Below are 60,948 nucleotides of genomic sequence, written 5' to 3' on the forward strand. Positions count from 1 at the left end.
AACTGAACGCAATTTTATTTGTTTTGTAAATGTTACAGATTCGAAAGAATCAGGAAGGCATAAACATCTGTCTCCATGGAGGAAGTTCAAGAAACAAACACCCTGCCAAGTAGGTGTTTGTTACTATCACTTAATAATGCAAATTAAGACACCAATGAAAAATCATTTGGGAAACATTCATGTTTATATTGACATGATGCCCTCAACACAGTGAACAAGGCCAGATTGATGATTGAAGATGAGAGCTTAGTGCAGTATAGGAGTATAACATGCCCTCACACACAGACTTCAGCTAGACTGCAAATTAGAGGTATTGGAAGCATACAGAAAGTGCTGTGAATAATAAAAGAGAGAAGAGAAACCTGCAATTGTAATATTGTCCTTAAAAATGGCGATCTGATTATTTTTCTATGTGTTCAGTTATACATTGGTTACAAACTTTAGATTAGCATTAAGGAATTAAAAAAAGATATTCTATAATTTCTGTATTCTTAACAAATCCCATGAAAAGGCAAAAAACAATAACATATTAATCAAATATGGAACTTGTTTTTAATCATTTTTGAAGGATTTCCACCCTTCAAACATGTTCTTTATTATTTACAACCAAACAAATTTGAAACTGACTACAGCTATAAAAATCACTTTTCCAGCATTATGTTGGTCCCATAATTTTTACTATGTCGTTCTTCCTCGTCGTCTTCCTGTATGAGTTGACCTGTGGCTCGAGAGAGTTGGGGGTTATGACTGGATCCCTTAGTGGGCCAGCCCTAGACATGCCCAGCCCTGCAATGTCCCAGAGGCACTGCTGTCAACTGTGTGCCTCCACCACTGTCACTGACTCTCTGTGTGAGTGCATGTATGTGTGTGTGTTCTGCCGCAGAACAAGACCCAATTTGATTTGCTCCACTGGCCTGTGAAGCTCGGCTGTGAGGCAGCACCTCTCTTTATTCCCCTAATGGCTTCCCTTCCCCACTGCTCCTTACCCTTCCCCAGACACCAGTTATGAGCACTCTTGTAAATATGCATATACACGATGGCGGGAGAGGAAGAGAATGTGATGCACAGATCCAAAGACAGACACAGAAGAGATTGAAAATAAGTGAAAGGAAGTGGAATAAAAGTGAGACAAAGGGCGTGGTAAAAGAAAAAAAAATGATGTTCACTCTCGAGAACACACATCCATTCCCTCAGATGCTGACCTTGGGGTTGAGGTCTCTTTAATCTGTGACTATTAGGAGCCTTTAGATGGGCCAGGCAGATGCTGGACTGGTGGTACCTGCCCATCAAAACAGCAGAAGCACCAGAAGCAGTCCATTTCCACAGCTGGGGCACAACCCGAGTTTGTCACGGTGTCATTTATGTTTCACTGAGGATGGTGTTCAGGGGCAATGGAGGTTAAGCTTTCTGCTGCTGTTGCCACCCACTCTATACGAATGTGGTACATACATATGGTATTAATACTAGTGCTCCCCTACCCCATAAGTGATCTAAATGGTAGTTCTTGTGAGTTGAACCATATAAGTGAATGTGATGGAGAGACACGTAAATTGCATTGCATAGGACACGCAATTGGCACAGTCTATAGCTAGCTAACAGCATGGTTCTGCTCAAATAGGTTCTCAAGGCGTCCATCTGTGACTTTGAGTTTAAATGGGTCATACCATACAGGTACAATTCATTCACATATGAAATGAGTTTGCTGCAAGTAAACTTTGCAAATTATTTTCTTTGTCAAATCTAATGTGTTGAGTTCAGTGGGTGTGCATGTGATTGTGGGTCTTGGAAAATTGCAAGGGCTGTGTGGGAGGGGGGCACTAATTTAAGAGGCTTAATAATGACCCCCTACTATTCTCTGCAGGAACTGCCTTCACTCGCTCATCACATCACATGCATGGCATGACATGGAAACAGGAGATGCATGTCATTTTTGACACAGCTTGGCACTTACTGGCTGCAGGGAAACTTCTACATGAATCTATTGCTGCGGTACCTGTCTGTTTCTAGGGAGAAGAAAGGAATACGTCGAGAATCCATGGTTTCTTTTTCATCTTCCCATTCTCTTCCAAGATAGAAACAACATGGTCTTGCTATTGAGAAAACAGTATTGAATATTAACTGGTTTTGAATGTGTGCCTAGTTAAATGAATTTCTCTGTAAGATTATCGCACATCTCTGATTTCACCTGTACAAAACAACTAGTTAGTGAAAATCAAAGTAAACATTTCTTGCAGAGATTGAGATTTGTTTTTAATTGACAGGGTGAAATAGCTGCAACAAACCATAAGGCGCTTTCTGGACAATTTAAATTTATTCTGTTAATCAGACTCAATAGATCAATTGATCCCATCCTACAGCTTGGAAAAAACAGAAGCTGTGTGAGAGGGGGAGGCACACATCATGTTTGAGATAAATATTTAGGGAGATCGGAAATCCAATTGCATGACCTTTTTTTCTGGCTAACAAATAGGCATCAATGCTATTAAAAGTCTGATTGGAGCTTCCAGGGAACATGGAGTATGTGTTTCAGAGTTAAGGCACGCCAGACACCATGAATAAACTGCATTTGGAGATATAATGACACTGACAGCCAGTAAAATGGTAATGTGCATGACATAAACATGAGCCTCAGGCATGAACTGAAGCTAGTTTGTACAACACCAAACTTACTAATACTTAACAGAGCAAAATATTTTTCAATGTTCCTATTGGTTGTCAAGCAAATGTAAAACTGTAATGCAGCTAAGTATTTGGCAATTACTTGAAGTAAATAAGGTTATTTTCACCAAATCATAAATCTGATATCTGATTTCATAACAGGAGTTAGCAGCTCAATTTTAAGTCTCTTTGGTTCCTTTTATCAGAGAAGAACAAAAACCCTGGGGTGCACGACAAAAAGAAAGAGGGCCCCTTTGCATTGCCCCTTGATGCAACAGTAACCGTAATGCAAGTGGCACGGTGTGTCCGCTGGTAAGCGATTCACATGAGAATCTCTCCCTCCTCCTTCTTCCTCCTGCTTATCTCAGTTCTATAGTTTTCCTGTCTTGGACCCATGTAGAATCTAGCTTCCCATTTGGGCCTCCATGCGTCCAGTATTTTACATTTCACCACATTCAGACCCTTCCAATAGGATCTGAAAGCGTGTCATCACACTGACTGTCGAGGCAGTTCCCATAATTTCATTTAAATTTTCATGTTTTTTGGGCATTTCAGCTCAGTGGGGGATTTCTCAGAGGTGACTGTTGTAAGTGATTGTGGGCTCAAAGTGTAATTGTGAGTCATAGCTGTCAGATTAGAACTTACAGTCGGAATAAAACCCAAAGGGATATTCCGCACTGTTTTAGTTAGACTCTCTCAAAATCACTTCCTTCATCATAAATTTATAACTGCTCAATTGTAACCAATAGCTTTCATAGTCTGCCACCTAAAAAGGACCCAACGCGACAATTCCAGGTGAATTTTTTTATATTTCATTATGAAACGAGCCAACTGTCTCATTTATATCTCAGAATATTCACTCTGACAAAAACCACTGCAGCCCTCTCTCTCTCTCTCTCTCTCTCTCTCTCTCTCCGTTCCTCCATCGCCCCCAGTGGAACGTGAAGTTTGTCTGGACCCAGTCCAGGTTCATCTGCTTATCATCAAGACAGTTTTCTGACTTTCTGATGTGCACTTCACATTCACTACCATTGGTGACTTAAAGCCCTGACAGATGGACAACATCACTGCACAACATTTGTCTCAGATGGCACAGGGGGAACTTGATGACAACTAGAAACTGTGCTTTCTCACCTCTCACGGTGTTTTCTAGTGTTTTATAGCCTCTTTGCTGAAAGTTTACATAACAAAGATGGCAATTATTTTTAGATTCTACTACATCAGCATCAAGCGAGTGCACATTTTGCACTAATAGTGGACCGCATCGTCGTGTATTTAAAGCAAGCACATTCTAACTCATCAACTGAGAGTTAGAGAAATGACTGAAGAGTTAATACCAGACATTAAGAATGCATTGTCCAGATTTCTATGTGCCTGATTTAGGGTTGCGTGAGACAAGTCCTGATTTTTTTTCTTCCTAAAGCAGCTGCCAGAACTTATGCACACACAATAAACAACAAAGACACACACTAAAACACACACACGGACCACGCTCCTTTCCCCTTTGATGATATTCTGAATTAGCCCTCCTTAATCAAATGCACCATGGTGTTCAGGTGTTGAAAACGCCTTTTTTTCTCTCCCATTTTTCTGAGGTAGCTGTTTTTGGAAAAGAATGCTGAGGATTACACTGGCAAGCCACCCCTGAACCTTTCTAACTCTGTAATCCAAAAGGGAAAGCATGGCTCCATTTTTAATCAGGAACGCTGAACAGATAAACAATAATAATACATTCAAGCTAATGAAACAGACCATGATGTATGGAGAGCTTACCCGTAAGCTGAGCGCGGCAGCCTCGCCGCCATTTGTTTGGAGCTGTTTGTTTTTAACAGTCTGCTATTGTTACTGTTTTTAATCCCGGAGAAATAAACTTATTTGAATGCTCCATGGATTAAAGAAACAGTGGTTTTCCACTTCAAACACATGCAGCATGTCGGGTGATAAAAAGACTGCAACTCAGAACCACAGTTTCATTGTCCCTTTTCCTCCTGCACCAAATGCTGTTTATTTAAATGGTACTCTTTCTTTTTTTTTTTTTTTGGTTTCTAAGTGTCTGGGTGTCTCTGTAAAGACATCTTTTTATGTTTTGTGGTATTGTTTACTTCCTTAGTCAAAACCTAGTTTGAATAATCCCAAGGCCCACCTGCTCAACTCAAACTATTCCAAAAAAAAAGGGCCAGGTAGTGTTTGTGAGAACAAATATGTGTGTTACAGTGAACTTCCACATGTACCAATAATAAACAGTAATTCTTTCCTAACTCTGACTGCAGAGCAATAAAACAATGGATTCATTATTTGCATCACACTGATCCCTCATCACTTACACTGCCAGTCTTCCGTCTCAAGGTAACGCCAATCAGCACTTTCACTCTTTGTGGTTTCAGGAAGTCTTGTTAGAAGGCCATGGTAAAAGCCAACTTTGCTCCTAAGGAGAACACCAGTATTCAAGTGAAAGATGGAAAGTGTGTGTCTGTTAGTGAGACACAGAATGACAGATCGAAATGAGAGCAAAAACATTTGCTTGGTTGGATAAAGATGATAAAAGAGCTTGTTCCTGAAGGTAAGACACTCTCAGCATGAATCAGAAAACACATCATATGAATATCTTTGAGGCACCTGTACAAGCATATATTCATACAACTAAAGGAAAGAGTCAGTTACAGTGTGTCATGACACAAATTTGACCCTAAACTAATTTAGGAATTAGGAATGTAATTAGGAAGACACACCTGATGCTAAAATGCTATTAATAAAACCCTGAACAAAACAACTCATATTAAGGAAGTCTAGTTTTGGTTTTCTGTACCTGTTTTGGTGCTGATGATAATAATCTAAAATAATCACAGTACAGCTAGTGCCACCTGACAAGTATTTCTAATCCATGCTTCAAACTTCTTTTACCATGTTTGAAAACATAATTGATTTTAATGTTCTGACCATGAACAGGATTGTGAATGCATGTGTCCGGTACTTGTGTAAAACTGCCTCAAACATTCTCACAGTGAAGCCTGTCCATCTATTCCCACCAACACCACCTCCACCTAACAGGGCCAGGGCCATTTTAATTGGCCGACTTCCGAACTGTAATTTTTATAATTGCTTGGAGACACTCTGCTCTCTTAAAAAAGAAAAAAAAATCAATGCAGATGTAATAATATCTGTAATTGTCTGCCACGCTCCAGGGACACAAAAGCCTCCGATCAATGGAGGAAAGCAGGGGAGCCGGTAGGGGTTAATTTTTCCTTTTCTGTAGGTAATGACAGGGAGGCAATGCTTGGCTCCTGGCATAGAGGCACAACTTGTGCTGTTCCTATTGTCTCTATAGTGCCTAATTGGGCCAAATGCAGTTAGTTCCCCCTGGCAGAGACTGTCGCGGTGGTGATTAATGAAGCCTCCAGTAACATAACCTGATAAAAAGAAAAGAAAAGAATGGAAGAGGGGAAAAGCATCAACCAGCTTTGTGTTCCTCATCCTTTTTCCCTTTCTTGTGCTTTTTCACTGCCGTTGTCAATTGCCCACAACTTCGTTCTCTAAACAGGTAAAATAGTTTAAGTTTTCTAAGGTTTATTTTTCTTCAGGGGAAGAAAGGGGGCAGGCGCATTACTGCTGTGGGAGTAATTAAACCGAAAAAAAAAAAAAAAAGAGGAGAAACAGGCGGGTGCTTAGCTGGAGTCCCGAGTATTCTTTCTTCTTAGTAGAAATTGGCTGGGTTGTCTGGCCGAGGCAAAGGAGTTCTGCAGGATTCTGCAGCCATCTTTTCTGTACGGTCTCCAGAGACATGTGTCAGGAATCCAGGATCAAGAGGTCACAGGTATTAGCCTCCTGTGCTCGTCATGGCCTTTGACTAATTACCTCATTAAGCTGCACTCCAATACCTTACTTGGTGTAGAGAGGACAGAGTGGACACAGAACTCCTCCACAGTGACCTGGGTGAACTGACCGCAGCTTGTTGCTGCCTGGTGGGTGGGTCGTGGGAGGGAAATCAATCCTCTGTAAATATATTAGATGCAATTACATCCTGCTGGACTTTGCCTAACACATTTATGGAAGCATTAGGCAAAGTCTTCCTTTATCAACCCCTCAAGGCCATTAGGACAATAACGTGTAATTTTCACATGCAGGAACTGCGGTGAAGTTATTGGAAAGCCGGCACAGGGGAGGAGTTACACGTCTAAGTTTTGACTTCATTCAGAACAAAGTGTTTTTCATTTGTTTTATTAGGTTGATGTCACTTGGCGGGTTTGTTCTTATCCTTATAAGAAAGCTTAATACAACAAGGCTAGGAGGCTTATGAAGAAATCTTTAAGAACTGTTGCTTTTGCAGTGATAGCTAGAGTAAAATAGTCATAGAATAAATCAAATTTCCAACATACAAACATTTAGATAAAGCTGTATAAACCATGCTCCTCCTCTAATCACTGATTAATTCAGACACAAATATAACTTCAACTTAGTATGAATCATTGTCATTCATACAAATGAATTATTAACATGGCATTTCAGTTTATATCAAAGAGAAGACTGATATCCTCATTTCTAACATTTCATTTCGGCACTCTGTTGTGTGACTATCAGCAGCAGAAACGTTGCATTATTTCAGGCATTTGATTAATGTTTGTATTCGTGTATGTTCATTATGTCTGGAATTACGTAGGCACGTTAATTCCCCTGTGAAAAAATGCCCAATTACCATAAAACGTATGAATGATAATTGTGGAACAATGTAATGTCAATAGCACTTCTGATTAATTCCTCTGAACACAGCCAAATGGCTGGCACAGTAATTCAGTAAGTGATAAGCAATTTTATTTGTTCCTAATTACAAGCAGGCCCATTTTACCACAAACATGATGAGATTTCTAAACCTCCTTAACCAGTCAAGGCTTATACATTTATAAAAGCATCTCTTTTTTTAATCTTTCTCTCGCTCTCTTTCTGGAACGTATTCAAGTCCAATTGTTCACATGAGGGCATGTGTGCTTACAGTAGCACTAGAGGTGCGTAAGAACAAACGTTTATCCCAAACAGCCAGGACTTTAAGCACATGCAGGTACTTTCTGAGAGGAGCACAAGTTGCCCAAATGGAAACACATGTGTATGTGTATGGGCATGTCTGAGTGTGCGAGTATGAGTGAGGTTAGTTGATAGGTATCCATGAATCAAAATTGAGCTTATAGGCCATAGGCTGTTCAGACAGTCGTATTTTTCCCCACCTCTCTTTCTTTCAGCCGTGAACCAGGGAGCCTGGTCAGATGGGTTTAAATACAGCATCGCACAGTTTTACCTCAGGGCTTCCTTGCTGTCACCCAACAGCACCCTCAAGACCGCTATTCTCCTACTTATCCCAGACCTGAATTCTTCATTTGGTCACACTGCTTGCTCTTGAATAGTCACCTCTGAAGAGATTAACCCTTTCATTAAAAATGTTTGACCAGGGTCAACCTACTGCCTGGCTCTGCAGTCCCTGCGCCTTGCTTTGATCTATCAGCTATGGAGAAATTATTAGCAAAATCTAAGCTGTGCCATGTGATTTGTTTTTGTAAATTTGTAGAATTTATTTATAATCCTATTATGTGCCCAAGGGACAAACCTGCATAAAATATACGAGGCCTTTGTTATCACAGGGAATGCAAAAGAAGAAATGTCGAATGTTGGCGCACTGGAAATAGAAGAAAGCAGTGAGGTTGGCGATCTGTCCTAATCTTCTGTGCGTTTGAGAAATAACTTAAATAACTACAAGAAGAAACTACTGTCCATATTTACCCTTTTCCCAACTCTATCCCAAGCCTAAGTACACCTCTTTTATTGCACACAAGGAATAATTGTGACGTTACAAATCTCAGTCCCAGAAAAATGCATTATCAGGACGGTAATGTATTGCACATAACCAAGGGAAGAGAAGAAATCACAATTTTTACACCTCCCATCTCCCTTTCAGGGGCCAATACTTTGCAGAACAAAAGTCAATGTCTCAGCCCAAATCTTGTCTGACAACGCGTAGCAGCCCGTGCTATTTTAGGCTCTTTGTGGTGCCAATCTCCTATCTCTCCCCTGACATTTTTTCAAAGAAAGAGTAGATTTCCTAGAGACTCTGCCCTTTGCAACTTCCACAGTGTATTCTTGCACATAGAGTAAGGACCCTCCTACTCACTCTAATGCTGTCGCTCTCTGCAGTGACCTGAGAAAGGGAAAATTAAGACAGCGTATCAGCGCTAAGAGCCCTATCTTTAGCTGGTGGAGTGAAAAGACATTATACAGATGCTTAATTCCCATTTACACATTTGGTTTGAAAGGTGCAGAACCTGGGAAAATTTTGTGCACAAACTAGGCTGTAAACAAGAGCTACAGACATTTAAATCCATGGACATTATCTTTTGCTACTTTGGCCAAATAAAACATTACCTTATATTACCATTTTCAAGTCATGAGTTCAAGAAATAATTAGAAATAAAATTATTTACAACCCACTCTTTTACCACCCTGAGTCCTGTTACACAATAATTTACAACTTATACAAAACTTTTGTATTCCTGCTTTTAATGTCCCATCTTAGACAGACCGGCTTACTGGCAGGCCACCACTTCACATTAATTTGCTGCAGTGTCTGAGTGTACAGGTCTTCTGTGGGCCTGCTTTTATTCAGGGTGAAAAGCTGAGTTGTTCTGAATAACGCAGGTCTAATTGGCTATGTTTTGCAGTTAATTTCCATAAAGAGCCTAGGAGACTGTCACCTTAGTTTGGGAGGACAAGGTGCTGAAGCTGGAGCCATGTCCCTCAGTCAGCCATTAATCAGGAAACACACTCTCGCCTGCTTCACAAAGGGCAGAGGTCAAGAAGGAGGGGCCGACACCATATCTGCACCAGAACTATAATTGTAGGAGTGTAAATTGCTGTAGAAAAATGCCCTGTCTCTGAAATTCAGCGAAAATGCATGGTGTCTAAAGGGCATAATGAAGGACCTTGTGTCTCTTTGTGTAAGCAGAAAAGTAAGACTTGGGAAACTTATTTGGCAAGGTTTTGCTATAAACTAAACAGATTTAAAATAAGTGAATGTAACATTATTTCATCGCTTTCTCCCTTTCTGATGTCAAAGTATTGACATAATTTGCCCAACAACATCGGACCTCCAATTTAACACACAATTAAAGAAAATCATGGGTGTTGTGAACAAAGAATAAACCAATCCAGACCCTTTAGTTTTCATTCGTGAAAGTGGTGCAGGTGCCTCAAGATGCACAGAAGCAGCATCACTGAGAAAATCCACTTAGATATTGTACTTTTTGATATTGTGCTGTACTGTACTCTTGTGTGGATTCGGACTCTCTCTGCTAATGTGGCATGCTTGATCCCGCAGCTGTGATTTTCCAGCTGCCACTTAGCATCCAGCGGCTCCTGGAGCATGAATAGAGGTGGTCTTAACAGAGTCAGGCCCCCTCATTTTATGGCTGCTTGCCTGTGGTCAACAGTGCTCAAGATCAGAACCACGAAGGACTAAGAAAATGAAAATCTGCTACTTATATATCATATATTGTGAAGATATATATCTAGTGCTACATTATAGTTATTGTTAGTGTATATGCTGATTCTTTACACACAATAAAAGCCCAAAAGTCAAGTTTTAGGATATAAGAACCCTGGTAATATACTACATTTAATCTAACTATGTCCTGGAGGAACACTTAATATAACTTTATAGCACTGCTCAGCCGACAAGACCAGCATACATGAGAACCCACAAAATTTGAGGTGTTTCCTTAACAATGCGTCCACAAAAAGGAAGCGCAGCATAACTAAACTGGTTTTATTTATTCATCTTAAAGCGACCATATTGGGTCCTTGCAACCACTAACCCCAAGTGGCTCACAAACAGATTCAAAGGATGCTGCTGCCAAGTGCGGCTTTATGGGGACAATTTAAGATAATGGTCAAATAAATACTGGTGTAAAAAAAACACCTGTGAACAGTGGCGGCAGGTTGACACCCATTACTATATTTTTTTGTGTGACAGTTCAGTGGTGTACAACAGATTTCATCCTTTCAACTTTTTGCAAAAGCAGAGGTTTGCGTTCAAGTTTTATGTTTTGAATCAGAAAGTACAGTTCCATGCAGCTGGCAAGATAAGGAAGCAACAAGCAATGTAATGACCAGAGATAATAATGAGAAACTCTACTCTTAGTTCCTCATTATTCTCTATAATCATTCCTCTCTGTTGGTTGAAAAGTTACACCCCTGTCAGCAATGTCACAGCTATCACAGAAATAGTTCTAGTCTGAATTACAAGGTGAATGGTATGTACTAGTGTGAAGGTGGTAATTATGGTAACCGTCGAGGTTGTAAACTTGGCTCTGTGCCCTTTAAGATTCAGTGTGGACTTACCCTTTAAATACTTTCGTTACTAAAGAAAATGTTGATTCAAATTAATTTCAGAAAAACAATGAAATGCAATTCTTTAAATAAGATATATACTCATTGCTGACTTTGACGTCTTTCAAACGTATATCGTGTTACTGGTGTTAATTCTGTCAATGAGATTAAAAAAAAAAAAAAGAATGACAATGTAAAGATAAAGTATTACCCTCTTTAATATTAGATTTTTCAGGAGATCGTATTTAACTTGTAGACATCAGGGAGCTGGTATTAATAAGCAGGATTTTCATAAAACTTCATGGAGAGGTTAGACTCCTGTTCATGGCAGGTTCAGGGATGTTTTTGAAATCAAATTCAGGTTCCAAAATGAAGACACTTATGTACAATGTTTTCCTCTTGTCACAATGACAAGCCAGTTGATTAAAAAAAAAGAAGTGACTTGGTCAGTTCTGCTTAGCACACATAAACAATGGGCAGTGGCACAGGCTTGTATTGCTGTTCCTGTCAGGGTTTTTGGCACTCAGTTTAGTCTCAGGAGGGTTGGAGTGATGGGTATCTACAAGCTGTCAAAGCAAACCATATAAATTACCAGAAAACTGAAATCATTGTGATGGAATGAAAATTATGATAGTGGCTGCTTCATGGAGATTTAAGATTAGCAGTGTTGCTTAATGAGTCAAATGAGGACAAGTTCACAGAATTAGGCCGTATCTAAAAACTTTCATCAGCCAGACTTCCAAACCATTTACAGTTTACAATTAAATGTCCATAGCCATGTTTAATGTTAAAGCATAAGTAAACATTTTAATCTGTAATCTGTGTCTATGATCATTTGTTAACCCGAAGGTTTGAATTTGTAGTGATATATTATTGACCAAACCAATGACTAGAAGAAGCAGGCTACAATAAGGAAAACTGATGATGCAGCCACAGTAAATGTTGTAATATAGTTTTATACTATCAGTCAGACAATCAACAATACATATGAAGAAGTTAACTGTCCAATAATGTATTAAGGAAATAATGCACAGATTAAACAGCAATAAAATTAAAATAAATGAATTTGTCACTTATATACTAGGGTCCATAATTAAAAACTGTCTAAATCTAATCTAAACACCCTGCATCTTTAAGGTAAACACTGCAACCTTACATAAATCCAACTGCAGACAATAGTCCTTCTATGTCAGAAGTCAGTGATACTAAGATGCCAGGTAAACAGTCTCTGATATTTCATCATCTCTCCCACTCCCTGCCACATGTCTCCCACTATGCATACGAGAGATGACCCCTGCCTCACCCATGGCAAAGAGTGTGAGTTGGGTGTCCCAGTCAGACCTGTCCTGCTGAATGCCTTATGACAGGTTGTTTGTGAAACTCCTGTGTTCTGTTTGTTCCCTCTTCCCTCCCCTGTCCTTGCCGACAGTGTCCCTATTGTGAATCTGAAGGGCCCTGCTTTGTTTCGGCCACCTCATCGGAGCCAGAGTTGGTGCAAAGAGAGCCTTTTAGCTCTTTCATCTGTTGACTTACCTGTCTTTTATTTAATCTATTATTTGACCCTAACCCTAACCTCTTCTAGTTTTCCTGCATTCTGGTTTCATTTGCGCTGCCAATATGCAAAATAGTGCCCTAATTATTATAGGATGTTACATTTGCAAACAGGAACTTATCGGACATCATTTGTTTTAACTGAAACACATTCTTTGTGTCAAACACACAAAATCAACCATTTGTGCAAAAAAAAAAAAAAAAAAAAAAAAAGATCAATCCAATACAATCAAAACCAGCCTTGTGTCTACATCCAGTCATCTATCTAATACCCCTCTTTTCCTCTGCCTCCCCCCATCCCCTGTTCCTAACATCAGCAGGGAGCGTGGCTAATTTACGAGCGTGGGCAATGCCAACATACTCTCTGAGGAGGGCCTGTTTTAACACCTCCAAATGCTGTAATGCATCCCAGCTGACCTTAATTATAAAAGCATGTGCCTCCCCTGTGCTTACCCCACCCACTCTCTCCCCCTCATATACAATCCACAAGGCTGGCTGGGGGTGTGAGCCGGTGTTCCTACCTGCAGAAAACAACACAGCAGACGCCACCATGGCAGCTCAATGTTAATAGTTGCATCCTGAGAGGAAATCAATAAAGCTATAAAGGGTGATATCACAGTGTGTCTGGACGCTCATGCACACGTTCTTCCCCTCTCTCTCCCTCCCTCCCCCAGTGGAACCTTTTTATAAGGGGGTCTGGTAGATGGTGGGAGCAGCTGAAAGGTCAGTAGTATGAGGTTTTGATGCTGGGATGAGAAGCCCTCTTTGGGAGTGTGGGGTAAATGGTGGAGTGGGACCCCTGACTCATCTGGAGATGTGGATCCTTTAGAGGGCTTAGAGTTGCTGTGTTGTCAAGGCAGCAAAGCATTAGTAGCCGTAAAGGACGCCTGGTTTTGATCAGAGAGTCCCAGGAGGAAAAACAGGGCCTTGCTAAACTGCTGATGGAACGAGGGAGATATTAAAAGACAGACTCCCGCTCTTCTTCTGTCTGTATTGCAGATTTTTGGCCATAATATTGATATATGCACAGCACGAGGCTCTAGCATCATTGGGCTGATAAACTGCACATACAATAGATAATCTTTTATGTACCTCCCGTGCACAGCACAAATATTATGACTATTAGTACATTAATTAACTCACTGGCCTGGGGGGTCCTCTGCCCAGCCAAGGTTAAGAGCTTCTTTAATTAAAGATCAATACGGTTTTGCAGTATATTCCGACAGCACTGAAGGACACATAGAGTTCCTTACTGTCTACTTGTCAGAATGATATAGAAGACATCTACAGACAGAGATTTAAAGTGCAAAATGAGACCTTCTTTATGGATTGAGTAACGTTTGTAGTAATTATCTGAGTTCATCTTTCTGCAGGTCTGACTTAGATCCCAAACATGCCAACCCATCAGATCTAATGGCTGTAACAACACTGTCCAGCCAAATATTCAGTCTTTGTTGACATTCACCTGTTTAAGAGTCAGAAACACACCTGTGCACAGAGCAAAGTAAGTAGGCAAGTCCTATTAAAGATAGAGAAGTCCAAGACCACTCTCTGTACTGCAGACACCTTAGGATTTAGTCTGTGTTTATAGAAGTAAAAATGGCAGGGCCCAAAGAGCACACCTTCACGCTCAAAGCTCCAAAGTTCCCCTCAGATCACAGTAATCCGCTTGGATTGTGTTTGACAGGACGGGGATCTACCTGCTGGTCTGCACCCTGGACCATTCCGGAGTACAGGGTGTACAAGGGTGTACAAGTACAAGGGTGGCTACAGCCGAGGCCACGACCCGAGGGCCAAACCAAACACCAATCTGCCTCAGTCCATAAGCAGCTTGAGAACATGGAACTTGTATCTGATTCACAAGCCTCACACAGTATCAGCAGCACATTGTATGTACAATCATAAAGATAAGTACTCAGACCAATTTATTAGTTGGCTATATTTTGTATTAACAATCTAAATCTGCAAAGAACTTATAGTAATAATAGTATATTTCTTTACAAATTGTAGTAAAGTAATATGAAAAGGAAATAATAAGTACAGTGCTCAAGTACACATATTTAGTTACTTTATACCACTATGCATACAAGATATTTGTGGTTTGTTTCAAAGCTCTGTTACTTTTGCTTTTTCTCTACCATCAACCACTGAAAACCTTTTTTTTCAACCGCTGTCTACATATTTTTCACATGTAAATTATTTTATATTTATGATCAGTTTACACAAACTGTAAATATTATGACCAAACTTTAAGTTTCTGTAAATATGTCTGCAGCCCTCGTATAATTGACAACATACAGACCAATTTACAAAATACACTGTAGCTACATTTTTACATGTTGTCTATTTAAGGCGAGATGTAAGGGCTGTAACCAAAGGAGACCACTATGATTCTGATTTATTGGTCTGTGGTACTCAGGAAGCCACACACACACACACACAGCCTCTTACACATTATCGGTCTCTCTCTCACACACACTGTAGTACTCTAACAACTCCACAGGAAGATGTGATGGATAAGGCAGCCTCTCTTATCAGTGCTGGCCTGGCTCTGGCTTAACCCACCTAGGTCTCTGTGGGCCTGTTGACCAGTGTCTCTCCAAACCCTGCTTCCGCTCCCTCCCACCTCCGCCCACACCTCTTTGCCACACAACACTAAGACAGGTTAAACAGTTAAACACCAGCAAATCCAGCACTGCCCTGTGGGAAATTTGCTTCTAATCCCCAACTTATAGGCAAAGAATCAAAGCCAAAAAGCCTGAGCACCAACTCTGATCCTCCCCCTAACAATCTTAGGCCTCTTGGGAGGGCAGAGAGAAGCTCACAGACAAGGCTGAGATGGATAAATACCTAAATGATGAGACAGTCTGGGGACATGGGAGTAGTGTCTGGCTATGGCCGTTCACCTCCAATTTGGCATTCGCGCAATGAAAGGCAATTGGGCGGCAGCCCCCACACAGCAGCCAGTCCTTATTATTATATGTTGAAGTGTGGCTTGGGCAATGATTAATGACAGTGTCAGGGCGAAAACAAAGCACAGCGCAAGTTATCTCCAATCCACCTGCTCCTGTGGCCCGATTGGAAGAGAATGGAAAAGAGTGCAAGCAGCACATGGCTTGATAATGGGAAAGAGAAAGGGGGAAGAGAAAAGGAAAGGAGAAATGGACAAGGAGAAGAGAGGGGAGAGGGGAGAGGGAGGTTCGGAGGGGTTGGTGAAGGAAAGTTACTGACCACAGCAAGGTGAGAATAACTTCAAGAGACAGAACACAGGCGTATGCATACATACACATATAGGAATTTACAAAGACCAGTGCCAAAGTCTGGACACTGGATGTTACAAATTCCATCTTACATTTGAGATCAAAATAATTCAGAACAGCCCCACAGGGATTTAGTCTTTGAGTCTTTTAAACTAACCAAATGCCAACTTGCAGGTAGGTTCCATGTGAGGTGTGAACATGCAGCTTGTGGCTTGGACGGGTGATTGATTTGACAGACACAGTGGACTTTCATGGCGTCTGTGTTTGTTACATCCAGGCCCACTGTCCCCTGCTGTATTGGTGTTGACATTTATGAGACATGTCGGCGCGGGCCTGCTAGACCTCACTAATGAGAGAGCTGAGGCTGACAGCAGGTAGCACAGCCTGACACTGCCATCCAGAGCCCGCTCTGGGTAATGCACCACCGGTTTGGTGGTCAATGATCATGTTCACAGTCGTTCCATTTCTGTGAATCTTTGCTGGCGAACTAAATTGCTCTCCTTACAGATTATCAGAGAAACTGCACTTGAGTCAGCTTGAAGAAAAAAATATATAATAAACAAACAATTAACTGGCGATATCATCCATACAAAAGGACTGTGGTACACCAGTTACATTAGCTCTGAGGTGTGTATGTGTTTGCCTTTATGCTTGTGTCTGAGTGACAACCTTGCTTTCAAACATGGGCCTCCAAATCAGGTCACTGTATGACAGCGAGTTGCAGGCGCCACAGTGACGGTGAGAGGATACTGGCTGTAGAATAGACCTGCCCTATATAATGACACGGTATGGTACAGTATTTTATTTATATTCAGCCTCACTCAGTCTCCCCTTGCAGGAGACAACCTTTGCTCGCTAACTTGTGCTAATAGAAGGAAAAATAACAATTAGTAATGTTCTCAAACACAGACACCCAACATTAAGTCGGAAGGGATTAGAACGACGTCTCATCTGTCCTGTTCAACAAAGACGGAATGAAAGAAACAATCCTGAGTTCTACTTGCTTTAGGTCCATCTCTGATCTTAACTGACAGTGAAAAAAAGTAATATCTGCCGTCTTTGTGTTTGCACTGTCCTCAGAAGCTGCATAAAAAAAACATAAAAAAAAAAAAGTCTCATTTTGACCCGGAGACTCTCTCCATTAAAACCAGGAAATGAAAGTGCACCACCCCTGGCTTCACTAATAAATGCCTCTTTGCACTCTCCCTTACAGGCGGCACAATACACACTCTGGTCATTCTGACTGAAAGGGAGCTGAAAAAGCTTACAGAGCGTATATTTAGGATCCTGTACACTTGCCGCTGCATTAGTATGTCGTTCCCTGGGTTTTACCTATGTGACAATAGCTGCAAGGATGAAACTGCAGCTTCAAGATATTCTGCAAAATATGTGATTTCCTCTTAAACAGCTTTCAAAAAAGAGAGGTGCACTAAAAGGAGGAAGGAGACTGCTGATTTAAAGGCCAGAGGTCATCCACATTTGTTATGAGCTTCAGTAAAGTTTCCAGTTATGTCAGTCTTAAGTGTGAGCAGCCAGTCTTTGTCACATTTAGGTGCACATCAAAAGTCCAAGGGCCCTCGAATCCCAGTATTTCCAAACACAACTGGCTCACTGCATTTTTTTTTTTTCAAGCAGCCTCAGGGTGTCATCTATGTGTATATCTGAGACCTTGTATATACAAGACTGGACTTTTCTGCCTTTTAATCATTAGAATCAGCTCAAAGGCCTTGACCGGGTGGAGGACACAACAACAAGCTGGAAGGAAACAGCTTTCACAAAAAGGCTAGACATTCCTAAACAGCAAGAAAACTGAGATTTCTCTGTAAACAACCTGTCAATCATTTCCATTAAAACTGTTTTGTCATTTTTTTTGTGAACACTTGTTTTGAGACTTCTCCGACTGTATGCTTTATTTGACAGTTCCAATCATGTAACACTGCATCTTTGTGCTGCAGATGTGGCAAAGGGTGTCTTCCCTGTGTAGTTTTCCCATAGCAGTGTAATCTGTGGAGGAAACAGTAATGTTTTTTAATGAGAACCCATGGTCTCCTCCTCTCTATAACAGCTCTTGTCTGTCTGTAGAACAGTACAGCACAGCACAGCATGCTCCGCTAAAATGTGGTCTGTCTATGTGGGATTGCCGGGGCCCCTTTGAAGTACTGAGTTGCGGCTGTTTCCTTTGTGTGTAACAACACTAAAAATCAAACCTAAAACCAAAACACCCATAAGAATACCTGAAAGGCGTACAATATGAAGTGCCATATGTATATGGTGCTTTACACATCTCTTTGTTTCATCCCCTCCCCTCTGCCGTGATTATGCATGTCTTCTGTGAAGAGCTGCGCTGCGTCTGGAGAGCCCCTTGTATTGGAAACTGCGAGGTACAGAGAGGCGCATTAAAATCCTCTAAAGCTCTCAAACGAACAACCTAGGGACAAAACACGAATTCCATGCGGTTTCTCCCCTTGTAGTGGTGCAGCTCAGACAAGTTCACATTTAGCTCTAGCTGCCATCTCAGACAGTGGGTCCAGTGGGATGTGTAGCTATGTATTTATCAGAGGATGAGCTTCCTCTTTTAATGTGGAACCCCCCACCCCACCCTTCCACCCCCTATCTCCTCCTTCCTATCCTCCTTCCTTCCTACCCCTCCCTCTTGCTCTTAGACTGTAGTTGAAGGTGAAGCGCCAGAGTTCAGAGAGCAAGAGAAGCACCCGTCGCCTCAGTCACACAGAGCTCTGCTCTGCTCTTTGGGAGCTCAGGGTTTTGTGCCTGTGTAGATGCTGCGGCACACTTACAGGAGTGAATATTTACGTCTGAATCTAGGGTTCATGTGATCATGGCCTACATATAATCTGTGGTTGGCAACTCAGCTATAGAATACAACATTAGGCCCTTAACTTGTCATTCAATCAGCGTATTACATTATAAAGACATGACTTATTTGCATCAGTGTCTTGATACAGTCAAATGGAATCTGACACATAGTATAATCTACTTATACTGTGTTGCTACTTTTGAAGGGTGTAGCATTATGTGACCTCTACAAAGCCCCCGTCCCATTGTTTGACTTCTTGCCCTTTAGACAATTCCCATGCCTCCACTCTGCAATGACTGTGTCATGTAGCTCTGACATTTGTTAGACACCATTAGTACTGGAGTTTAAAGATGTTTTACCATATTTAATACAAACTTTACCTGTTTACCACATAATTCATCAACATTTTTTTTTCCTTCCTTTCTTATTTGATCATCTGTAAAGTAAAGAAGACCAACTCTGTATTAACAAACAAATGATTTTAATCACAGAATAGTATAAGAATATGATTTTTTTGTCATATTCTTCAACATGGAATTAATACAGTAGTGTTTTCTTAGTGGGGTGTACCTTGTTCATTTGTCCTTTAAGTGAGTATTTTAGAGCATTTATTACTTCAGCATCATTTTAGTTGCATGTCGCGTTTTTGTGTGCAACTACTTGTACTTTTACAGTTTGTCTACTTCTACCACCTCTGCTAAGGATTTTACAACAGTGGTGTTAAATTCAATGTCATTGGTGCTCTCTAGTGGATGCTCTGCATCACTACCACATACGGATCCAGGGGTTAGAGGAACCAAGAGAATCTGGAACCACAAAGCATGTTTTCTGACGTTTGTTGTTGTTGTCAACATCTTCATCATGTCCACATCAACCAGAACTTTTACAAGATATCACAAGACCTGGATGAAACTACTAAACTTTGGTTTCTTGGCAGCTTTTCATTTAAAATCTTAATATTTAATCACCAGGGCTCGGAGTAAAAGTTAGTATTCTATATCTGCAACTATGTTAAGCTGGTCTTTATCTGTCCATTGAAATATTAAATCTTTGTAAGCACTACAAATCCACCTGCATACATATCATACCAGTTATCAATTTTCCGTTACAAATAAAATGCAGCAAAATTAAGCAAGTTCCAGGCATCACATTCAAAGCAACTCCTGGCTCAAAGGCGTTAAAAACATGGCACAGAAAAAATAGCCTTCTCTGAAATAGTGACTGGATGGTGTAGTGGTAAGATCGCCGTCCTCCATGCATGTTGAAATCCTGGCTGTGGCCTATCTCCAGTAGGGGTCCTTAGGCAAAACCTCCTTACGCTCACCCTGCCTTTGCTTTATACCTTGTATCTGTACCTTGTAAGTCGCTTTGGATAAAAGCATCTGAAAATGACTAAATGTAAAACAGGCTTGTCAATTATGTCCCTGTAGTTAGGTTAGGGATAGGGTACGTCTGATGCAGAGGACACATTCTTCCACAGACATTAATAAAACATTTGAATGAACAATATGAGTGTTAACTGAACATAATCCTAATAAGCACAGGTTTACAAATAGTCAAATATTTATATTTTATTTTGTTGTTCATTTTAATATTTCACACACGTTTAATCGTGAAAAAATATTCCAAAGCCCACAGTCAAACAAATAGAATTGTGCAGTATTAAATCACAGATCTATTAACATATGTCAGATTTGAGTCTTGGTGCCCTGGGGGTATACAAAAGAAAATGCAGGCCTCATGAGAATTCAAATCTCTCTTTAAGTAAACAAATACGTGGTCTAAAAATGATGCCAAATTACTGCCACCATAGTGCTGTATATGTTCTGGCAAATGTTTGAGTTCCTTTACTCTGCTACTGTTGCAAAAACCAACTAAAATTGATCTTTCCTCAAAGCTACTACATGCAACCTAAGGTAACAATGGCTCCCTCTCTACCATCTATGCACCTCTGCCATCTGCTACCCCTCTCTGCACAGCCATTCAGGTACTAATCTTTATCAAATTATAATAAATAAGTTGCCATAAAACATCCTAATTGACATAAATTGTTGATAAGGGTGCAAACCTCACTCAAAATGCCAGCCCTGGCATACTTTAATGGATGTCCATCACCTAAAATAAAGCCAATTTAACATTTTCTGCCTGCTGCTGTGCCACACTTGTAGTTCGTAAGCACTTGAGTGAAACTCAGTGTGTATGAATGTGAAAAGTAACTGAGCAAACAGTAAAGTACACTGATTCACTAAACTCTGACTCTTTTCTCTTTTTCATACTCTTTTGCAAAGTTTGGCAGCACATGAAGCATCTGGGCAACATTTTTAGCTTGTGAAGACTATTGTATTCATGACATTAAAGGTAATATCAGCTGTCACTGATTAAAATGAAGTCTGCGAGAATATTACATCAATTATTTAAGATGATTAACTTTATTATTTTCAACTAGGAGTGTATTATTTGGATCAATAGCTCATAAAAAATATTTGTACCAATTTGGTATTCTACAGCTGTTGTTTCAATATATGAGATAATATTCATCAACATTTAGGCAAATATAACAAAAAACCTAAGTGGGACAGTCCTATTCAAACGTACTCAATTCTACTTTGGAGTATGGGAAACAGTAAAGGAAATGAAGCAGAAGAGATCAAATCAGAAAACAAAATGTGTTAGTAAAAGGAAACAGTGCTATTTTCTTTACTCCTCTAATGACTAAAACAAGATTTCTATTTGTGGCATCTACAGTCATGTGGCTGGTACATTAATAATACACTCAGAGGTAGCAATCTGCAGAGTAATAACCTCTAACCTCAAAGACAAGCAAAGACCAAAAGGAAACCTGAGAATAAAACATAATGAAGTTGATGTGAGATGACTCAAACATGAAAGAAAACAGTATTTAGCAGTCCTGTCTACTCCTCCTATATAAATAGCTCACCTGCATGCGTTTTCTCTGCATCTTTGAATTCCACTGATCAGGCACTGGCCTGTTGCTCCTTGTCCTCATTAACACCAAGGTTATCAAGTTCTAAAGAAATCCACCAGGACTCACTCATCCAGCCGACACAGTATAGTTGAAACAAACATACTTGACACTGCAGGGAAAAACGAGATGGTCTTTCAAAGTAGTTGTTTGGCATAATTTTGATGACAGATGTTGATGCAATGGGCAAATGTTTTTCCAAGATACCACAAACTGACAGAGTTGATGATGGACTCATAGCTCCTGTACGTGCATGTGTCTTTGCACATATCTGGGATTTTTCTATCTGAGGGGGTGTGTTAAATGACAATGACACTCATCCCTTCACGGCAACAGGATGAACACATCACAGTGATCAAAGCACTGGTGACACGCCTTGAGGAGACAGACATGTGCTTTAAGTGTTAGATTGGGGGTTTGGTATCCATGAAAAAAAAATGTAGACTAAGTTTTTTGTCACAATCTGTAAACGTGTTTGTGTCTGATAAAGTCATCTCTCTCCCTCTCTCTTCTCTCTCTCGATATATCTGTAATAATTTAACTGTAATAGTGCTGTTAAAATGTGGAAACACATAGGCTATTTTGCAGCTTTGGAGCCTGACATCCCTCTCACTCACCTCAGTGAACGTGGAAGCCCTTTAAACCACAACAAGACGCAAGCTGAGTACCTTATATGCTATTTGGAAATGGCCTACTATGGTGGCACAACTAACCACGAGAGTGATCCAGGAGCCATCATGGCAGGACCAACATTTAACCAAATGATTAATATCAACACGGAGATCTTGTAGCAGACATGATGTTTCTGTTCAGGCCACGATAAATGTTTTGAACAAATGTCTCGTTTCAATGGTGCAAAACATTGTGCAACAGCTTTGATACATATGTTAGTTCCTGTTGTAATGCAATGCAGTGTGGTGAAAAGTCAATGGAGCAATGAGATGTACATAAGCAACGCACAGTTCTAAGCAAACGTGCATAGCTCATTGATTATACAAGCAACAACAACGTAGGTATTTGAGCGTACAGGATATGTAGTAAAACATTTGTTGAAAAATTTTTTTCGACATTTCGAGTTGGCAGATGTGGAATACGTTGCCTAAACTACATTAGATTGACTTGTGAGAGTCCTTGAACCTTGATGTTGCTACATAACTGTTCAATTATTGTATGCTAATTTAAATAAGCATTTTATCATTACACAACTATTTGTTAGAGACTTTTATGGTGTTTCTATCTGTTTATTTATATTATCACTGCTTGAGTGTTAGCTCTCGTTTTCATCATCGAGTAACTTGTTTGTATGATCCAGCAACTTATACTTTTATGAGTGTTTAGGTTGTGTGTGTGTGTGTGTGTGTGTGTGTGTGTGTGTGTGTGTGTGTGTGTGTGTGTGTGTGTGTGTGTGTGTGTGTGTGTGTGTGTGTGTGTGTGTGTGTGTGTGACAATACAACAATGCCACAAGGGGGTGCTAATCTCACCTACTTCATCAAAATGTCAGCTGTGTGTTGTTGTTTTTAGAGGATACATAAGAACCTTTTGTTAAACTAGATTTTTTTTGCTTTTTATTCTGCTCACTGGTCATGTTTCTTTACTTTGATCACAAGTTTGCTTTAATATTTTGTTCCAAATTATGCACTTCAACCCCTTTCCAATATAAATCTGATTAGTAGAAATTATATTTATATTACAGTCTTATATTATAATATAGTGACTGTTAACCTTTCATTGGTTTGGGGCGCGATTGACCTCCTTCTAACACAGACCTGGCACATTTTGTTTCACAAGGAACAGAGTAACATTTGCAATACTACTGATACCCACTTGGTGGAAGTATAGACCAAAAGAAAGAGCTTAAAATAAAGCTGTTCAAATTTCACCTAGCAACAGGGCTGCTGCTTGTTCATTCACACACCTACATGGTTACACGTGATGCCCTTCCACTTTATGTGTTTATAAGACTATCACAAGTGCATACACGCACACTAGATCAGGTGAAATACACGGGCAGATGGTTACTCCATAAAACATTATTCATCTGCAAACACAAAAATTGAAGTTAGACAACAGGCGTTTGAATATATAAACAATAAGACAATGGAGTTTAAACAAGTAAAAATCATTATGACCGACGTCGGAGCTAGGAGTGTCACCAGGGCTTTGTCATACAGTCCAGTGCCACCTCAGCCCACAAATTTAGCTTTTAGGCCACAGAGTCTATGTAACAGAATTACTCCTTCGTCTCCCACCTTCCTCCATTCACTCTTGGCTTCATCCTCCCCCTCCCCTTCCTTATGTATTCTCCACTTCTCCTTCCCTCTCCCCATTCCAAATAAACACACAGACCCTGTTTATTTGTCCCATTTGAGAAAACAGTCCAGAGACCCCGGCGCTGTGTAAAAGATCAAAAAAGCAGGGCAAAAATCAATTGGCCCTGCAAGTCTCAAGACTGTCATGCAGTAAATTGGCACTGAATGACGCCACTATGTGGATCTTGTTTTTTTTTTTTTTAATAGTTAAAAAAATTATAATGAATAAAAAGAAACTTTGGTGAGTTTGAGGTGCACATTTACTGCCTACCTCTCTCCAAAATGATGTCAAAGGACTTTTGACTGAAAGCATGTGATTGGTTTTGTGGTATTATCTTTCCCAAGTGGCTGTGGTTTCTGATAATGCTTACAGGAATGAATAATAGTTTTACACTGACTCAGTTTTTCTGGTTGAATCCACCAAACATGTCATCATACTGGTCAAATTTGTCAGAATACTGAGAGGCCATAGCCGCTGTAGGAAACAGACTAATTACTCCAATCAATTAAAGAACCTAGATTTCCAGTCGACATGTGTACTAGACAGACACGTAAACCATAGAGGCCAACTTCCCCCATACTTCCTAGGCTCTTTAATTAACTCTTTGATCTGAGTGCAATGTAGTCAGTTCAAGCCAGAGCTGCTCTGAGGGCCGAGGGGAGCATGGATAGCATTTCATATACAAAGCCAATTTCCAGAAATGTTGAGACTTTTTCTAAAATGCAATAAAAACTCAAATCTGTGATTTGTCATTTTGGTTGAACTGTTATTTAGCTTACAGAAGAACAAACTAAGGGTTTTCAGTGTTTTCACTGCCCATTGTATTTTGTAAAAATAAGCACTTTAAAGTTTGATGCCTGCTACACTGTCAAAAAAGTTAAGACAAAGGCAATTTAAGACTGAAAGGTTTATAAAATGTTGAAGTAACACCATTCTGAATGATTCCAAAATTAGCAGGTTAATTGGTAACACGTATATAAGGAGCATTTTATGGCTCACCACTTTGTGCTAAACATATAGTTTAGACTTGTCAATCAGTTTATTAAGAATTTAGGCCTTTCACCAAGTAGAGTACATATTACTGTAAAAAGATTCAGGGACTCAAAAACAAAAGCAAAACTCAGTGCCAAGAGCAGTACCAAGCTTTTCCTTTGTACTTCTGTCGGCTCAAGTAACAAGTCACACATTTTAGTTTTCTGGAAATGGGGTATTTACAATACACAACATCACGAGGAGAGGAAAATGCTGACATACTCCTGCTTGGACCAAAATGAAAGTTTATATTCTTGTTTATTATTGTGTAAATCCCCTATTTACACAGTTTGAGGTTCTGTAGGCCAACACAATATTCAACATCAACTCTATTATGTGGATAGAATTTATATCTTAGGTCTAAATTTGTGTTTACCTTCAGTAAAGTGTATTGGGACTCGGGGGCAGCAGATCTGGCAAGTCTTGGAGAAAGCAGTGAACTTGCTTTGCTGGGTGGAATTCGCAGCGCCATGGAACGACTTAATAACAATGCGTGAAGCAAAGAAAATTACACAGAACATGCTAGAAAGGAAAAATTAATTGCTCTCAGGTTGCTCTGTAGAGAAGTTTGTTCAATCAAGCGCATGTGTGCTCTCACACACATCCTCACGGGTAGTCAGGAAATCACTTTTACACCCTCCACCGATACACATGCACACAGCTGCACGTAGAATGCTGGCTGCAAGGAGAATCGGGCCTCAGGATACAGTGGATTTGCTGAAACTGTGTGTGTGTGTGTGTGTGTGTGTGTGTGTGTGTGTGTGTGTGTGTGTGTGTGTGTGTGTGTGTGTGTGTGTGCACGTGTGAACCTGCAGTTCTCCTGTGCGGTGCAGTTGAGAGGAGAATAAGGCCTGGGCCACATTCCAGCCCTGCCTCCCTGGACGAGAGACAGTATTCAGCATTCCTCTGCCTGCCTATCAGGCCAGGTGCATTCCAGCACACACAGACACACACATTTTTGTATGGCAGTCAGTGTGAGGACACTCATTGACATAATGCATTCCCCAGCCTCCTACTGTCAATTTTTAATTTATCACGTGTACTGCCTTATCCACAGAACAAAGAAACATGCATCTATGCTTGATCCTCATTCACATATTCGGCATGTGCATACAAACACTTACACCACGAGGTGTGGCTCTGTAGGCCGATAGGTAAATGTTTTTCAAAAAATCTGAATGATAACCAGACATAAAAGAAGATACATTACCTCATTACCTTTCTGTTAAACACTCCCACCCACATGCACGTGTAGCACATGCTGTACATGTTCTCTGAGCACATATGGTACCAGATACATGCAGGTTCAAACCAAGACAAACTAACATTGTCTGTGCAGAGCTGCTGTTGTATGCTACATAATGTGAAAAGATGTTCTCTGCCTCTTTAATTCTTATGTGATTCAGTCATTTTAATACATGGATTTTTCAGTTTGGAGGAGGCTGAGCTATTTAAAGAGCAAGGGTTGAATACACTGTGAATGTACAGCCAGCCTCTTTTTGAAGTTCATACGGTGCTGCGATGCACTGTGAGTCACACATGACAGAGCAGACGGGGGTGGAGTGTGTGTGTGTGTGTGTGTGTGTGTGCGTGTACTGTGTGTCCCCATCCGGGTCTTTCCTTTCATTTATCAGGAGATCTGCTTATGTTCTTCTCTCTCAAGAAAACAAGAATAAATCTAAAAGTGCCAGGTAGTCTTTATATAGACAAATAAAGCAGAGATGGATTGGTTTAAGAATGGGACCTCATGTTGCTGCTCGCCTTCTGCAAAGTGAGTTTCATATGCAGGCTTGGTCAAACGTAAAGGCACAACAATACCAGAACAAAAGCTCCATTCAGTGATAACTACTGCTTCCCCTCCACACTATTCCACCATCAGACAGAGGAGAAAAGGATAGTTGGTTTCATGCTATTTGACAAGCACGGGACTTCCATGCTTGACAAGCCTTGAAACAGACCATTACTCTTTGGCAGTCCTCCTTCGCTCTTATGTTTACTTCCCCTATTCTTGCATTCCCCATCGTTATCCTTATCCCTTTGCTCCTTCCTTGTCTCTCATCCTTCATCTTCCTCCCTTTCTTCTCCTTCACATCCCCGTTCATGTCTGCTGGTAGCGCAAGCCAATTCCCGCCCTTCTCCCACTCACCCCTCCTCAGCCCACTTCTCATCCATTTCCATGTGGCGACTTTTCATCAGTGAAGTGCCTTCCTGGCCCAACAACCCCCACCACACCTACTCCCTCTGCCACTCACTGAATGGATGCAGCATTAAGGAGAGGGGAGGGGGGGGAGAGGGCTGAAACCATCCTTCCTTCCTCCTGCACGCACCACCCCTTTGACTGTCACAGAAGTGGTATGTTCCACAGCAAGAACTGCAGAAGTCGAGAGAGCACATTGTTTGTAATCTAGCATTGCAGAGGTCACTTCCTGACTCGTGTGTCCGCTCCCTGAGCCGCGCGCCGATCCCTTCTTTTGCCCCTCCTCACTGTGTGTCCGTCCGTGGGCCAAGTAGCCTAGGGCTTTTGGACAAACGCTGTTCTTCCCCTTTTGTGTAGGAAAGCTTCAACATCTGAAAACAATCAAATAATCTGGGCACAATGCATCTCTTCATGGAGGGGTGCTGGTGGTTCCCAGATGAGCGGGAGGATTAAGTGGAGGCCAGAAGGGAAAGAAAGCGAGGGATGAGGATGGGGGCTACACAGCTGAGGGGTGGGGTGGGTTGGGGGGGAGTGCAACTTATTGTTACAAGATTTTCATAGCAAAATGAGTGTATGTGTGTATGGGCTATTGAGTAAAGGGGTGTTTGGGGAATGGAAAAGATATTCAAACACTTTCCCAAGAAGTAATATGAGAAGTTGTGTCTGACTCAGCCTTTCAGTCATTGATTCCATCTCATTTGATGTGGAATGGAGAGATGACAGCAAAAACTGTGAAAATTAATGTTTCATCGTATTTTTATAGAAAAAAAACTCTATTTAAAATGCGTTATTTAAAGGAGTATTTAGACATTTAGGAAATTATGTTATTTGTGTTTATGCTGAGAGTTAGATGAGAAGTCAGTCAATACTAATACCCTACAGTAAATCTCAAGCCAGCCACGTGCAGCATGTTTGCTTGGTTTGGCATAAAGAATGTCTAAAGGGGTAAAATTAAATAACCCATCTAAGATAAGAGAAATCTACCTAACATGTCGAAGCTCACATAATAAAAATATAATAAGCAATTTTTGGGAATCAAGCTAGCTGTAGCATGAAAATTTAAACTGAAGCAGGAAAGTAGCGTAAGCATAAGGATCTAAGCAACTTCGACAAGGACCAAATAGTGATGGCCAGATTTATGGGTCAGAGCATCTTCAAACTAGGTCTTGGCAGATGTTCCCAGTATGCAGAGGTCAGTACCTATTACCTAGTGGCCCAAGAATGTCAACCTGTGAACCAGCAACAGGGTCATGGGTGCCCAAAACTCATTGATGCATGATGGAAATGAATGGTAGCCTCACTGGTCGAGTCTGACATAAGAATTATTGTAGTATAAACCGCTGAAAATGTTAATGTTGGCTTTGATTGGTATCAGAACACACAGTTTATCAGAGATTGCTGAGTTGTTATAGTGTTATAGTGTGCATGCTGGCATATGTCCACTGCCGAACGCACCTTCAATGGGCACATGAGCATGGAACAATGAAAGAATGTGGCCTAGCCTGATGAATCTTTTTTTGCATCACGTGGATGGCTTGGTGTGTGTGTATGAGTTACATGGGGAAGAGATTGCACCAGGACGCTCTGTGAAAAGAAAGCAACTCAACAAAACCGGGGTAATGGTCCTGGCATTCATGTGGATGCTACTTTGACACATACCACCTACCTAAACATTGGTGCAGATCAAAAACATCCCTTAATGGCAAGGACATTCCCTAATGGCAGTGGCCTCTTTCAGCAGGATATTGTGTTAATGCAAAAACTACTCAGGAATGACTGATGAAGAGTTCCCAAGTTTCCCAGATCTCAATTCGAATGAGCAACTATAGGATGTGCTGGGAAAGCATGTCCAATCCATGAAGGCCTTGATACAAGGTGAAATTTTGTAGCTAATGTTGTGGCTGATCGGTGTATTCAAGAATATTGTATTCCTTTTAGTGTCAGTTCTCATTTCACTCTTAGCAAAGGCAAACATACATATACTTAGAAACCTCTTCTTGTCCTGCATCTCTTATGCTGTTCCTTCTCATCCCCATGAGAACGGTAAATAGTCATCTGTAACTTCCCCTCCAACATATTCATTAATCCCTTCTATCCTGTGGGGCTGGGTGATGATTACAGGGAAGCCAACTGAAGCCGCCCAAATAAACACCCCTCAGGCAGCAACAAAAGCCTGTCCACCTCACCCTAAACACAGCTTCCCCAGCTAGATCAGGTTTCAATCAAACCCACACACAACACACAAACAATAGGAAGTAAGAGACTCTTGAGCACTGAAAAAGCTAACTGTGGCTGAAACCAATTTAGTTTCCCATTTTTCTAGTTCAGATGTTAGAGACTGGTACAAATTTACTGTAAAGCAGACCTTGAACCTTAACTATAATCAAGCACAGTTTTGAACCTAGCAGGAAATCTAGCATGGAGTGAACGTCTAACTTAACCTTAAAACATATAATAGACAGAAAAATCTGTTCAACGTTAAACATTACAATACTACACATTTGGCTACCAGTAATTCTGAGCACAAACCTAGTGTATAGCTTGACTGGTGTTGTTTTTTGGAGGCTCACATAGTTCACATTTTAGCAATTTAAAGAACTTAGACAATTCCAGAGATGTGCGTCTCTCAAGGGTTTTTACGGCCACAATGACCTTCGATCTGAACCAACATCCTTGTTCATGGTCACAAGACTGGCTCGACACACTTTACTCATCTAGTTATGCACATCCATCTCTCTCTAAGGCATTCTTATAACAGAATATTGACAAAGAAAATAACTTTGTGCTACTTAAATATGGATTTCTCATCTAGCACTCCGAGGGCAACTAAGCAATACAATAAATGTTTGCATGTTCAGTTCAACAGTGGTCATATGCATAGAGAGAGAGAGAGAGTTCACAGCACATAGTCAAACATGCCTTAAGGCCCTCACACTTCCTTCCCTTCTAGCCACTACACCTTTTCTACTCACCACCCTGCAATTAGCGTGCTGCCTAAAAGTTGCAGGCTTCCGAGGCCAGGCCCGCACTAATCATAGGTATGCATTGTTGTGTTCAGCTGCCAGGCCTTTAAAAACCAGCACCTCTTGTTTAGGCCACACCTTTTTAAACCCAAATTGCCAAGAGTGCATTGTGATTGTCTGATGGGTCAAAACAAAACTGCAGAGGATCCTCTCTGGAAACTCTATAGATATGTGTTGTTACCACACTGAAAACCCAACTTAACAAAACAACAGAAATCGGAGGAACATAAAATTGGTTAAAAGTGACTAATTGAGAAAAGGGAAGGAGGTAAAACAAGCAGATCCTGTCATTACTCATCTCCGGTCTTTCTAACTGGATGCCCTGAGGCCTCTGCAGACTATATGGCGGCAACTACACAGACACTAAATTTCCTTTTCATAGTTACTGTACAAAGAGAGGCCTTCACTTCTCCTCTCTTGTGACCAGAGGCCTGTGCAGTTGGGAGCTAGTGATCACATCACCTGTGTGTCTGAGGTCATCATCTGATTTGAGTCATCATGGTCCAATAACAGGAATCTGCCTCCAAAGTGACCGTGGAGAGACGTTTTGGTTCATTTCTTTAAAACATGTTGAGATACATGGATTTGTGGGTTATCATAGCAAAATCGTGCTTAAACATGTCAAACCTCTTTCTGTCATGTACTCCTGCTTGCCTGAGAATATGCAATTTTCCAGTTAATGATCACATTCTGTTTAGTATCTGCAAACAACCACGCAAAATAAGCATCCCAGTTCACTCCAAAGCTCTACACCTACACAGATAGGCTAACTATGTAGCACACATATGTAAACTTCAGTTTATGCATTTTATGTCTTAAATCACAGTTAAAAGCTTATTTGTAAAATTAGTGTCAGGGCCAAATTAAGCACTAAAAAAATAAACAAACACGACAAAATAGAAATCAAATCATGCTATGATCTGCACATAATTTCAGACATCCTACTGAAAGTCAAGTAAGGTTCTGTTTGTGTTGGACTCTGCTGAATGAGATTTGATTTGAGCTAAAGACATTCTTTATTCTGCAGTTGCTTGTTGGCAAAACAGGAATGTTCGCTTGTTTACCGTCTTAAAAAGAATCGCAACTGGCCGATTGCACTTAGAGAGAGAGAAGTGAAGGGATGCCTCTGTTAGCTAAACATCCTGTTGCCCTGTTTAAGTACACTAGAGTGTGTTGTGCGCAGTGTGTGAATAACACAGGAAATGCACTAAAGCCATACACATTTGTGAGATGAGAAAATAGTCTGTCTCTGAACTCTGGATATTCTACAGGACACAAGCATGCTAGTGGGAAAAGTCATGGTCATTGCTTTTTCTGCTCTACTTGAAACAAGGGACGCTTTATTTGGACTTTAAATTTGGCCATGAAAATTGTAACCCAATTTAAAAAGGAAGAACCTAAGAAAAAGTGGTCACTTTCAGGAAAGCGCAGACAGAGACGGTCTCCCTTAACTTGATTACTCTGTGTGAGGCTTTTTTAGAAATGCAAATTGCACGTGTAAATAAGCACACACGACATCCATATCAGGCTGACATCTGTGTTTTTGGTGAGAAAACAATCCCACGAGACAATTCACCTTTGCTCTCAGACAGCCAGCAGGATAGCCGGCTAGAAAATCTAATCAAATACCAAAGGAAGTCTACAATATGTGTCAGGGTTGCACATGTGAGGGCCCTGCATGCCTGTACTATCTATATACAGTAACACAGAGGGATGTTTTATATGGCTGCAACATAAGGCTGTGGCACAAGCTGTATGAAAGGCAGAGAAATACAAAGAAACTTCTCACACAACATGCTGTCACTATGACAACCAGGCAGAATCATTTAGCCTGATCTCTTGCCATTCCACACAGCACAGAAATCCAATAGCATTTAAGTCTTACACAACCAGGCCGCCGATTCACTCTGCAAGGCTTTTAACACTTATTGCAAAGAAGATTCATTGGTGAATACTTCTTCTTCTTCTTCTTCTTGTTTTTTTGGTTACTTCTTAGGCAGTTTCACTTTTCACTTTGGAGGGTGCTCCAGCTGCCCAGAAAGAGTTTGGGGTTCAAGGTGGGGGCAGCTTTAATTATAGGACTAGAACTACTGTATGTACTTTTAGACCCCTCTCCTCAGATTTGCTAGTCATAGCCCGAACCCCTGTTTGTAGCTCCCTATGGATGGAGGTCAATCTTATGTCTCATTCTTATTTATCATTATAGGGTATTACATTTCTAAAACAACCACACTATCATCTCAAACTAGCCCTTACACTGTACAATTCACAAGATAATACTTTCGGAATTACACTTTCACTTTACATTTTGCCTCAACTGAATAATAAAAGCTGTGGGGACAGAAATACTACTTTGGTTTTAGCCACATAAATCATGCAGGGGGGGGGGGTCTGATGTAATTCCACGTGCTGCAGCAGCCGTGGCTCTATACGTTTTAAAGCATTTCCCACAAATGATGATCAAGATATATATTTAAAGAAAATGGTTTGGGGGCGGTCGATCACGGTAAAACTGCTTAATGAAAGCAAAGCTGAGAAATTGTTAATGGCCGAGTCTGTGCTTCCTCCAGATTATTTCTACTGTGCGTGCTATCACACAGACGCTTCCCTCTTGTATCAATGCGTGATTGAAGGGAAACTTCTTTTGGGAAGTGCGGGGACTACTTTAGGTCAACTTTGGTGAGAAACGCTCTGAATTTCCGGAATACGCGCACAGACGAACCCACTTTTAGACTCTGTACGTCTATTTACAACGAGATACAACAAACTGCTTGCTAGTCGAACATATTTGCTCGCGAGAGTAGTTTTGTTTTTACTACGTCGCGGAAGGATCTAACTTTCTCAAGCGAGGGTCGACACATCCGCCCAGTTTTCCGATGTTTCATTCCCCCCGAGTTGAAAATGGAGTTCGATTAAAGCAGATGTCCGCAACTTCTCAAGGGAATTTTAAAGTGTAGGTGTTTTTACTTCACGCGTCAGTATTAGCATCGAAACCAGCACAGCCATTCTTTTTTTTTTTTTTTTTTTTTTTTTTTACGCTTTGGATGCCTTTACTGCAAATTACTCGGACACGTTGACGGAGCAACGCTGCACACAGCGCTTTTTCAAGTGTTGTCCTGGACCTGAAGTTGGCGAATGGATGCTCGACAGCCAGCCATAAATAACCTGCCAAACGTTACAGTCTACAACAATCTCGACATTTCTTGAGGATCTATATACGTTTTTGCAAAGCGGGATTGTGTGTTTGTTGACGAGGATGATGCCGATGGCCCATTTGTTGTGGTCGGATTTTACTTCCAGGGAGGATAAAATGAATCAACGGTTGTCATTCCTCCTTGCGATTTAACGTTAGTTCCAGCAGAGCAGAGGCTAACGTGAAGCTAGCTCCACTTGCTATCTCCCAGGGACGCACAGTTAGGCATGTCTCGTTGTACATCGTTTACTTACTATCCAAAATAAGGGGTCGTTTCTGTATGTGAAGGGAAAATGGTGATATTTGTGGTATTTTATCCCGCCGTCACTGCGTCGTCGATGCTATTGCTAGGATTTGGATCCCCGTGAGGAAAAAAATGAGTGAAGATTCAACAAATCCAAACAACGAGTGAGTACTGTTTATACATTTTTTCCCATTTAACAGAGACACTGTACAGCTGCAATAATAAGTATCCACGTATCTTTTGATATAAACGCACGCTTAAGTCGATGTGCAATGCACAACCACAGTTCCCAATGACATTTCCAAAAGCGCAACGCTGGTATATCATCACCTTTACTAATATCACCTAAACAGACATATTCTTATAATCTTATTGTTTGGATTAATTTATGCATCAATATAATGATAGGTGGATGGATGATATGGCTATATACAGATTACGTGAAATTGGGAACAGTGTCTGACAAGCATTGGCACAGGCCTATAGTTAAAAAAATGAACCCCATTCTGAATTATTTTGCTCTTACAAATTAGTTGACGTGTAAACAGTGAAATATTACGTATATTAATGGTCGTATATGTATGATTCAATGAACTGACAAATGATATGCTCACGATTTTTATTATTGCTTTAAAGTTTGCTGGCTATTACTCAAGTCATGAGGGATCACTCGTTGTAGACACACATATAGCAATAATCCAGCTTGTTTATAATTTTAATCTACACGTCTGTTTAGTACATCGTGATCAGATAGCCTTCCATTGACAGCCTAGATCTGTGTGTAACTGTCGTCCGCCATGATTTCGGAACATAATCATGGATTAAAATCGTGAAGATCACGTTTGTATTTCAATCCAGCCTTTCTTTTAATGAAAACCAGTCGAGCAGATTGCAGCAATGTCCGCGTTGAAAAGCCGAAGATGCCATTTCTTTTTCTCAATCACACTCATTTACATATCACAATCTCCATTCATAAAAACGCCTAAAAAAAGGCGTCACGGTCGCGTCCACGTTCGCACAATGCACGGATATGTATTGTATATTGTACACGGAGTGTTTTCGTGCACGTTTTGCCCGTTTCGAGTCGCGTTTTAGTGTTATTTTAATGGGCTGATCCCTTGTGTGCGCTTGTTGACAGTCAGTGAGAAATATCTGCTTCGGGAGGTGCTGCGGTCACATGATCCCCTTCATTCATAAAGTACCTGCCTGCCCATTCACAGCACTGTACACTGTTTCGCATTGCACCGACGATCACACAATGATCACATTTCTTGCATTTACTGTACAGCGAATTACAGAAAAACGCCGATCCACCATCACAGCGATCGTGTCTGGCTTTTAATTTACATAAGCGCTGCACATGTTTTATTTAATCGAAGGCTTTTTCTCCCCCCCCACAATCTCTGATGATTTTCTTTAATGCGTTTCTCACAGTGGAAGTCATATGCCCCTTTAGCTATTTACAGTGTCGTGGTTTAATCTGCGAAACACACCCATGTTTTTCCTCATTCCTTCTATCTGGCTTTTATGAGGTTGATTGATTTAATGCGTGAAGGCTTTGTCCTTGAACTACACTTCTGCTTTTTATGTAACATATGTCATAGAGTTCTTTTTCCTCATATCAAGCCATGTCACATTGATTCCAGTTTAACCATTCATTGTCAGTAAATGAGATGCTGTTCATGGGAAATTAATTTGTGGATATTTTTGCAGTTGCTCTTGATTTAGCTTAAATTGTGTAATAACCAAGAATGTTTGATACTAATGGGCAGGGTGAAACCTTAGATTCAGACAGTCATCTGAATGCATTTTTAGTCATCGTCTTAACCTCCAGTGAGAGAGACGTAAAGTTAAAAGAAATTGTTTCAGTAACCTGAGGGACTCCTCCAGGCACCCAGGCCCCACCTTGGGAACTAGTGCCATAGGCTGCAGTTCATCATTGGTGTTCAAGCTACAGTGTGTGCTGGGTTTGTTCCACACTGCATGATGGCAGCAGCTAAGATGGCGAAGTGATCCAAACATTGTTGCTATGATTCAACCACCTTGCTGGCTGTTTTATGATTCATAGCTATGAAGTGCGAATACAGAGCATCGCCTGAGCCATTTATTTTTCTCATGATCTCCTTAATCTACAAATTTTTTCACATTCATTTGCATCAATCTGATATTTTGTGTAATTGTTTGCCAGTCTCACAGACCGTAATCAAGATGTTTTGCATCGTCCCTTTTTACATTGGTCCCTTCTCTTGATAAGTTATATTAAGATTTTTTTTTGATGAGTCACTTTCTGCCTTTTCTTCAATTAATGGAAATTATTGTTTCAAACCTAGGATTTATTTCACCTTTATGCTTTCGCACATAATATGTAATTAAGATAAAATGTTTGTTCTCATGGAGCCTGTACTGTAGACATTTAAATTTGAAAATCTCCAGAAAATGTGTCAAGAGGTAGTCCTGAAGTAGTTATGTCTGAATGATAGGTGGTAAGCCACGTTGGTGTACACACAGCATACACTTTGCTGAGAACAGGTTACTTGGCCTTGGTGCAACTATGTGCACTATGCACAATGGAAAAAAGGCACATAAAGTCTTGTGAGATTTTGGCTTGTGTCTGGGATGTGTGTTGGTGTGGCAAGTGTGGTGTGATGTGATGTTAGGCTAATGGGAATTTTGCACACCAGGGCTATGGTTAGGAGGGGAGAAGTGGGAGATTTCTGAAAATATAGTAACACAGATACTCTCACAGTGTAACTAAAACATGTATTTTTTTTAGGGAGTAGTTTGTTGAGGTGCACTGTGTCTGTATTGTAGACATTCTTTCTACATACCCTTTTTGTATGCATATGAATACCATGTATAGATTTTTTTTTTTTTTTTTTTTTTTGTGGCAACCCAAAACGCAAATTTCTGATTTCTTCTCACAAAACATTCAATATGCTGCAATTAAATAAAAGGTTTCTCTTTATTCTCCCTCAATCTCTAAAACATTAAATGCTTAATGATGTGTACTTCAGTCTGTGTGGGCCTACAAACTGATGTTGCTAAAATTGTTCAGGTACTCATTCATCTTTGTCAGTGAGGGTCAGTTGTCTTTATCCTCTGTTGAACATGAATAGGCTACGGCCTCATTGTTTTAGATTCCTGCAGTTCTGTGCTATTGTCTCTTGCCAGTCAGGTGATCCCCAGTGATTCTCTCTCTCTCTGTCCTCTTCCTATCTGTGTGATTGATTTGACAGTTCTGTGTTTTATCTGCCAATGTGGGTGTCGTGATCTTATCACCTGAGGGCTGTTTTGCAGTCCCATTCCTGTTGCAGAGCTTTCCAAACACATTCCTTCCAAACAACCCCAATCATGTCCTGAAACGACAAAAGGAGACAGGTACTTCAGCTGTGAGTGCTAGTGCTTTATGGCCTGGGTAATTGCCTATATCCTGTGGCTCTTATGTTAAGCTAAATAATTTCTTGGACCTTTTTATAGATGGTATTATTTGGTGTTATTGCTGCTTGTTGGATACAACTTCCTTGAACACTTTAGACTTTGCCATCTAGTAAAACTAAACTGTAGACACATCTTACATTTGACAAAGTCTGCTGAGCTGAACACATATTTGGTTTTGCTTCTGTATTATTTTGGGGAAGTATAGCTTGTGGCCAAAGTGGTTTACAGAGGCCAATGAAATGTGTTATTTGACAGATATACTTGGAACTTTTAACAGTATTTTAGTTTACTGGTTGCTAGGCACATTCTCACATTTTAATAGATTTACATGTACATAGACATTAAAGTGTATTCGCATAAAATCCTTCCCAGTTTCTTTCTGTTTTACATTTGTATGTGGGGTGAAATGTGGCATAATGCTATAATACTACTCCTACTACTACTACTAATAATACTTTATAATAAAGTATTTACGTTCCTGTGTCTGCTTGTTCTATTAGAAGCTCACTTATTGTTTGTCTGATTAATGGCTTGCAATGTTGTATTACCTACGAGGTTAGGTTGTAACAGAGAAAGCCAACAATCTGAACAGGGCTGGTATAGTGGTGAACTGTTCCATTCCCATGGCCAGATTTGGGCCTGGATTCTGTGTATTTTAAACCTGAGCCACTTCCCTCTTATAATTTTCATTTCCTCTTCAAATATTTTAGGCGCACGCATAAACTGGTGTAAATGTCTGCATTGTATTTAGATCATATTCCATACCAAGTTTTTTATTTTTTAAGACAAAGGCCTGGTGTGGATCCATGTATGTAGAGCGTTAAAATTACACACAAAAAAGTGTGTGTCTGTGTGTGTGTGTGTCTGTGTGTGTGTGTATGTGCGTGTGTCTTCATCACAGTATCCAGATAGCAGGGCTTGTCTTTATTTCTTTGTCAAGGAGGGCCTCTGATGTTCACAGACCATATCTCAGTGCCTCCAAGAAGTGCTTTTAGCACTAAGCGTCTGAATTGTGGATATTGTTTTCAGTTGTGCTGCATGTGGGAGCATGAAGGCTGGGCCTTGTTGTGAGCACTTTGCTGCAGCTGGGCAGAGATGGTTCTTTCCTGCAAGGCCACAGACATAAAAGGGCACAGATGTAAATCCTAAACCTTGTGTCTTTGAGTTTCCAATTGCTTTGAAAACAGGAAGGGGTATCTGTGTGCGCACACATGCTTGTGTGTTTATTTCCCTGGGAACACTTGGCACAGTTATGTTTCTGATAGGCCTGAACGTGGCCATGTAACATGTATTTTTATATGCTCTGTAAATGCTTGATCATATTTTCTCCTTTCAAGTGGCTATATTTGAAACTTGTTTTTTTTTTTTTATTAGTTGACAAAAGATTTTCCAATGGATAGGTACTGGAATGTAAATCAAATGGGTCCATCAGTTTGGATTTTAAACTACCCATGATGATGACAATAATGAAAATGTTTTCTTACTCTGAACACCAGGGCATACTGAGATGGTTTACAACTTGTCATAGAAGTTTCTCTTAACATCCATGGGCCCTCATCATGGTTTGGTGGTTTATCCTTCCCAAGTTGTTCCTGAGATCTATTGATGGTTTCTCCCACAGCTAGACGGCTGCCTTGTCCCCTCAGATTTCTGTTTCCCCTTCATTTTCAAAGTAATTATGATGAGTTGACTCTTGGGTCCCTGGGGACTACTTTTACATCAAAGCAGACCAGAGACACCGCAGCATTCGAAATTTGTGGTTCCTCTTTTTGTAATTGCAAGCGCAAGGTTTTAATTTTCCAAATGCTTGCGGTTGAAATTAAGATTATCTCAATATGTGGCTTTGATGGATGTTTGGGAATAGTTTTTTTGGCATTTGATACACATATGGGATTCCTTTGATTTATAGTTCTACAGTACAGAGGCACCTAGAACACTGTTGTTGGGTTTGCTGGCCCAATCCAGTAATGGAGGGGTTGGTTAGAAAATCGGTGTTAGAAATCCTGTCTGAATGAGAAGTTTTGACATTAATTTACTGGTTTAGGTCTATTTGTAAATTGGGCTACAGGGTAATTTGACCGACTGACTGCTGTCTGTGATGGATGCTACTACAAGTCAACAATGATCAGTTCATTTGTTGTTTTATTTGGTATTTCTATATGGGGATGATGGTAAATTTGTGGGGATTTGCTATGTGGTGTAGCAGCAGAGTAGACTTGTTCTGTATTTTTTTCCTGAGTCAGTTGGTAGCTAAGCCGAATGTTCTCGTGAGGGAGATGACTCACCAGCAGCCTGAGGTGCTGAGAGGAGATAGGGCAAATTTCTCTTCTACTTCTCTTTCTATAGCCTGTGTATTTGTTTTCACTGCAGCTAATGTAGCAGGCTTTGGTGTTTCTTTAGTCATTGTCCCATTATTGGATCTGTATTTTTGATGGCCTTCAAATATATCTTGTTCTGGCATTATGTCATAATTTGCATTGCATCCATGTTAGGTCATGTTGTTGTTTGTTGTGGGTATGCTGTGTCCTTGAGTTTTCTGTTGGTTATTTAGGGGATTTGAACCGTGGCTAATTGGCTAGCTAGTTTGCAACGTTCAGATTAGATGCACTGCTGGAATCAACGGTCGAGTCCCAGATCGCATGTTATTTATTTCTTCAGTGAGGCGTGATCACAGAGAAGGAAACCCTCATAACTTTAGCTCATAGTTCCCATTTGTCAGCCTAAATATTGTTTTTTAGGAAAACTTTTGGTAGTTAGGTGGTTACATTTTACATTTTTACAAATTTCTTACTGCATTCAGAGCCTTGATCTTTGGGCAAGTTTATCTTCATGAAATATATACGTGGCACTTGGCAATACATGCTGACTTCTTGTATTTGAGTTCAGGCAAAAGCACTTACGAAAATATGAAAGTATTGTTTTGTCTATAATAATAATTGCATGAAATTTAGGGTCTAATGAGAATGAATCACACACAGAAGCTTTTCACATCCTCTTCCACCTACTAAGCTTCTTTCCTTTCAGAGGATAATCTATAGAATTGGATTGGCATAAGGAGGTTATTTTTATTACCCAGTAATATTTCAATGATTTTTTTTTTTCCTGTCCCTTGAGTTCTGCGAGCCAAAGTGGTCTAGTGGAGCTTGACCGAGCTGGACAGCCTTCCTCCGGTTTTGATACAGAGGAGAGATGGGGAGGAAAAGGGGCGACGGAAAAAAAAAAAAGTTTGGGGGGGACTTCTCTCCGCTTTTCTGATGCTAATGAAAGGAGGAATGGTTTTCCAGCTTTTAGCTTGCAGAGTGTGTCTCCCCTGCAGCATGCTCCGCTGCCTGGACATTGTGGGAGGACAAAACTCCAGGCCCGGGATCCAATAACGTGAAATTTCAGCAGAGAAGCGGCCATTGTGTAGAGAAAGGCAGCCTGGGAGGGGTTGGGTTGAAGGGGGAGATGGAGCGGAGGAAAAGGAGGGTGACTTGGCGAGCACCCAGGGCTCAGGCCACATCCTTTCTCTCTCTCCTCTCCTCCTGAACTCTTCGTCTTCCTTCTCCTTCCTTTCTCCTCCTCCTGTCTTTCCTTCAATGCCTCTGCCCTCCCCTTCATCCCCCTTTTGGGATGGAAAGCCCAAGGCTGAGACAGGGGCAAAGCATGATGGCGTGCTGGAGCCCAGTGAGCCATGGGCTGGAGCAACAAACAGCCACTTTGTCCACTTAGGACATAGTTGTCCCAGGATCTCCCTTCTCCACCACACACTGAAGGAGCCAGCTTTGATGCCCCATGCCTGTCCATGCTTCCACATCATGCCCTCAATGCCTTTGTGAATGTAAAAGACCATATTCAGATGTGGTCAAGACCTGTTGACTGTCACCTTGGTCTCCACCCTGTTCAAATCCACAGCTGCCTCCTCCCCCCACGGTCCTCCGTTGCACTTTAAAGCCTCCCTCTGTTTTTCTCTCATGCTTTTGGTCGGAAATGAAGTCAGTCATCCAGCAGAATAACTTGGAATAATTTGGAATTGAGGACTCCTTTCTCTTTACCCCCCACCTCCCCTACTCACAGACCCAGGCCAGCTGATCTGCTTCCGCTCTCAATTGTGTGTCCAGTCGACTGTGTGCTCCCAGCAAGGGGCGTGGAGGCCAGCTTTTGTCTTCACCATCCCAGGCTGAACTGTGTGTGTGTGTGTGTGTGTGTGTGTGTGTGTGTTGTAGTGAGTTTTCACTTTTTCTGACCACTTGCTGTTTTTATCACGAGAAAGTAAAGTTTATAAGATTGAAGAAGAGCAGCAGATTGAACTCTTTTTTCGTATACGTGTTTGGTTGAGTTCCTGGTCTGCAGGTTTTAGAAGTGCACTTTTCAAATTGTATTTATTTTCCATTTCACTACTGTACAGTGATTAATGCTCTTATTTATAAAATGAGGTTGACGTTGGTGTTGTTAGGCTAGATACAAAAATGCATGAACACACAGTCCCCTTAACTTCCTCTCTACCCTCCCCACCTACTCCTCACCCCCCACCCTGTGAGTGTCGTGGTTGCTGGCATGTGTGTGATGGTAGGTCTGAAGGGTCAGGTCCTGGTCATTGTGCCCTGGTCATGGCTGAGCGACACCACCGCCTGCCTTCTGTTCACCCTAGAGACCTCTGCCTGACTGACAGCCCCTCCTGCACCCATAACCCGCATCCTTTATAGGGGGCCATAGAGGGGTGTAACAGCCGTAGTATTTCCCTCTTTTACTGGCTGTTACACATCTCAAAAATGCTTTTTTTTGCAGTTATAGTGGTTCTCGTGTAAGGTTAAGCACTACTTCTGTGGCACTGTTAGAGGGTAACCAGAAAGGGTGTTGCTTGGAGATTACAAAGGGGAAGTTAGTCGTGGTTGTATTTTTCTGTCACTTTCCCACGAGTTGCTGTTGTCTAAGCTCAGGGAATGACACGAGAAAGAAAAAAAGGCAATTGCATTGATAATACATTTCATGTAAAAAGAGAATAATCATATTGCTTGTTCAATAATGTGTTGTTGTCTAGCCCTACAAATTATAAATCATGTTTTTTTTGGCTAGGAGAATATTTGCTTGTCAAAATGAAATAATGTAAAATTACTAATATGTAATTTTAAATGAATTAAAACAGGGTATATAGCTAGCAGCTTGTCGTCAGATACACAAATGTGCCTTTCCTCTGAAAAACATTTCTGGTCACCTTGTATCAATTCTGTGCAGCCAAACTTAGTAACATAATGTAAAATTAATATTCCTCTAATTACAAAACAATAGTTGGTTGCAATGTATTCCGCACCTATGTTTAGTTTTAAGAGAAACCTGTGGCATAACCATATCTGCACTAGCAATACATCTCTACCTAGCATCATGTTAATTTTACTTATATCAGTCCCACTTTCAATATTTATATGACTAAAACAAAAAACATTACATTTTCTGTAATATTTGCACAGGTATAAATAGGTCATGCCATAATTGCAGTGATTCAAAAACTAAAAATTTAAACCTACAATAACTGATTTTCTGTTCAATTGGAGGCAAATGGAAAGTTGTATACACAACACTGACATCATTTCCATCCAAGTTTATATAGTAAACAGTTTTGTCTTTACACATCCAGCAGTTGTGATGCAACATTATATTTAATTTCGGGTCATGTTTCTGGCCACCTAGCAAGTGCAAAAACAACATTCGGCACTGTATTTACTTGTAACAGTAAAGTTGAGGGTTAGACAACGTGTTGAAATACAAAGTTCTGTAATCCAGAGGCAAGCTGCACAATAAATTCTCTACTTATTTTATAATAACTTAAAAGATACAGTTAAATATATTTAAGTTAGTTCTATAGAAGAGAGGCTATTGGTATGTGTGGCAATAATCTCAAAATACTTTTAATCATTTGTGTTTATTTGTGTTTTGATTAATTACTAAGCAGTAACCTGGACCAAGGGTGTAAAAGGCAGGAGACCAAATGTTAGCCTCAATACGTAGGCCAAGATTTAGAGAAGGCAGACAATATGCAGGAGGATGCAGCCATTTTTCTTTTGGACTAGGAGCTACTAGTTAACTATGTGATATATTACATGTTGTCAGACAGTATCATTTCTCTCCCTGAATCACTGTTTCCTCTTTGGCCACTGTCAGAGACAAAATTCTTTACAAAACATCAGCCCTATTGGTCACCCGGACATTGGCCAGAGAGCAATTTGTCATGGGAACACATCCGGCAGTCACATTTTTTTACTGCCTATTTCTTTCAGCTCTCAGATCATCATCATCATGCTTTAATATGTTACCAGGAGTTTGTGCAAAATGCTGCTGTAAGCACACCCTGACCTTTGTCATTTCCGGTGGCCCAATGCAGCCTGTGTTATCTAATCAGGGAAACATCTGATTTTGAGGATTGAAGGGACAGTGAAACGTGAAGGAGAGAAACTGGTGTAAGGAACAGGTAGAACCAGAGTTTTTATGTCTTGTATCACAATGTGTTGTCATACAGTAATACATTGTTGATACATTTACCCCCATTATAATGAAACATTCAGCTATGATATTGCGGGCAAGGTGTTTCGTTTCTTAACTGCAGACTTTTACATTTGGATTAATATACTGTACAGTAGTTCAGCCTTTTTCCAGTTTGTGGCTATTCAGTGTTTGAATATATGACACATCTGTATTTATACATATGTGTCCAACAAAGCCTGAAGCTCTGCGCCTTTTTGTACATAACTCCTCACGTTTCGCTCACATTCCATTCCTGCATTTTGGAAAAAAAAAAAAAAGCATCTATTACTTTTCCTTAAGTTAAACAGATGTTATGTATAATAGAGAACTGTCACTATAACTATTGCCTTGAGGAGTAAGGCAACAAGCAACATAAGAGAGCAATGCGAGCTGGAGCCTTGTCATGTGTTATCTAGTTTGAAGCCACCTGCTTTAGGGGAAAGGTTAGAAATCAGCAGTCGCAAGAGCCCAAACTTGGCCACATGGTCAGTCACCCTCTGGTTGGGGTTAAATATACACTTCAGACTTTAGAAATCATCTGCAGATTGCAGATTTTAGGCTAGCTTGTTGTCAGTAATGGCTTTTGTCACCACAGCTTTCATCATGCTTTCATTTTATCAAATATAATGTCAATGTGAAAGAAGTTCTAGTGTGATTTAGCAAGTGTTGAACTTTCGGTATAAACATTCATATTGTTGGCCATCTCTTTAGTGTGTTCCTCTAAATTAATAATTATTAACCATCTTGTGAAGGGTACATGTACTGCATTATAACTTGTATGTGCTGCACTTGAGCTGTATTATATAGGCTGTGTGGTTCTGATTATGTTTTTTATAAAGTTCACTGGGAGGATTGTTAGAAAAATGTTAGATGCTGATTAATGCAGATTTTGTTGACTAACTGCATTGTTTGTCTTTTGCTCTTCCTGTGTCTTCTTATTCCTTCCACCTTCCTCCTGTTTCTCCCTTCCTTCTCCACAGTGACAGTTATGCGCGTGTGAGAGCAGTGGTCATGACTCGGGATGACTCCAGCGGTGGGTGGCTTCCCCTGGGAGGTGGAGGCCTTAGCTGTGTCACTGTCTATAAGGTCAGCCGGGCAGAGGACAGCAACAGCACCCATAGTGGAAGCAGCGGAGGAAGCAGCAACAACCTCAGCCCTTGTAGCCCCAGTCCCAGCCCCAGTCCCAGTCCCAGCCCCACCACTGTGGAGTTCCACATCAAGGGCGAGAGGCTCAAAGATAAATTGGTAAGGAAACCTGTAACTCATAGGTGGGAATAGTCTACTTATATGCTACACTGTAACTAGCAGGTTGATGTGTTTGTTTTCTATGATACTTAACATTCATGCACATTTAGGTGTACAAACCAGATATTTCTTGGATCACTAGTGCAGATCACTATGACCGCCCTTCTTCACTCTCACACACATTCACAAGTGGTTGTTTAGCTTTCCTCCATGGCTCAGGTATCTGAAAATAGGAGCAAACTGCGTGATGCTGTGATGCATGATGACATCATCAGGGAGAAGGGCAGATTACTCAGGAGAGGAGAATGTGGGATGAGGGATGTGGGAAAGACAAAGAGTGTAGAAGGGACCTACAGAAACCAGGGCTGGAAATCCACAGTCATTCATGTTTTCCATGAGTACACAAGTATTTCCCTGTTTTATAAGATTTCCTCTCACTTGATATGTAATATCTTGTTAGTTAAAAGGAAAAAAGTGTATAAAACACATTTAATATAGTAAACATCTAAAGCATTAAACACATAATTGGCCATTGGTCAAGTAGAAGTTGTCAACATTATACAACTTAATTCATACAGTAAATAGCAATGTCCTACACAGCAAAAAAAAAAAACACACCGGTAGCACTCCAGCTTGGCTTTTCAAAACCAGTATGTAGATACAGATGTTCTGTTTAAAGGGCCTTTAGGTTTGCTATTCTGTAGTGTAACACAAAGACTACACACATTTCTGTGGGTCTAATTATTAATATAATAATAATTTATGATTAATAGATTTGCCTTAGTTTTTACGTTGGCAAACTGCATAAAAGTCTGGGGACATCAAAGACTCATAATACCTTAACTACAAATTACATGGTCATTGTGTTTCTTCACAATCAAAGTAACAAGGCTCCAAAACATCAAGTTGTACATTGCTAATCAGATCTTTGTGGCTAATGCTTTAGATTCTGCAAGTTTTATGTCTTGTTACTCACACATTCTGTGTTGAGATGTAAAACAGATCCGGTAGATGTGTTGGGATAATTCTGGTCTGTGGTAATGAGAATATAAATCTGTGTTCTGTGTGTGTGTGTGTGTGTGTGAGAGGGAGAGAACTGTCTGTCAGATGCCAGAAGCCAGAGTAGGCCACCATGATGCACACACTGGTGGCTCTTGACAATTTCACATTAAATGGCTTTTTACAGCAGGGTGTCTAAATCACCTTTTTTTTTTAAATCTCAGTGAACACATTTTATGTGTTTTGTGTTTACAGTGTGTTTATGTTTTGCGCGTTGCTATCCAAGCATGTGTGGCACTGGAAAAGGGTGTGACGGGAATGCTGTAGTTGAGACAGCGTATAGACATGGCTCAGAGACCCCGGCAACTACTCTGGGATGTGGTAAAACACCCCTATCACCACCAGTCTACCCCCAGCCCCTATCACCACCAGTCTACACCCAGATACCACAACAAACAACCAGCCATATGTAGGTCTGTCGAGATGCCACCCAGTGCCAGGGTATTGGCGTCAACCACAGTGCTACTGACAGTCTGAGGGCATCAGAAGAAGCGTGATGAGTCCCAAGAAAATGACAGCGACATACAGTACAAAACCACGAAAGAATATGTTAGCCATAGCTGGGCGGTATTGTACTTGTTACCACAGAATTGTTTAACAAAATCATGTCTGTGTTTTAATTTTAGAAGTGAATTAAACCATAATTAAGTTGTATGAGTGATGTTGAAAACTGAAAAAAAAAGCCCTGAGGTAAGAGCTCCTGAATGTTTGAAAGGTTGTTTGGTCTAGTTGTTATGTATAAACACAGAGAAAGAAAACCCTGCTTGTAGTTATATAATTTTTTGTTTTTAAGGGATATGATTTTCATTACTTAATTTAGTATGGAATTAACAAAAAAGAAAAGCATAATGACAGTTACACAGAGGAAAACAGATAACAGATGTAATGATTTTTAAATTCAACAAGGCATGTTTTTGGCTGGTTGAAACAAGGTGTTAGGGGTGCACAAGATATGGAACAAGTCGGGGAAAGAGATTAATGTAGTCAAAGAGCAGCAAACAGAGGTGGAGCCAGATAGACTGGAGACAGATAATGTAGAGGTGGAGGGGATCTGTCTATAAGCGCAGTGATGCGGCACAGAGTGTACTGGTGATGACTCAGCTGGCTCTCCATATAGCTACCAATCGCTCTCCACTTCCCCCTCCTCTTTCTCTTTCTCTCACACTGGTCCTCTGACTACAGATCTAATTGGCTGATGATTACTTATCATACTGGCTCTCGGATTATGACAGATCTCTGGCTAAGCTCTCTGCCACTCCACCTCGTTTCCTGTTGTTCATAGTGTGTGACTCCCTTTGATTTATACAGTCATGAATGTGGTGTCGTCCAGGCTTACTCTAAATATGGTAAAGACTCTCTGGATATAATAGCTGTTTAAGTCTTGAGAGTAGAATATGCATATATATATATATATATATATATATATATATATATATATATCTATATATATATATATATATTACTTCCAAACTCAGTGCCTAAATATGATTACATATGTATGTTCCTTCCATGCTACTGTAGCTATGTTTGTTCCAGGACAATATACATTATAATCTCTCTGTACTCCATGTGTATCTATTGAATGAATTATCACATTGTAATTACAGTTCTGATTGCTGGATTTCTCCCACCTGGTTTCTTATATCAGCTCAGTTTCTCCCTATGTTCCACTTGCTATCTCTTCACTACTCTGTGCACGTCTCCCCTTCGTCTGTCTCTGTCCCTCTCCCTCTCCTCTTCCTCCACATATCTCCAGCCTCCATTGCATTTCTGTCTCTCTGTCTGTGAGTGTGGCTCCTCCTTCTCCTCTTTTCTCTGAGCACAGTGTGGAATGTGGTGTTAAGTATCGTCCTTCCATGCAACTGTAATACTTCCTCCTCTGTTGGCCTCGCTGTGCGCTCACCTTACCTGCTCCGGCTCCATTTAGTCTCGCCTCCACAATCAGTCCCAGAGGCACAGAGCAGACCCCCCCCCTCCCACTCTTTGCCACCCCATTCTCCTCACATCCATCCCTCTCTTCATCCACTGGCTCTGGGTAAACACACAAGCTTAACCCTTGCCCCTTCTGTTCTTGTGGAGGCATGTATGCAAAAGTGACATGAGAACAGATACTTTGAGACACATCCCTTAATGCAGAACTGTACACTTGCAACTAAGTGTAAAATGCAAGCCATGCTCAGACATTCAGAATGAAATGTAGACTTGCTCCCTGTCTGACCCTCATATCACATATCGTCAACCTCTTGTACAGCTGCCACATATCAGCCTCATAAAGTGTGCATGTTGACTGTTGTCCAGATCCACGGGGAACAGTGCCATCTGCTTTCAGCCGTCGAGTATTGGTTTGTTTTCCTCCGACAAGGAATTTGCCCTGTGAAGATGCACAGTGTGGCACTTGGGTCATTGAGCTTTTCATCACACCAGCTCCTATGCTCACGCCTTCTCTCATGCAGATCACCATTTGCACACTCACAGATTCACACCCCATTGAGCCACCTCTCGTGCACGTCGGTAGAAAACCTCAAAGACTGTAATGGCCGTCTCTCATTTCATTTAATCTGCCTAGAGGAAGGCCAGGAGGCGGCCCAGTAGCCCTGATTAATAATAGGCTTTGGAAACACACTCTCTCTGCCACACACTTGGGCTGCCTGGCTCCAAACCTACTCACACTAGCCCCCCTTTTTTGCCACCACCGCTGCTCTCCAACTTTATCATCATCTGTAATGAAAACCCCACGATTTAAAATGTGTTTTACAAATTATGCAAAAAAAAAGTGAAATGATTGAGTTCAGAGTGACTTTTTATAATTTAGAAACTCTGTTGTTATGTGTTGTCCTAGGCCTCTACTCTCAATCACTCTCTCTTTTTCCCTTACTCATGTTGTGGTGGAATGATTGAATGTGACACATTTAAACAGCTTAGGGCGAGGGGTAGGATGAAGGATTTACATATGTATTACACGTCAGTCAGTTTTACCCTCAAAAATTTAAATCATGTATTTTTCAGTTTGTGTGATTTAGCTTGGCCAGTTTAAACTAAAGATTTGATGTAACGTGGCTTCTATTGTTAATTTCTTTCAGTGCCAATATGTCTTGTTTCATTGTCAAATTTTATGTGTTTTTAGGTGGTCCTAGAGTGTGTCCTGCAGAAAGACCTTGTGTACAACAAGGTCAACCCCATCTTCCACCATTGGAGAATCAACGACAAGAAGTTTGGACTGACTTTCCAGAGCCCCGCTGACGCACGCGCCTTTGACCGGGGAATACGTCGAGCCATTGAGGACATCAACCAAGGTGTGTGTTGTCCTGTGGTTAATGCTGCCTGTATGTGTGGATTCCTAGAGTTTAAAACAGCTCAGACCAGATAACAAAGCCAGTAGCAACTCAGCGGAACGTTCCTTAACTTTAAAATCAAGTAAACCAGCATTGGCTGTTGTTTCCATATCAGGAAAAATCTGAGCAGCCCACAGGTTTTTTTTTTCACCCCCCCTTACTCCCTCTCACCCTATCTACAAAATACAAAGTTTGTTTGGAATTCCCTCCAAGAGTTTGCACTATGCTTTATGTCTTGGCAGCCATCCAGAGCATGTAAAATAATATGGGTGTATGAATGTGGCATGCATTCAATTGTCAGTGACTACAGCCTATTCCTGCCTGTTTGGTTTGTATTGACTGATTTAGCATCTGTTTTAGGAGAGATGTATAGTGCTGATTAGTGTTGATGACCCCCCACCCCACCTGCTTGCTCACACAAGCATGACCCTTTCATTTTATCAGTGCCAGCTGCCCAGATAAAGTCGGAAATTCGTGTAGAGACTGGCAGGACAACACTATGCCCAGACAGTGGGAGATATAGGACAGAAAGGGAGGGTTAGTAAGAAAGAGGGGCCAAGAGTTGAGACACTGAATGGGTGGCAACCTGAGATAGGGGCAGAGCTTTAGTCAGATGAAACTTGACCATGTAGCGCTTTTGTGCTGTTCAAACCTAGAAGGTAGGTTTGAGGACAGGAGAGGGTATTCTTTAAAAAAAAAAAAAAAACAGGTGAGTTTTGGGCTGGCTGTGTCTATAGTAGGATTTATAGAGATTCTTAAGCTAAAGTAGATATCATACTTGGGTGGAGTGGAGTCTCTGAGTTGAGTTAGCAGCTTTCTAAGCATTATTTTTTAGCACAGTGCCAGAGGTTGCTCAGTCATCCAATTAGCAGGGGAATCGCCAGCTCAGCAATCTGCCACCCAGCCCCATGTTACACAAGAGGCTGCCTGGCTGGCTGGGGAGCTATAATCTCTTTTACTCTTTAGACTTGGGAACCCTAGGGAGCATAGAGGAGGCACAGCAGAACATATCATAAAGGCTTATCACCACTGGGCATCAGTTGCTTCTTGCCCGCAACCGTTTATCTGAGATTTGAACTTCCTGGGCACAAGTCAGCACACAGTCTAGGTGAAGGCTTGGTGTGAGAGCTACAGCAGTTTTTATAAGCTGTTTTGCTTAATTCATGTGTCAGTGGATTGACAGAGAATTAATAATGCAGCCCTTTAGATAATCAGTTATCTGTTGAAGTATGCTTCCATCCTCTCAAATGTAAATATTGGTTGCTTTATTTGAATCTTTTGTTATGGTAAACTGATTTGGACAGTTTGATAGAAAAATAGAAAAACAAGAATGTCACCTTGAGCTCTGGGAGCCTTTTTTTTTTGTCAGATTTTCAGATAAATGTTAAAAAAAAAAAATAGTTGCAGCACTAGGTCAATAACTAGGATGCTCTGTGGAAAACATTGAATATCAGTGTAATTAAACACATTCGCCTTACCCTACCCAGTGAACGTCAGCCACTGCTGCCCCCTCCTCTCTGTCCTCTCTCTCTCTCTCTCTCTCTCCCTTTCTCCCTCTCCCTCTCTCTCTCCTGGCATCTTCTGTATTCTGCTGGTGTTGTGTAATACCTCCCCACAGCACAGCCAGTCAGGATCTTCTGTATTCCTGTTGCATCGTACTGCTGCTGTGTATGGGTGTGGGGAGACAAGAGGCAGCGAGACAGAATATGTTTTGCCTGTGTGTATGCGTGCACATGTATGTGTATCAGTCTTGCAGTCCTCTGTTGCCATGGCAGCACCGGGCACATGGCTCAGGCAGCTTTGCGGCCCAGCACTGCCAGAGTCGTGCTGCAGGAAGGCTCTTTCTCTCAGTTGTGGAGAGATTCATACACACACAAAAACCCCTCTCCATGTGAATCATTGACAGACAGACTCTGTCTAACACAAGCCCAGTGAATTCTTCTGTCCTCTCTGTAGAAGATAGTGTTGCCATGTATTGTTGCATGCCCTCCTTAAAAGCAGGAAGGCCATCTTTAAATAAGGCCTCAGTGATCAGGCCTGGGTTGAACGGTTCATCCCAGGGAAAATGGTTTAATCCATGTTTTGTGCGGTATTGCCAAGACCCTGGACTTAACTGTTGTCAACCACTTGTTTGCAATGATAGACAATAGCTGTTTCAGTTGTTTTAATAATAACATTACATGTGACTTGATTAGGATACAGAGTTACATTTATATTGAAATTTAAAACTGGAAGTGCACCAACATAACACACATTATATTGACATTATGGATAATATCAACTTACCGTAGCACATTTTAGAAGACCCAGGTATGGCATAGCTGCAGTGCATGTTGCATGCATAAGTTATGACTTTATTAATGCAAAAGACAGTGATGTCTGTTCTAAACACACACATTACATATCTGGTTAACTGACAATAATGTAGTCCTGCTTCTTATCATATGAGTCAGTGACTCAGTACTTCGCATGCAACATGCTTTGCTGACAAAAGAGATAAATCTTTAGGTTCTCCGTGTGAACTTCCACATCAACATACTTAAAACTAACAATATTACATCATCACTACTATTCTTGATTTATATGAAAATTCTGATACTCTGATTGTTTTAGTTTTTGTAATTGTCATCAGTAATAGTTATCAGTAAAACTGATAACTTATAGAGTTCTCAATTCAAAACTTCCTCTGGATTAGTAGTAGAAAATAATTTTCACAGGTTTGTGTAAAAATATCAGTAAATAAAGTAAAAATGGCAGTAAAAATAGCATTTTCATTGGGAACCACATTTTCTGTGGTAATGAAAGCTGTGATATGGTCATGCCTAATCTCTGAAACCTAAGCTCTGACCCCAGCATCAGCAGATAAGTTGTTTAGGATGCAGAAATGACACGTTGTTCTAGCCTAGTTTGGGGTTACATTATTCTAAGCATGCATATTTCATTCAACGTCTGTATGCCCCACTGACACAAAGCAGCTTTCATTTCCCCATTCAGCTACAGTCAGAGGAAAGCAGAAGTCTTGGGCCTATTCTAGCCTGGCAAGTATGAAAAGTGTTGCAAATCTATTGGCTCAAACATAAGGGGAGATCTTGCCTGTTGACCGTGAAATTGTTTGATAAATAAAGCGCATGTTACACATATTCTATGTATGTATGTAGCTATGGTTTAAAACAAAAATACCTTGTTGATTGTGTGCATTTGTGCATAGAAGTGAATGCCTATTGCCAAGAGTCCGATGCAGAATTTCACTGTTATTGAATGAGGTTTTGCCCTCTAGTGGTCTAAGAAGTCCTTCCATGTACTAGTTATCTGAGATGCTAAATATATGTATCTTCCATTGTTTGTGTTTTTAGTATACATAAATCTGATGCTACATGTCAGTAATATAATTTAATAATATAACTGTACTGTTAATACTTTTCTTGTTTTAAGATTTCACTGTAATAGTGCCTGTATTAGTTTGAGTGAAAAAGTCTTCTAATTGTTTTCCCTTATGGCTTATTCTTTTCCAGGTTGTCGGTCATTTGGGGAAGGGGATACTTCTGAGGATGGATTACCGGTGAGTGAGATGAAAGCTGAGAGGTTTTAGTTTTTTAATTACACACAGAAGTGTTATGTTTCATGGGCAAAGGGTAGATGATAATGTGCACCTACTGTAGGCTAATGTGACAATGACATACATGTAAGTGAATAGTAAATCTTACCGTTAGTTGGATTTGTTAGTCAACTCTCACTCACTGTTAAATGAGAGGCAGGTCATAGCTAGAACCTGAGCCATAAGTCTGAGGCCTGATGTGTCCCAGCTGGGCACTGACACCTCCCTTTGTTTCCAGACAGTTTACAGATTTACAGGTGTTTAACCAGTACCAGCCAGACCCTGAGGCAAAGCTGGGTGTTGGCCAGTGGATGTGCTAAAGGCAAGCTTAGCCTTCTCTGTCAATCCAACTTCAGTAGCTGTCACTCTTGTTACAATAGAGGCTGATATAATAATTATTGCCTCAGGAGCAGGTTGTTCAAATGCAGCTTGGTTAAGAGGCTCTGTCATTTCAGTGTTCTCAACCTTGAATTTGTTTCTTCATGAGTTGTCTCATTTTTTGACAGGTTGAGAACTGTTAAGGTGAATTCTCTTAAGATTTGTATATATTTGGCATGTGGAATGAAATTGTCGACATAAGTACTTCACAGTGTCATGTTCTCTTTAACGGGGACAGGCAGCAGGTATGTAGTTGAAACCTACACACCCATGTTCATTTGTTTAAGATATGAGGCTAGTTACAGGAATTTCAGTCACCTGTTGTATGTACCATGTGATTGCAAAGTAGGTGAAAAGACTGTTTGGTAGGAGGAACAGAAGTTCTTGAAGAATCCACACTTTAACTGAGTGACAAGAAATATAGAAACCTGCACACTGTAGTTGTGCAATGTAGTTTAGTGTATAATACAGTCCTGTGGTAGGTTCTGCCTTTGTGAAGTTTATAACTGCTTACAACCTATTCCTGTTGACACTGCGTCAGAGAAGTGTTGATTCAGTGTGCACAACTGAAACGGTAGGCACAGCAAGTTTTTATTGTGCAGGTATTACATGGCATTGCATGGGACAGTAGTTCCAGCTTTTCTGAGTCTATTTATTAGTGTGCTCACGCAATCCGAACTGCCCGGTAACCTTTCCTGTGATTGTATGTTTTTGTGGACTACTGCAAACCTGGTCCCTGTCTTTTGAAATATTGTCACTTTTCATGGCAGTAAGTGGTTTTAGCCTGAATATGTATTTTCTTTACCTATGGTCAGTAACTAAGCCTGTTATGGGGCTTTTCACTTTCACATTTTTCTCCTTATGTGTGATCTCTGTCTGTCTCTACCTCTGTGCGTGTCTCATTCATTCTCTCTGTCCAGTCTGTCTTTCTCTGTCCATCTCTCTTCTTTGTTATGCTGTCTGACTCTCTTTCCCGCTAATGTTTTCTACATCTGTCTCTCTTTGTCTCATCTGTACCACCTTTATGTATTGAGCTGGGTCGAGCAAGAACACAAAAATGTCTTCAGAGATTTGAACTTCTCTAGTTCTCAGTATTTTTTATACTGTACTTGCTGTGGTTTAGTTTTATCCTGGAGATAGATGGACTTGTCATTGCCTTTGACCTGTTTTGTATCTGATGTGTGAAGTGGACTAGAAGAGTTCCTCTGCGTTCCTATTCCTGTGGCAAGGTTCCTCTTTAAGGAATCAGCGTGAACATACAGGAAATCCAATGGCACTACTGTTGCTAGGCAGCGGGGAAGTGGGGGTGCACAACAGGAGGGAGGCGGGTAGAAAGGGGTGTTCATAAGGTTCAGCGAGTGAGCCACCGAGGGTGTCACCATGGTGATTTGGCATCTGAATGTTGCGGTCGGAGACCTGGGCTACGGAGAAGGAGAACCAGTGACAAGTGGTGGAGCCAGAGAAATAGCAGATACCTTCACACAGAAAGGTGTGACATTGTCGGTGTTGTTCTAATACTTGTCCATAAAGTCGCACCACTGTACTCTTGATGAAATATGGCCTCTGTTTTTGGAAACAGCAGATGTATCCTGAGTAGCTGGGGGTATTTCAAGAAAACAGACCCCAGTGTATCATCACCATCAAGCTTTTTAGTTCCTTGATTAGATCCAGGAATCTCTAGGTTTTCAATTTGATTGGAATTCATAACCGCCAGCATTTGACTTGTGTGACAGACTGTGTGTGTGTGTGTGTGCGCGTGTGCGTGCATATGTCAATGCACATACGTTCAAGACAGTCTCCTCCACCCACATCCTGCCCACTGAGGCTCAGCACCCACTTGTATGCCCTTCACAAGCTTACCACATTCTTCCGCTTACTCAGAAGCACACATACTGTGTATGCACATGTAACATTTTACCCATTAAAAAAAAAAAAAGTGGTCTCAGCTGTGATGACCCACTGCCAGGAATCATGCTGTACCACTAATATTTCTGCTAGTGCAAAGTAAAGTGTGTGTGTGTGTGTGTGTGTGTGTGTGTGTGTGTGTGTGTGTGTGTGTGTGTGTGTGTGTGTGTGTGTGTGTGTGTGTGTGTGTGTGTGTGTGTGGTGTGTGTGTGTGGTGTGTGTGTGTTTTTGATGCCACAGGAAAACATCCACATCTAATTTAGCACTGGCAGGAAGTTTTCTCTTATCAGTTTAGTACACAGAGGTTTTGTTGGCCAGTTGACTTTTACTGCTTCACTTATAGAACAGAAACTTTCAGACTGGTTTGGTGTGGTTTGATAGGGCTTCATAAAGCAGCTAGTAAAGGACAGTGGTTTAAAAGAATAGTTCCAAATGTAGTTCACATTGTTGTGAAAAAGTTAGATAAGAAGCTTGATTCAAGTGTATGTCTGTTTTTAATATGGAGCAAAGACTGGTACTTGGGAGAAAAGGCTTGTCAGGTTCGGTTCAGTGGTAATAACGTCACATTACCAGAATCTCTAAAGATCACTAGTGAACACATTTTGTGTCTTGTTGTAATCTGGAATAGAAAATATACAAAACTAACAATACGTGATTTTATCAGGAGTTATGTTCCAGACTTTTTCGCAAGTTACAGTAAGTTTCTTTAGTTTCTACCAGCTCATAACCATGCATTAAACCACAATTTTTTTTACAGTTGAGTTGTTAAATGGATTAAATAAATGACATTTAGTTGTCAGTTATTGACCATTAGAGGTGCTGGTACCTGGGTTTTGTTACCTTTCATTCAAACCAAGAAAGTTCTTTCCCTCTGTTTCCAATCTTTGTGCAAATCTAAGCTAAGATAAGAGGTTGCCGACTTTAGCTTCATATTTACGGTATAGTCATTATTTGTTATTGATCTTTACTTCTAAGCCTTCTAAGGAATAAGCATTTCCCATTAGTTTAAGGAATCTGTGGTGAGTAGTCTGTCACTTGGCTGTGCCTTTTTTGTTTTTACATCAGTAAGACTCAGAGACTAAGAGATATGCACTCTTTATGTTATGCTTCATTTATGCTAAGGCTAAGCAATACATTACACTTAGCGACAAAAACACTTATTGTAGTATGGGTGATTCTTATCTTCCATTACTTAACTTCAGTCTTCCCTGTCCCGAGCCCCTTACTGTGCAGAAATGCATCTATCCCTGATGCTGGTGTGGAGCCAAGCTGGCCCTGAGAGTCAGGTTGCCCCTGGCTCCCACCATCTCCATCTCTCCTCTCCTCTCCTCCCTCACCCTGCCTCATCTCTAGAGTAAGATCAGCTCCAGATTGGCCCCCACGCATGCCTTTGAATGGTGGGGCTTAGCAAGCACTTTAAAAGGAAACCCAAGTCTGTTTCCCATTTCACTCCCCCCCCACCCCACACACTCCTCTGAAACCTCTCCATCCCTTGCTCCTTTCTCTCTTTCTCTCACATACACACACAGCTGTCATCTGGCTTTTTAGGTTCTGTGCTGCATTTCTCCAGCTGGAGCTGGTTTATGACATTCTCTCAGCAGACTCTTTGGCCTCTCGCTCTCTTTCTCCCTTTCTCTCCCTCTCGCACACACAGACACATGAATACAACACAAACTCATTTTTTCCTGTTCTGTTCTTTCTCTTCTCTTCTCTCCCTCTCCGTCTTCTATTCCTCACATTCCCCTGCAGTCACTGTGGATGTGTGTTATACCGCTTGGTATGTTTGGAGGCGATGAAGGAGCAGAGTCACACACACATACACTCACCATGTGTTAGCAGTCTGGGGGGTGGAGGGCCAAGCAGAGGAGAGTGAGGGGGAAAAAGAAGAGAAAGAGAGGGAGGGGGGGAAGTCAAAGGAAGCATCTCTTAGCAACCACAGGACAGTAATTACTGTAGCAGCAGCTGGGAGCAAACCAGATTTCCGCTGTGCGTTAAGGCACTGGCGTGGGCTACTTTACACACAGTACTGACTAACCAGAGCCAGCAGCCTCCTCCACACGCAGAGAAGAGAGAGGGTGGGAGAAGGAGAAGAGAGGAGGACTAACCCTGCCTTGATGAGGTCGGGGTATGTGTGGGAAAGAGGGACAGCTAGTCAGAGTGCACAAGACTTAAATGTGGTCAAACTTCTACGTGTGAAATGCATCGTCAGTGGGAAAGAGATTTATTCTGAACACCTCTAGGTTGGTTATCTATAAAACAGTATTGAGAAAGACAGTAGTTTTAAGGGTTTAGGGTCGAGTTTAACCAACTGGAATTCATTTTAGAGAAATTTGCTTACATGTGTGAACAAACTAGATGTTACATGATTGCACTGAAATAATGCTGGACATAAACTATCCTCACAGAGCTCTTGATGTAAGAATTGACTATCCTCCCCCATATCTCTCATCACCTCTGCATGTATGAATCATGAAATACCCATCGCTTTTGATTTTGTTGCAATGAATACTGGAGTATTGGGACTAGCTCTATTTGATCTGTAACTATTTAATTTCTGTGACTGTGTCGAGATATTTTTGCTGTATTTGATGCTGTCTGTGCCATTCACAAGATGTTATTTTTAGACATCTCATGCTGAATGATGCCAACAGTGAGCTTTACTCTTGTAATGGAGATTATTTAGCATGAGCTAGAAGGCATGTTTATTCACATTCACGTTTCCTCATAGTCTGCAACATTTCTTTTTTTGCTCCGTATTTTTCAAATGCCTCATGTTTAGGCCTGCGTTTGTAGAATTTTGCTTCAGCTAAAATGTTTGTGGGAACACATGCAAGACTGATGGGAACTCTGAGTTCTAAACAGAAGGGCCTTGAGTCATCACCACACATCACAGTAATTTGAATAAACATGGGTGCAGGATGCCCCCTGGTGGTTCCAAATGGAACACACAGCCTACACACCCTGAGTCAGAGCTGTTGTGGTCATCAAGCTGAATTGTTAGTCCATTAGAGCCCTCAGTGTTTAAGGCTGCATCTTCTACTTAAAACATATTTTTTAGAATTTTCATAAGCATTTTTACAGATTATCTCAAAAACCTGTAACAAATGTTTTTTCTGTATTTATCTAGATGTGTGATGAGCCTCCCTCTATTTGTACCCCAATGAGAGAGCCCTTCTCTCCCCTGAACAACGTTGTCTCCACCGAGCCATTCAGGGGCTGCTATGTGCGGGCCCAGCCCTTTGATGAATTCACCTCCAGCAACCGCCGCTACCTGCCTCCACAGGTCTGGATCTCTTCTATAAAGTGAACCACATAACGTCTCCCTAATTTAATGATTTCTTAAAAATGTTCAAATGTGGTGTGGTCAGTGCAAGTTAGAAGCTTGTGAAGTCAAGGTATTGTTTTCTGTTTGAGTAATCCAGTAAACACTTTATTTCTCCTGTTTTCAAGGTCACCTTTAAGCCAACTCGTCATGTCAGTTTTCACATGGACGAAGAGGAAATTGTTCGCATCAATCCACGCAAAGATGTGCTCATTCGTGGCTATGAGGACTACCGCCACCCTGTCATGTGGAGACATGAGGCTGACCATGAAGACCCAGACTTCCCCACCGCCTTCCACAAACTGGACAGTAAGAAGTGCGAGTACCTCTTTCCTGATGGCCCGAGTGGGGACTCCCACTCAGGGCCTGGTATGGGCATTGGAACAGGTATGGGGCTGGGGCTGGGCAAAGACACAGCCATCAAGACTCAGCCCTCACCCTTGCTGCAGTCTAAGAAGGGCCGACGGCGACGAGAGGATGGTGAGCGTTCACGCTGCATCTACTGTCGAGAGATGTTTAACCATGAAGACAACTGGAGGGGGCAGTGCCAAGACGCCCCAGACCCGATCAAGCAGTGCATCTACAAAGTCAGCTGCATGCTGTGTGCTGAGAGCATGCTGTACCACTGCATGTCTGACTCCGAGGGCGACTTTTCAGACCCCTGCTCATGTGACACGTCCGACGAGCAGTTCTGTCTGCGCTGGTTGGCCCTGGTGGCGCTCTCATTCATTGCACCCTGCATGTGCTGCTACCTGCCTCTGCGAGCCTGCCACCACTGTGGTGAGGCATGCCGCTGCTGTGGGGGCAAGCACAAGGCTGCGGGGTGACCTGATGCCGGACTCTGGGACACCCTCAAAGCTAGCTAACGCAGGAAGTGGATAAAAACGGAAAATTAAAAGCCGGCATCCTTTTTTCATTCCCCTCTCAGACGGGGTGATATGTTGTTGATCCCCAGCTCTGAGGGCTTTTGGAGATTTCAGTTTGTGTTTGTCGCTGACATGCAGCAGCGGAGGACAAACCATATGCTTTGTGGGGCTCTGAGCATTAAGCTAAGTTCAGGAGCTTAATCTGTGGAGAAGAGGTGGAGGAAACGTCAAGATTAATTGACTTGGAGATGTTACAAAACACACCTGTATACATACATACACAAACACACACCCCTCTCTCTCACATTCACACTCATGCATTGATAAAGCCAGGCCACAAATGTCAGAACTCTACTATAAGTAATGTGTAACTTTATGAAGGAAATTTGTCTTTTGTACAGAGAGTGACAACTTAATGACAAAAAAGAAAAAAGCTATTCTGAATTCAGAGAAATACTTGCTGTTTGAGTATGCTAAAAGGGATATGTTCTTGCTTTTTTGTGAATTTGCAGTTGGGTAACAGTGGCCTTTCCTTCATGGCTTAAGCATTTGCTGACAGTGTAATTACTAGACAGAAAAAAAGTGCACTATGAATATTCCCCCCCCGACTGATGGTAACCCCCTCAAATTCTTATGGTACATTAACCACCATATTTAGTGTAATTTTAACAATTGAGACGTGGTGGATTCATGGCCACCTGGTTTCCCTTTCCATCAAATGTTATAAACAAACAAATAAAAAGCAAGAGTTTGTTACTTTAAGCAAATATTAATTTAGATGTTAAAACCTTGCTTTCCCTGAGGTGATTTAGACCATTTGACTGCATTCCAAAATGAAGGGATCGATTCCATGATTAGAAAGTTAAAATGGTACTGAGTTTACCATGTTCCCCAAAAACTGTTTTATTTTCACCTCACCAAAAAAGCGCAGAACCTATTTAAATATTTAAATTGAAACCAACACGTGACGATTTTATTTACTCCAGTGAATCTCGGCTTGAGTTCAGTTATTTACTGCTGTAGTGAAATTGTTGTTTTTATTTCCTCATTGTTATTTTCCTGCTCATTTTTCGGATTATTTCTGAAACAAAGACTGAAATGTTGCTCAACCAGCAAGTTTTGTTTTGGTGAGTAAAGGGGTTACAGTGCTCCTTGTTTAAATGATGAGGCACTTAAATTAGACTGTTCTTTGATTGAGAAACACTCATATTTTTGGATTTAGCCTGTACATAAATTGTACTAATTTAACATTTTGGTGTGGGGGGGACTCCTCCTGAAAGCACTGCTCTCCAAACTTTGGTTGCAGCACCCTCTCCAAATTTCCATGTGTGTCCCTTTATTTTTGGTTGTTTTTTTGTTTTGTTTTGTTTAAATTTCTCACTATATCTTGACTAAATTAGTATTGCATTGTTCTTTGAAGGTTAGTCCACTCCTTCCATATGTCTTCATTTAACAGGCCCTGAATGAATGAATGTGTTGTTGCAGGAATGCTGAGTATCTTAGTGATTTAAAAAAAAAAAAAAAGATTGTGTGTGTGTGTGTGTGTGTGCACATAGGTCTTAATCTGCACTGGTGATGTAATGCCACATAACGTTACCACTGACTACACCATTAAGGCTTCGACTCCTAACAGTACAAACCAGCGTCCTGTTTCCCAAAGCACGCTGCCGTCTTTGTCTG

The 60,948-nt window shown here is 41.0% G+C and overlaps 1 protein-coding gene across 1 annotated transcript; it reads left to right on the forward strand.

Annotated features, from left to right (window-relative positions):
* The first annotated feature begins 32,875 nt into the window (after positions 1–32,875).
* On the forward strand, positions 32,876–59,300 carry spred1 (sprouty related EVH1 domain containing 1). The gene is made up of 6 exons (XM_026339843.1): positions 32,876–33,794; positions 44,547–44,811; positions 48,995–49,163; positions 52,715–52,761; positions 58,208–58,363; positions 58,531–59,300. The coding sequence occupies exons 1-6, from the start codon at positions 33,763–33,765 to the stop codon at positions 59,227–59,229; spliced, it is 1,368 nt and encodes a 455-aa protein (XP_026195628.1). The 5' UTR covers positions 32,876–33,762; the 3' UTR covers positions 59,230–59,300.
* The last annotated feature ends 1,648 nt before the right edge of the window (positions 59,301–60,948 follow it).

The sequence above is a fragment of the Anabas testudineus genome, chromosome 22, assembly GCF_900324465.2.
Source record: "Anabas testudineus chromosome 22, fAnaTes1.2, whole genome shotgun sequence".
NCBI lineage: Eukaryota > Metazoa > Chordata > Actinopteri > Anabantiformes > Anabantidae > Anabas > Anabas testudineus.

Coding starts and splice junctions, on each gene's coding strand:
- spred1 (XM_026339843.1), top strand. CDS start 33,763: ATGAGTGAAGATTCAACAAATCCAAACAACGA. Junction 33,795..44,546: donor TCAACAAATCCAAACAACGA/GTGAGTACTGTT, acceptor CCTTCTCCACAG/TGACAGTTATGCGCGTGTGA. Junction 49,164..52,714: donor CATTGAGGACATCAACCAAG/GTGTGTGTTGTC, acceptor ATTCTTTTCCAG/GTTGTCGGTCATTTGGGGAA.